General features: G+C 36.2%; 2 protein-coding genes across 2 annotated transcripts; both read left to right on the forward strand.

Moving 5' to 3' along the window:
* The first annotated feature begins 3,398 nt into the window (after positions 1 to 3,398).
* On the forward strand, positions 3,399 to 34,502 carry Nlrp14 (NLR family pyrin domain containing 14). Its single transcript, XM_026414999.2, has 11 exons — positions 3,399 to 3,690; positions 4,456 to 4,524; positions 6,788 to 8,381; positions 11,350 to 11,514; positions 14,667 to 14,834; positions 23,626 to 23,796; positions 24,265 to 24,435; positions 26,159 to 26,329; positions 28,230 to 28,400; positions 33,562 to 33,732; positions 34,367 to 34,502. The coding sequence occupies exons 1-11, from the start codon at positions 3,399 to 3,401 to the stop codon at positions 34,500 to 34,502; spliced, it is 3,279 nt and encodes a 1,092-aa protein (XP_026270784.1).
* A 12,838-nt stretch (positions 34,503 to 47,340) lies between these two features.
* Positions 47,341 to 48,495, forward strand: Rbmxl2 (RBMX like 2). The gene has a single exon (XM_026415033.2). It carries the CDS (start codon positions 47,341 to 47,343, stop codon positions 48,493 to 48,495), a length of 1,155 nt encoding a protein of 384 aa, XP_026270818.2.
* Positions 48,496 to 72,089: the final 23,594 nt, after the last annotated feature.

The raw sequence follows: 72,089 nt of genomic DNA on the forward strand, positions 1-72,089 counted from the left end.
TATGCAGCAATAAGTTAAAGATTTTTGGAAAGTGGTTTCAACTGGGGCAATTGGCTGCCTTGGGGAAATTTGGCAATATCTAGAAGGATTTTATTTGTCACAGCTGCAGAAGATCAAGAGTTTTAATGGCTTCAAGTGGGTACAGACCAGGAATGCTACTAAGCATCATATAACAAATACATAGCAGAAAATTATCTAACCAAAAATGTCAATAAAGCTGAGATTGAGAAACTGCTATTGGAGATTCCATGAGGACAATCGAGAAAGAAAATCAGGCAGGTCTATGGGAGGAAATAAACAAAAATATGCTCTTCTCTGGGGTAAATGACATTTCCCCACAGAACTTCTTATTTCTATCTTCGACCATAAAGAACCTCTCCTTCCTTTGTGTTCTCCTAAGACTACTGTAGCTCAGATGACAGCTGTTATATATTTAGAAGTCGTCTTCTAACCAGGTATTCAGCACAGGTTCTAGTATCATAGATCATGGCGGCACCAATTTCATGTAAATGAACTCCCAGTGCCTAGAAAAAGGCAGCACTACTTAAGAGAAAGAGTAAGATTTGTAGTTGGGTAGACTATTTGTCAACTCTGTGACCTAATTTCTAAGTGTCTGCATCTGTAAAATGTAAGTAAAACCAAACTTTAGGGAATGTTTTAAAGATTAGACAATCTTGGAGCTGGGGTTGTGGCTCAGTGGTAGAGTCCGTGCCTTGCCAGGTTCTATCCTCAGCACCACATAAAATTAAAGGTATTGTGTCCATCTACAACTAAAAAAAATATTTTTTTAAAACAGGCTAGATAATCTTTTCATAAAGAGCAGTAGGTACTCAAGAAATATAGTCATTATGAATATGAGCTGAAGGAATAATTTATTTTGAACAAATATTTTAATTATTGTAGGTGGTAAAAGTTCATGTCATTTATTTTAAATTGAAATTCTCTTAGACCCTGGTTGCCTATATTGGTTCAAAACATTTTGGGATAAATGAATACCTTCACGTAAGAGAAGTGGCACCAAATTATCTGTTTTTCTCCTGAAAATGTAAATAAAAGAACACAAAACAAAAAATCCCTTGAAAACAACAAATCCATTAAGAAAAGGCCAGAGTATATTGTATTCTAATCAGAATTGCAGATATAATGTAGTTGAAACCCAATAGAATTCTGACTTGAATAAAACTTGTCTCAGAGGAACACAAATGAAAAAAGTGTGGGATTATGAGAGTCGGGGAGAGAGAAAATATCAAGATATAAGGTGTTCTCCATGTATATATAATATGTCAAAATATTCTCTATTGTCATGTATATCGAAAGAACAAATTTTAAAAAGACATAAGGTGTTGTTAAAATGCATTATTATGAATTGTACCTTGTAAGTTACAGGCATGTATTAACTTCCTTAATCCTTATGATGTAGGCATTCTTGCCATTCATGCTTATAGATATGAAAAATGAATCCCCAAGTACCTGTTGGCTTTTGTAACAGCTGAGCTATCTTGGTATAAGTATAGAAGAGGCAGTTAGATTGAAGTGGACTGAAACTGTAATAAGTAGAGAAGATGCTTTAGAAGTTTTAACTATAAACATGAAGGGTGTATGATGTGAAGGGAACATCTATGAAAGACTAAATTATATTTGGAAAAGCCTAATGGAAAGACCTCAAAGACGGGGAGAAGTTGAAGATAGAAGAGAGAAAATGAGATGAGAGATCACTCATGGATCACTTTGAGAACAGTTAATGCTGATGAGATTCAGATCACAGGTGGAAGGATAAGCTACAGAAAGGGAGTAGAGCCCCTTTGTTACAGGAAAGAAGAATTAAAAGGCCTATTTACAGTGATATCTGAAAATTTTCTAGTTAGGAAGTCAGGAATGTGTTCTATGCCTTACTTTCCCTCACCTGCCATATTCTGTATGTCATGGAGAAGTTTGTATTCCTTTAAAGTTTCTATAAATTTATTCCCTTTTACTACTTTTTAAAAAGTCACTATGTAACCTATTTTTGTCAGATTTATCTGTAATCTAGAATATTTATGCAGTGTAGTTATAAAAAAAAAAACTCTAAACCTGCTGATAATTCACCAATAACTATAGGACAAATCCACTTTCCATTTAAGCAATTAAACTGTCCCTTTTGTACATTTTTACTTCCATCGCCTGTCTTTTCCAATACCATTAACAAGAATGAAAGACTGCAAACGGCAGGGGGTTTGAGAGAGATCTAAGCTGAATTCTGTCCACTTTTTAGCTCTGTCTTTTCAGGCAGATCACTGAAGAGGAGGTGAGGACCTTGAAGGTATTAGGGAGTGTGTTTAAGTGGCTAACTGGAATGCCCATGCTGAATAAAAAACTGAATAAAGTGGCTGATAAATGAAATGCAGGGCTCAAAAAACTAGAATTTGGTGTTTGAAAAACTGTCATGGGAATCGGGGCTTGAAATTACTCAATTAACTCTAAGATATTAGTAGAAAGTGAGTTATGGGAGTCTGCAATTTAAGAATTTTAGTAGTAGCTATTGAAACCTGCGATGACAGCATTAGAATAAAATGTTGGAGTGCAATAAGGTCATGAGAGTTGATGTCAAGGATATGAAAGAATTCTATCTGGGATGAGCTTTAACGGTGAACTTCACCCACAATAACTGATGTTGGGAGTGGGTATGAAAGGAGTTTGTGAGCAAGCACCAGACATTTAGAGCCTCTATGAATTTGTGACCAGACATGACATGGTAAAATGAGATTGTGGGATGTTCCAATTGCATATGTTTCAAGAGTTATAATGTATTGGCAAGGATGCAGTAACAATGTTTTATAGGCTGAGATATGTGTTAGGTGTCTGTGGGGAAGAGAAGGAATCAGGAAACTAACCCATACTTAGTAGGAGCCTGTTCTGTGCCAGGTGATACATGAACCCTACCTTCTTTGATTCATACTACATTCCTCTGAGGTTGATTCTTATATCATCTCTTTGGAGAAGTATAAACTAGGCTGATAGAGGATGAACTGACTTTCAAACTTTTACAGTTCATAAATGGTGGGGCGGGGGGGGGGCTGGGATCGTGGCTCAGCGGCAGAGTGCTCCCCTAGCATGTGGGAGGCCCTGGGTTCGATCCTCAGCACCACATAAAAAGAATAAATAAAAGAGATATTGTGTCCAGTTACAACCAAAAAATAAATATTAAAAAAAAAATAAATGGTGGGGCTGGGACTGAATTCTGGGAGGGTGGAAAAAGTAATGCAATACAATGGTCTATGTCAAAGGATTGTTTTTTGTCAGGAAATGTATCAGAAAATGCTATGGTTCTCAAATCATACTTTTCCACATGTCCCATTTATTCCATGTTTTTTAAAATTTCTTTTTCCCCACTGAAGCCTGAATTCTGATCCATGGACAAGATGGCAGATTCATCGTCATCGTTTTCCTTCTTTTCTGACTTTGGGATCCTATTGTATTTGGAGGAACTAAACAAAGAGGAATTAAGTAAATTCAAGTTGTTCCTAAAGGAGACCACAGAACCCCAGCCCTGTCCGATACCCTGGACTGCTGTGAAGAAAGCGAAGCGGGAGGAACTTGCTAACCTGATTAACAAACACTATCCAGGAGGGCAGGCCTGGGATGTGACTCTCAAAATCTTTGGCAAGATGAACTTGAAAGATCTGTGTCAGAGAGCAAAAGCAGAGATCAACTGTGAGTGACAGTGGGGACAAATCTGGGGGGAGGGAGTAGGAAGTGTTTCCTAGAGCTCTTCGGAATGATTCTTTAGAGGGACTTGGGGATTAAACCGCTCTAAGGGACATAGGCTTAGTGGTGGTCTCATACATGGGGAGCTTATTAGATCATTTGGGCAACACTGAAGCAGGAGATTTTGAGTAATATCACTCATCCAGGCTTTTTTACAGGGATAACTTTTTGTACCTATTAAAATGACTAAAGGAATTGACCCATGGGAATTATCCCATCTAATGGCCTAAATGATAAAGTCATAGGTTAAATTCTGAGAAATCTCAAATATGCTTTAAAATATTTGCTGAAATATAATGGGCTAAAAATTACTAAAAGACAAAACAAAGCAAGTATTTTTAGCAATCTCAGTATTATAGACTTTAAAATCCATTGCTCATATACAAGGCTTTACAGTTACAAGTGTGTATCCATTATATACTTTGTGCATCTTCGTCTTGCTCTAAAGTCAACGTAGGCAAGGAAACTGAGACTCGTACTACACCATTTGCCCTAGACCTGCAGAGTAGAAGGAATGGCAAGTTTTGTTTGCACTGCATCATTTCCTCCCTTAGCTAAGGTGGTGGGGTTTGAGGCTCTGTTGCCTCTAGTTTTTTACCCCAGATAGTCTCAGAACTGGAGCACTGAGTAGAAATGCTGGATCCTGTTCTGTCCATCACCTAAAATATTTGATTTTGGAAAATATCATGATTCTGTTGGAACTTGTTGCAGGGACAGCCCAGAAAATGGGACCACAGGATGCTGAGGCTGGAGAGGCACCAATTCAGGAGGTGGTGCTGGGTGAGTAGATAGGCTTTTTGTCAGCATTTGAGCTTTCGAAGTATCATGGGGGCTTATCTCCCAGAGGAACATTGTTCAACTTTTGTTAATATATTCTAATACCCAACCTGTTCCTGAATATCATTCAGAAAGAGTTGACAACATTGGCTGTCTGGTCCAAAGTCGGAATCAGGGCCATATTAATGCAGGGCCTCAGGAGAGCAGTATTTGGAAATGTCCAGTTAAAAGTTGACAGTGTGAAGAACAAGGTGGACTAAATTTCTTGAGTTGGCAGAGGACGTACAGCTTATCACATCTATTACCTTCTTTCAGCATAGTGCTGTAATTAAGTTCCAGGTGACCAACTAGTTCATGTTAATTATAATTTCTGGAACCAGATCTTCTCTGTCCTGGTTCATCACCATTTCTACTTCCCTTGCTCTGTTTTGAATTATACTTAGTTGAGTTCTAGCTTCTATAAACAGAATGAAAGTAGAAAGAAAATTGAGCCAAGTGAGAGAACTTTATTTTGAACCTAGCTACAATGTTTTCTAAATGGCCACATTATTTCATTAAATAAATAATTGAAAATATACTTAATTTCAAGCACCAGTGAATACAGTTTGCTTATTAAATGACCTTGACTATAACTTCCCACACCTGTAGTATGAAAAACACTAATAATTTTTATTATTTCAAACCTAGTGGGTTTGTTGAGATGTTTGTTTAAATACAGCTAATTATGTCTATATTATTTTTCAGCAATTTGTGATAAAAGTTAACAGTACTTATAGAAACTTTAGAAAATACTATAAGTATAAAATCGAAGATAAGAACAGTAATGATTTATTGATTCTCCTCTTTATGTATATCAATTCCACACTGTTTGAATTATTGTAGTTTCATGATAGGGTTTAGTTTTTGTAAATAGTTCCTCCTCCAACCTACCAAAATGTTTTGGCTATCATATGTTTGCTTATTTCTATCTTTGCTTTTCAACTTCCCATAAGTGAAACAAACCTATTTTTTAAAGGATTCAAAATATCATTTAAAAAGTGGGTTTCTCCTTTTCTCCTCTTCGTATCCCAACCTGCTATTAATATATCTTAGAATCAGAAATGTACAACTAATCCAAGTCTAGTTTCAAATAATATACCACATCATAGTACAAATATAATAACTTGTTTATCATTACTGCCATTTTCACTTAAACATAAGCATATATAGATAATATAAGTAGAATACCTAATTGAAAATATTGTTGATTATACTAAAGTATTATCCATTAAGACATTCTAAAATAAGAAAAATACCTTTATTTTATCTTTCCAAAAAAAAAAAGGAATTAACCAGTATTAACATTTTGATGCATATCCTGTAGGTTTTGAGGCACATAAAGTTTGTCTACTTTTTCCAGGACAGGATCGTATTAAACAGATTTCCCTGAAACTTGATTTCTTTTTAACTAAATAATTGATATTTTGCATATTTGCATTTTTGCATGTATCTGTACTTTATTCAGAAGTTGAACAGTATTCAATTATGATTGCATTCTTTTCTGACACTTCTTGTGTACAAGGAGATATTCATCTCTGGGCATGTGATGATGAACTAGAGATATAGTCTCTACCCAAGTGCATCATTTCTTTGAAAGTAAATAATTAAAGCTTGTGATATGTATTGTGAATGGAAAATACATCAAATTTTGAGAATATATGAAAGGGAGAACTATTCTAGGACTAAGATTCAAAGAAGGTCTTTCCAAGACAGTATCATTTGAATGGAGATCTAGGCAGAAATCAAGATTCTAGATCAAGATGAGATTATGTTTGGACACTGGGAATTCAAAATATTCAGGCTTTGCTTCAGTGTTCATTAATAGAAATGAATCTACTTTGGATTATTTTGATGTATAGATTCAGGTTTGTCGTGTTGTCCTCCCTAGTTGCTGTTATTGTCTCTTTTTATCTGGATGATGATTCTGTTCACCACATATCATTCTTTTTCTCTATTGAGAAAGGTATAAAGAAGAGAACATATTCTAGAGTAAATCTAATTTTTATTTTCCATAACAATTCAACAGCTTCTAATGCAGGCTTTAAGCCTACAGAAATATTTGTTTTGATTTCTCCATTTAAAATCTAAGCCATCTTTGATTTCAGCCTATATTACTTTTGTAACTCTGGTATTCTTAACATTGCAACTAATGAAATTTGTTTTGATCATGTGTGATCAAATTTGTTTTGATCTTTTTGTTTGTTTTTCCTGCTCCATTATGTCCTAGGTGGTGGAACAGAATACAAAATTCAAATAAAGGAAAAATTTTTTGACATATTGGTTAGGAACTCCTTGCCGGGAGAACCTACAGATTTCCATCATGGAATTATTCAGGAAGAGCGAAACCTATTGGAGCATTTGTTTGATGTGGATGTCAAAACTGGTGATCTGCCACAGACAGTGGTGCTCTGGGGAGTTGCTGGAGTTGGGAAAACAACATTGATGAGAAGGGCGATGTTAGAATGGGCAGAGGGCAATCTCTATCAACAGAAGTTTGCCTATGTTTTTTATCTCAATGGGCGAGAAATTAGCCAGCTGAAAGAGAGAAGCTTTGCTCAGTTGATATCAGAGGACTGGCCTAGCAATGAAATCCCCATTGAAAGTATCCTGTCCCAGCCAAGTAGTCTTCTTTTTATTGTTGATAGTTTTGACGAACTGAACTTTGCCTTTGAGGAACCTGAGTTTGCACTTTGTAAAGACTGGACCCAAGTACACCCTGTGTCCTTCCTCATGAGTAGTTTGCTGAGGAAAGTGATGCTCTCTGAATCATTCTTGTTGGTGACATCAAGATTCACAGCTTCTAAGAAACTGACGTCCTTGTTGAAGGACCACTGTTATGCAGTGCTACTAGGAATGTCTGAGGATTCAAGAAGGGAGTATATTTACCAGTTTTTTGAAGATGAGACATGGGCCATGAAAGCATTCAGTTCATTAAGAGACAATGAGATGCTTTTTGACATGTGCCAAGTTCCCCTACTGTGCTGGATCATCTGTACTTGCCTGAAGCAGCAAATGGTGAGGGGCATCGATGTCACGGTGATCTGCCAAACAACCACAGCTCTGTTTATGTGCTGTATCTCCAGCCTGTTTGCACCAGTAAATGGACACTCTCCTAAACTGCCCAATGAAGCTCAGCTAAGGAGCCTGTGCCACTTGGCTGTCAGAGGAGTATGGACCATGACACATGTGCTCTACAAAGACAATCTCAGGAAACATGGGTTAACCAGATCTGACCTCTCAATTTTTCTGGATGCGCATATTCTTCAAAAGGACACAGAGTATGATAATTGCTTTGTGTTCACTCACCTACATTTTCAGGAGTTTTTTGCAGCTATGTTCTATATGTTGGAAGTCAGTTGGGAACACAGAGACCATTTCTTCCAGTCTTTGGAGGACTTGAAGCTATTACTTGAAAGTGAAAGTTGTCAAAACCCCCATTTGAGGCAAATGAAATGGTTTCTGTTTGGCCTTTTGAATGAAGATAGAGTGAAACAATTGGAAGACACTTTTAATTGTAAAATATCCCTGGAGTTAAAATCAGAGTTACTTCAGTGGGTGGAAGTATTTGGAAAAAGTGACACTTCTTCATCACAGCTGGAACTTTTGGACTTGTTTTTCTGTCTCTATGAGACTCAAGATGAAGCATTTGTAATGCAGGCAATGAGCTATTTTCCAAAGGTTAAAATTGAGATTTGCAAGGAAGCCCATTTGCTTGTGTCTTCATTCTGCCTTCAGTACTGCCAATGTTTGGAGACCATTAAACTGTCTGTGACTATGATATTTGAAAAGCCGTTAAACTCAGGCCCTGTAGCTGACACTTGGTAAGTGCCCTGTGGGGGGAATCAAGAAAGTAGATTTTGTTGGAGGAGGAGTTGAACCAAGGTCCCAGAGCTGGGATAACCTTGGAGAGCTGTTCCACTCTGTGGCAAGGAGGCCAGGCATTTAAACCCCTATTGACCAGTCTTGACTGCTATAAGAAATAAGCAAAAACTTGCTTGAGCTGGCTTTTCTAGTTTGAAGGCAAACTTCTAGAAAAGGCACAGGGATGACAACTCTCAGCTGTCATCATTCCCAGCAACTCGGGGAAATGAATGCTTCAGTTCTGAAGGAAGGATATGGTGTCATGCAAACTTGCATCCATTGTAGGAAGTATATTCATTTTTAAAAACAATCCCTTCCAGAAAAATAAGGGGCCATAAACTACTTGTTGAAGCTGATACACAAAGGTCATCTACCTGTACTGTGTACCCCTGTACTCTGCTGACCTAGCTCACCTTCCCATTGTCTAAAGGTAGACCTTTAGTGTGTGTGCACATGCTTTATGAAAGATCTCAGCCCTTTAATGCCTATGTAAAGACTATCAGAGGTTAGTAAGAAATAATAGGTGCTGGATAAATGTGGTTTTTTTTTTTTTAATATTTACTCTTTTTAGTTGTAGTTGGACATAATACCTTTATTTATTACTATGTGGTGCTGAGGATTGAACCCAGGGCCTCACACATGCTAGGCGAGCACTCTACTGCTGAGCTACAACCCCAGCCCTGGATAAATATTTTTTAAAAGAATAATTCACCTTCAGCATTTTATGTATATTATTTGGCCCTATTCCCATCCTCAAGTTTACTTTTCTCACCTACCCATCTAAATCTGGGGGACAAATTGAACTATAGAATTCAGTTCCAAATTTAATTAAAATTGAGAGCTTACTTGGTCTCATAATGAGCCAGACACTCAACATGTTATCCAGCTTAATGCTGATAGCAAGAAAATTATATATCTCATACATAAATATCTATTTAAGGTTTCAAAGCTGAGATTCAGAGGTTTACCTAGAAAATAAGTTCTTTTGTTTTTAAGAGAGAGAAATTTTTAATATTTATTTTTTAGTTTTTGGTGGACAGATCTTTATTTTATTTGTATGTGATGCTGAGGATTGAACCTAGCACCCCGCGTATGCCAAGCCAGCAGGCTACTGCTTGAGCCACATCCCCAGCCCTAGAAAATAAGTTCTCGATTCAAGAACATCAAATAAGACAAACACTTGCTGAGTATTTACTGTATACCTGACAGTCTTCTAAGACCTTTGATTTATTTTTTACAACAATCCCATGAAGTAGATGCTCACTCTCATTTTACTTATGGAAAAAAAAAAGACACCACAAAGGCATAACTTGAGTGAGGTCACACATCTGAGTCCCCCTGAGACTGTAATTTTCCAACTTTTTCCCAGCTGTTCCATTGGACCTATACACAATTACAGAAGCAGCCATCTCTTAAGAACATATATTTCCTTTTCCTCTGAACCGTGATAATAGAAATTGGGGGCTGGAATGCTCTGACCTTTACTTTTAAGGAATTCAAATAATTTTCTTCAGTCAGTTTTCTTAAGTCTGACTTCCTTGTTCCATTTCAAGAAGATGTGAGTGAACCCAGGCCTAAGAATGTCTTTTATACTTAACAATAAATGTTTGGAAGTCTGGCCACTAGATTGTCAGGCCTCATGCTAGCTTCCCTCACTTATGTTGCAGAGTTGCTAATGTTAGAGTTGGCCTTGTTGCTAAAAAAAAATTTTTAAAGGATCTGAGAACTCAAGTTTTAAAAGGATCATTGTAGGTGACTTCAGTCTATTCTACAAGATAACTATATTGTAAACTTGTCTCATTCACCATTTTGTCTATAGCATTTGTACATAGGAAATATTTGAATGTTTTATTATCAAGTTTTCACAAATTTGACCTTAAGTGGTAGACCATTACTCTGTAATACCATTCATTCCAATTTAAAGTATCAGAACCAATTTATTTAGTAACTATTATGAACAAAGCAACAAATATTTATAGTAAATACTTTATATATAAATTTATTTACTAAATATTTCAATGTAAATGATAGCTAACAATTGTTAGGAAGCCCTTAAAACCTGGGACGCTTGCTGAACATTTTCTATAGGTTGCTTTGCTGAACTTTCACAGTTATCCTAAGAGATTCTCAACTTTATTTGCCAAGATGAATAAGCTGAAGCTCACTTGATTAGTAAATTTTTCAATTAGTGAGTGGAAGAGTTGAGTTGTTCTGTGTTCTAGAGCTTATGCTTATTATAGTCACCAGGCTACTTCTGATTTATTCGTTTACCATCCTTTATTCATCTTAGAGTCTTTGGTAATATAAGTGATAATTAACTCATTCAGCATTTTAATGTTTGCGGGTGCTTCTGAGTTCCCACTTATCTTGACTATTGAGTCTTCACAACCTTATAAAGAGAGAAGACATTTCCATTTTATAAATGAAGAAATCTTGGAGCTCATAGAATTGATGTGATGTATCTAAAGTATTATAATTAGTTAAGAACCAAAGGCTTTGAGCCTTATCATTTAATATATAACGTATCACACCACACCAAATTGCTACCTACTAATCCTAACCTTACTCTTTGTGGTCATTTGCTTTTTTTTTTTTTTTTCCCTTCATGACATTGACTCTTCAGATATTTGATCTCTTGTTCTTTCCAGGTCTCTCCCTCCAAAGAGAAATCTCTGTATAGTTTTAATTTTTTGTGTATTTAGGGAGTGGATAAGAGATGGGGAAGCTATTAAGAAAACAAAGCTTCTAGAAAGATGCCAAGTAAAGAGAAGATTTACTGCTGGACTATGCCCATGGAACAACTGCACTGAATGCTCCTCCAGTTTCCAAAGCACTTTTACTTTTATACTAATATCATCTTCTGAGAGTTGACGGAGCTGAAATAGATTCACACATCTTTTTCTTCTTTCCACTCATATATAGGCAAAGGGACAGTGATCGTATTATCCGTTGCTGGAAAAATCTCTGTTCTGTGTTTCACACAAATGAAAACTTCAGGGAATTGGAACTGTATCATAGTAACCTCGATGAATTAGCAATGAAGACTTTCTGTCAAGAACTGAGGCACCCAAATTGTAAACTACAAAAACTACTGTAAGTCTGGCATAAGAAAATTTAATGGAGTTACTGATCTTTCTTCTTCCACTTTTATTAGGGGAAACTAATGGTAAATAAATAGTCATGCAACACATAATAACATTTTTGTTAATGACAGATGGTGATATGATAAAATTCTATCTCCTAGTGATCTCATAGCTATCTCGGTTTCTGTAAGTCCTATCATTGATGTTTGCAAAACAACAAATTGACTAATGACACACTGATCAAAATGTGTTCATCATAATGGTACTTTAAAATCCTTTGTCAAAATACTGTTAAGAACACGAACAGCAGAAACTTTTGAGGATATGGGAGCATAACTAACTTGTTTTGGGAAAGATTCTACAGGGTGTGATAATTGTTCACATGAGATTTTGAGGCTTGACTAGGAATTTTCTAGGTAAAGAACACAGACATTAGGGAAGTTGGGACTGTAGCTCAGTGGAAGAGTGCTTGACATGTTTGAGGCACTGGGTTTGATCCTCGGCAGCACCACATTAAAAAGTAAAGTATTAAATGTACACATCGGTTTTTTTTAGTTGTCGATGGACACAATGTCTTTATTTTTTTATGTGGTGTTGAGGATTGAACCCAGTGCCTCACATGTGCAAGGCAGGCTCTCTACCACTGAGCTACAGCCCCAGCCCTTAAATGTGCACACCTTTTTTTTTTTTTTTAAATCCTTTTAAAAAAATATTTTTTTAGTTGTACACAATACTTTTATTTACTTTTATGTGGTGCTGAGGGCCTCACACGTGCTAGGCAAGCATTCTACCACTGAGCCACAACCTCAGCCCAAGTACACACATCTTTAAAAAAAAAAACCAAAAAAAAAAAAAAAAACCCACAGACATTCTAGGCAAATCAGCAAAGCACTTTCAAAGACAAGCTCTAGAATTTTCTATTTTTTCTTCTGAAATTGTTTTTTTTTTTTCCTTGGCGCTGGGGATTGAACTCAGGGGCACTGGACCACTGAGCCATATCCTCAGCCCTATTTTGTATTTTATTTAGAGACAGGGTCTCACTGAGTTGCTTAGCACCTTGCTTTTTTGCTGAAGTTGGCTTTGGACTTGCAATCCTCTTATCTCAGCCTCCCAAGCTGCTGGGATTACAAGCATGTGCCACCGCACCTGGCCTGAAATTGGTTTTCTATTGAATAATTTACATTCAATAAAATGCCCAGATATAAAACTGTGACAATATGTATCACCAATACCCAAAACAAGAAGATAAAGCATTTTCTTCATGTCAGGAAATTTCCTTGTAGCCCTTCCTGTTCAGTCCTTTCATGTCATCCAGTCCCAGAGGCAAACATATTCTAATACCTGCCATCATGGGGCAGCTTTGTCTTTTCTTATAAATCCTTTAGTTTAACTAATACAGTATATGCTTATTGTGTCCATCCTATTTTCTTAACAAATATTTGAAAAATGTCTTTCTTACATATTTTAGTCTTATTACTGACTAGCATATTTCATTATATGACTATACTACAGTTTCTTTATTCATTCTCTTGTAAATGGAACCCTGGGATTTTCCTAATTTTTTAGTTGATTTGAGTAAGACTGCTTTGAATATTCTTTGATTTCTTTCCTTGTGACATAAGTTTTCATCTTTGGTGAATACTTGGGAATGGAATTGCCGATTAATAGATGTATATCTTAAGAAATGGACAGTTCTCCAAAGTGATTGTGCCATTTTGTAGTCCCAAGAGCAATATATGGAAGTTCTAACTGCTCTTTATATTTGCCAACATTTGCTGCTATCAATCTTTTAAATTTTGTTAATTTGGCTCTCATGCTCTCATTTTTAAAAATGTGTTTGTTTGCATGTCCCTTGCATTCTGCTAGAACCTGGAACTGATTTTATTTCCCTCTATATTTTAGTGCCTGTCTCATATGCCCAAGGTCCATTGGGTGCTTAGATGTATTGAATGCTGAACAAATGATGGATCTTTGTTTCTATCAACCCTGAATGCTCTTTCAAGGGGAAAGAGGCTTCATTAAACATTTTCCTCAGAATCTGTGTTTTTAGTGAGTTCTGGTAATAGATTTCAAGTAACTAGAGTTCATTGGTCTTGTAGATTAAGGAGTTGAGGAAAGAGGGTATATGCTATGATTAAAGGGTTTTTGGAAGTCCTTTTCACTCATTTCTAAACCTCTGGCCAACATTATCCCTTCATTGAATGTCACCAGTCCAAATCTTAAAAACCAATGCCGCCTTGTTGGTTAAATGGATTCCTCTTTTAGAATGCAAGGGTCTCTGAGAGGGATGACACCCTGGTGACTATTCTGTCTTTGCAACCTTAGTGGTAGTTCCTTTACTTTAACAAGTGAGACTGCTTCTGATTTATATTTACAGAATGCTTTAGGCACTTTTATTAGATGAGGGTGGTTAGTGTGACAAGTGGGTAAAAAAAAATCTTCTTGTGGATGATTGGGGGCAGAGATGATGGGAGAAAGGGTAGTGATCAGAGGGGAGGAGAGGTGGTATCACAAGAGGAGGTTTCAAACAGTTAAGTGTGAACAGACTGGGAATTTGGGGCCAGCAAAGGCACTACAGAAGAATCAGACATATTGACTGAGTTAGCAGATGGAAAGTAGGAAAGAATATTGGAAAATTTAACTTTATATTTTGCTTCAAATTGCCTCTGTACACCTAAAAACATCTGTAAGATTACAAGGCATATTTTGTAACAATGTGTTTTGCTAATGATGGGTACCACACAGTTGATATTAGCTATGCACTCATTTTGATTACTTAAAGATTTTAATATTGTTTCATGTTATAGTTGCAGTATTTGGAACAGTGCTGATGATTTTGGTAGTCATTCCTGAGATTAAGTCTTCAGAAGCTACTCTCTGCTTTTCCTGATGTTATCACCTTTTTCCTTTAAGGTCAAAAAGGTTGGTGGTGTCAGGATATAAATGGAAATCAAAGCTGTAACACAGTTGCTTTTCTAAGCAATACTCTGAAACTCAGATTAATTACCTGACCTAAAATATGAGAAACCCAGTCAGATAAAAGATGAAAGTAAGATAAGAAAATACTTATGTAATATCCAAGAGTTGAATATGAATAGAGAGGGGTGCTGTAACCAGAGATAGAGATGATTTTGTAATCCCTTCTGCATATTTTTTCTTAAGGTTGAGATCTGTCGCCTTCCCTGATGATTGTCGGGGTATATCTAGTTTGTTGACTCACAACCAGAATCTGATGCATCTCGACCTGAAAGGGAGTAAAATAGAGAATAATGGAATAAAGTCATTATGTGAAGCCTTGAAACACCCAGACTGTAAACTACAGAATTTGAGGTAAGTATTGAGTTTTTTATATTATTATTGAGATTTTGATCTGTCCAAACAGACAGCCAAACAATGTATTAATGATGACAGGGTGCAGTGCTGGAGCAGGCTCAGTTTTACTTGAGTTTTGGTAATGAATCCCCCTCATTTATAACTGCAACTCAGTAACAAGACCAGAGGTTGAGAAAGAACAGTGTGGCAACTGTAAAGGTGCTTGCTTGTTATCAGATATTTATCTTAGTGTCAGCCCTCTGCTGATTTTTCTTTAAGAATGTGAGAGCATTAGCAATCATACTTGATCTGATGATTAAAATCTGTGACAGATTTTAAGAAATATATTATTTTCCAGTGAAGGTCAAATAAATCAGTTTCTGACAAAACAAAAAATCACTATAGTAGGTTTTATCTTGGAAGTTTTTGTAATCCCTACACTCAATTCAGTTGGCCAAGACTGAGTCTTGATGCATGAAGGGCCAGGTATGCCACCGTTGTGGAAAGAAAGGTGTTGGAGAGATAATTGATATCTGAAGTGAGTCTTTCTTAGATTCTATGACCAATGGGAATTAAAAAAAAAAAACTTACTGGTTTCTGCAAGATGAAATTAACCTATAGCATGTCTGGAGAGTTCTTGGATAATTCTTAAGCATGGGTTGAATGCAGTTGTCATCAGGCCAGGTTGGGGCAAAAGTTTTAACAGCTGTGAAGTAGTTTTAGGACATTATGAATAATTTCTGTAACCTGCTCTTCTGGTCTGTAATCAAGTAAGAAGTATGTAACTGGTTCCCATGTCTAAAAATAAAGTGTATTAGTAGCATAAAACCTGTTAAATGGTAGGAAAGATATTTCTTACAGTGGGAGCTATGTATCTAAGACAAAAAAATCTTGGCATGAGACACATCAGCAAGATATGAAAGAGCCCTTTCGATTGAGGTTTGAATAAAGTCTTCTGCTGACATTCATTTACTTTTGCAACCTTGATGAAGACCAAGTTAGCAGGCTTTCAAGTGGGAAATCATCTCTGGGGGTTAACTAGTAGGGCTTCTTATACCAGTGATTAGATGCTTTTGCAATAACGTAACATTACATTGTGGAAGGACTGGATGTTTTTTCATTGTGGGTGGCCACTAGAGAGTAACTGATGGTCTCCCAGACCTACTCTCAACATTTCATATAGGAAAACTTCCAGTTTTCTGTTTGCCTTAAATATCCTGGAATAAGAGCCAGTGGCAGTATGAATGTCCTCATTTAGTCTGGTTTTTGCATAAATCATACTGAACTGAACTCTTCACAATTGTGTTTTGATGGTTTATTCTCCCCAATTCCAGATGGTATGGGCAATAAAGTGTTAATAGATTAGTGGGTCTTTGTAAGTATGCCCTGCAGAGTATGATCCCCAATTATTGTCAGAACTTTGCATATTTAGAAATAAGATATTCTAGAAAACTTTAAATTGGTGAGGGATTCATTTCAGCCTTTGTACCTGAACTTACTGAAAAGGTAAACATAATCACTAATTTTCACAGAAATGTTTCACTACAATATTTACTAAAGTTTCAAGAAAGAAAGGGAGAAAGTTCTGTTCTTCATGTCTTCATAACTTTTTCCACATTGTGGGCCCAATAATAGGTTAGTTATTAAAATATGCTGGGAAACAGGGGGAAAACTGAAAACTAAATACATTAGAAGTATGCCAATGATTCCTAATTGTGTCCAGAATCCCTTCTTAGACTGGGAGTCACAAACAATATGAGGGAGCAGTTCTTGGTTCCACCAGACACGAGTGTCAAATGGTATAAAGACAAAACACATCTTAAAATACTTCTAATTAGAAGACTAATATATCATAAGGGAAGCAATCACAATAATTGAATAAAAGAAACATACCTGAGAAAGGCAAATATCCACAACAGTGCTGCAATAACTAGAGTAAAATATTGGATAACAGGTAAATAACATGGATCAATAGAAATTTTTGCTTCTACAGGAGCAAGGAGCCCTTCTGGTTTATTATTCACAATCATGAAGCACATAATGAGTCATCATAAATATGAATAGCCTTTGGAGAGGGTACACACTTTGGAACCAGAAGTTCTGCTACCTGGGCACATTATTCAGTATGCAGAGAGCTGAAAACTAAATATCGGTCCTCTCTCCTCCATTACAAAAATTTTTCTGGTATTCACTCACTTTTGTAAACTTGATTATGGTATGTATACTTTGTATACATACTAATTATACCAATTAGGCTTAAATGAAATATCACTTAAAATTTTAAATCCTAACTTTTAAAACAGAAATAACATGGAATATAAGGAAATATATTGGGGTTTTTTTGCTATTTTAATTTGAATAGTATGAAGAAAAAATGGGTGTTAAAGTAAATTGTGGGACTGGGGATGTGGCTCAAGCAGTAGTGCACTAACCTGGCATGCGTGGGGCGCTGGGTTTAATCCTCAGCACCACATAAAAAAAATAAAGATGTTGTGTCCACCAAAAACTAAAAAATAAATATTAAAAAATTCTTTCTCTCTCTCTCTCTCAAAAAAAAAAAAAAAAGAAAATGTGTGGTAAGAAAGTAATTTTCTGTCTTAAATTTTTCTAGAAAACTTTGATACACATAAATTGCTAACTTATTTTTAAAATATTATAACTCCAAGGTTCCAAAATTGGTTACAAAGTTTAGAAACTGTTTCTATATTTAACGTTAAAGATAATATAACTACCACCTTTGATATCTAAGATTATATCAAAAAAATGACACCTCAAAACTTGACCCAGATAGTATATAATTGCAATATTAACTGATTACAATATATAAATATGCTGCTAACTTAACTCTAATCATATTCCCACATACATGCTTTTAAATATCAATGTAATTAATGTAAGCATAAGATATTTAAGAAATTTAATTTTCACTGTTAAATACAGTATATGGCCTTATGTGATCTAAAACACCATGTTTGTATTTTTTGTTTTCACTGTGGTAAATTAGAAGGCTATACAGCCAGCCATCTTTTACATTTCAAATTTCAGAAAATCAATTTATCTAATGATTTTTTCCTTGATTTAGAGTAGGCCCATGAAGCCTATACTGTTAAAAAGGTACCTTCTCTTAGGAACACAATTCCTCTGTCACCTGTGGTACATTCATACTGATTCTCAGAGAAAGACAGCTTCTGCATGTTGCTTCAGCAACAACACTCTCCTGTCATTCCTGAATTTCTAATGATGTCATAAAAGTAACCTCACAACCAAACAAAAAAAAATTGGAAAATTCTTGAGCAACCTCGAAATACATAGCAGACATTTTCAGAAGAGAAAAATAATGTTCAAACAGCTCTCCCAAGTTTCTGCAGTGCTCATCTTCAGAGTTACACTTCCTCATGACTGAGGAATAACTGCCATCAGAGAAAGCTGCTTTCTGATCTTAATCTGCTAGCAGCACAGGAGAACTTATTCCACTGGGGATTAACTCATAAGGAAAGCCACATCATCTTGCATCTGATAAAATTCTACCCTGACCAACTCTCAAACCAAGAACTTATTCCAGGTAGAACATGGGTCCCTTGCTCTGAATCAACTGTTTGTAGAGCCACCTTGTGGATCTATACCCAATGACATCTGGTCAGAGCCATAGACAAGAATCAATAAGGCCAATAAAAAAAAAAATTATAATTTGTGTATTTTTAAGGGGCTTTACGAATTTCTAGCCATGAGCCTTAGTTTAGTGCTACTATTGAGAAATAGTTGGGCTGGGTGTGGTGGCACATGGCCTGTAATCCCAGCAGCTCAGGAGGCTGAGACAGGAGGGTCCAAAGTTCAAAGCCAGCCTCAGCAAAAAAAAAAAAAAAAAAAAAAAAAAAAAAAAAAAAAGTGAGGCACTAAGCAACTCAGTGAGACCCTGTCCCTAAATAAAATACAAAATAGTGTTGGGGATGTGGCTCAGTGGTTGAGTGTTCCTGAATTCAATCCCCAGTACAGAAAAAAAGAAAATAATTGGGTAAGCTCTCCAGAAGAAACTAAATGTAAGATAAAATAATCTGTCTGTTTTGTTGGCTTATATTTAGGTGTCAGTTTGGAGCCATAATCCCTCAGCAGTTTCTCTCTTGATAGAATTACTGGTGACTAAAGTTATCTCTTAATATAAATGACACACTTCCTCCTAACTCTAGAAAAAACAGGAATCAGTGTCTTAGTCTGATTTCTGTTGGTAGTAACACAATACCGCAGACTGGTATTTTAAAGAGGTTTATTTTGGCTCATGGTTCTGGAGGTGCAAGATTAAGGGGTTGAATCTGCCAATGGCTTCCTTGCTGGCAGAATTCTGAGGTGGTGCAAGACGTAACATGGCAAGAGACGGGATGTGTATATCCTCTGGTCTCTTAGTCTTTGTATAAAGCCACCAGTATTCAATCACTTGTATTCATCTACCCTGATGACTTTTCTTATCACCACCTAACAGTCCCATTTCTAAAAATACAGATTAAATTTCAAATTTCTGTCCTCTTAAGACCCCCCCAAAGGGATTAAGCTGTAATATCAGTTTAGAGAGGATAAACCTTATTTAAATCATCAGGTTTTTTTTCTACTATTCTATGCATGTGAGGGTTCCAATGATCTTTTTTAAATTTGACAAAATATTTTCAATATTTTTTAGTATTTAGGAATTCAGAAATATTAATTTGAATGTTAAGAGTTACATATTATTTCATATGACAGTCAAAACTTAGTAGTTAAGGGTTGTTTTCACAAGACATAGCAATGATTTCTTTTTTTTTTTATTGGTCGTTCATAACATTATATAGTTCTTGATACATCATATTACACGGTTGATTCACGTGGATTATGAACTCCCGCTTTTACCCCGTATACAAATTGCTGTATCACATCAGTTTCCCTTCCATTGATTGACATATTGCCTTTCTAGTGTCTGATGTATTCTGCTGTCTGTCCTATTCTCTACTATCCCCCCTCCCCTCCCCTCCCCTTCCCTTTTCTCTCTCTACCCCTTCTACTGTAAATCATTTCTTCCATTTGTATTATCTTGTCTTGCCCCTCCTTTCCTCTTATATGACATTTTGTATAACCCTGAGGATCGCCTTCCATTTCCATGCAATTTCCCTTCTCACTCCCTTTCCCTCCCACCTCTCATCCCTATTTAATGTAAATCTTCTTCTCAAGCTCTTCGTCCCTACCCTGTCCTTGTTTACTCCCCTTATATCAAAGGAGTCATTTGGTATTTGTTTTTTAAAGATTGACTAGCTTCACTTAGCATAATCTGCTCTAATGCCATCCATTTCCCTCCAAATTCTATGATTTTGTCATTTTTTAATGCAGAGTAATACTCCATAGTATATAAATGCCACATTTTTTTTATCCATTCATCTATTGAAGGGCATCTAGGCTGGTTCCACAGTCTTGCTATCGTGAATATATAGCAATGATTTCTAAAGTCCCAAGTAATTGAGTGCCTTAGTTATAAAAAAAAAAAAAAAAAAAAAAAAAATTCTTTTTTGGAGGGTACGGTGCGGGGATTGAACTCGGGGACACTTGACCACTGAGCCACATCCCCAGTTTTTTCTGTACTTGCTTAGCACCTCCATTTTGCTGAGGCTGGCTTTGAACTCAGAATCCTCCTGTCTCAGCTTCTCGAGCTGCTGAGATTACAGGTGTATGCCACTGCAAATAGCAAAACATTCACTTTTATAAAATAGTTTCTGACTTATAAACTACCTGCTTTTCTTTGCAGCTGCAAAATAAAGAACATTTTATGAAGCTGAGATTCATTCATCAGGAGTTAAGAGGTTCCATAGGTGAAATTTCATTAGTTAGCACTAAGAAAAATGGAAATATCAAGAAACTCAAACTTCTGATGTGGAAATGATTTAAGCAAGCATTTAAAATGCATATATTATAGTTAAGCATTTAATATTTATGGTTAAAAACATTTTCAATTCTTTCCAGCTTTCTATTTTTTCTTCCTAAAGGAGAGATATTTTACTTCATTTTTGTTTTATATACAGTTGTGTCCAGAAATTTGTAAATACTCTTTAATTTAATTGGTGGTCATTATTCTTCTTTAGATCCCCTCCAAATTGCCTGAGTTATCCAATTCAAAAGGATTTTCACATTAAAATACTTTTATATAAAGTAATACATTTAGCATACCTCTATCATACAGTTCAAGTATGTTAATTTAATCTGGGATTACAGGGTACATATTTTATACTTTTGGACACTTTGGATACTTTTCTGAATTTTTTTATGACAACATGAATATAATTATTCAGACTTAATTTCCACATACAAAATTTTTGTCAATGTATATTACCAGGTTGTTTTGTTTTCTTAAACTCCTTTTCCATTGTAAAAAAGCTTAATTTTTATTAATTACATTCTTGGTGAGATTGTAAACTAATGATTTATTGAAATGTATGTGAGTGGTAGAGTTTGATTTATGTCCTTCAATTGCCTTCATAGCTGTATGACAGCTTACCAGGGTCCTAGATCTCCACCCTGTTCTCCGAACTTTTACTTTGCTATATTAGTTTCTAACATTCAGTGTTCTAAATAGTAGTATAAGAATAGCCTGGTGGGCTGGGGCTGTGGCTCAGCATGTGTGTGAGGCTCTGGGGTTCAATTCTCAGCACCACATATAAATAAACAAAAGGTCTATCGACACCTTAAAAAAAAAAAAAAAAAAGCCTGACTCCCAAATTTGTAGTCTCTCTCCCTGCCTCTGCAGATTGTAGTATTTTGTCTTGTCATTGATGATGATAGGATATATTTTTATTTTTTTTGCATAAAATCTTTTGGTGCAGGGCAATCTTTTTATTCAGCAAGGATTTCTTTAAATTGAATTTTTTAAATGGCTTCAGTTCTTTTCCTCTCTTTTTCATGCTGTTTTTCAAAAGCACCTAATGGTCATTGATCATAGATATTTTTTCCTATGTAATTTTTAGTCAGTTTAATGTTTGGTTTCCCCCTCTTTTTTCTTGGGAGTTTCTCAAACTTATTTTCATTAATTTTAATTTAGTTTTTTTTTTTTTTTTTACATCTAACTCGGACTGCAGTTTTCTTTTTCTTTAACTCGGACTGCAGTTTTCTTTTTCTTTTTTTTTTAAAGAGAGAGTGAGGGAGGAGAGAGAGAGTGAGAATATTTTAATATTTATTTTTTAGTTCTCGGCGGACACAACATCTTTGTTTGTATGTGGTGCTGAGGATCGAACCCGGGCCTCACGCATGCCAGGCGAGCGCGCTACCGCTTGAGCCACATGCCCAGCCCTGCAGTTTTCTTTTTGATTTTGTTGGATTCTTTCATCCTCAGCCTGCTCCCTTTCTCTCAATCTCACTCCTCTTGTGTTACTTTTTTCAGAGTCTTTATCTCCCTATACATTTAAAAATAAAAACAAATCCTTCCACACACTTTCTCATGTCCCCTAGTTTTCTCTTTTTAATACACTTGCCCCTTAGTGTAATATCTTTCTGTAAGAATTTAATATTTTATCCACAGGTCCTCATAATATTGAATCTTCCCGTCTAGAAGAGTTCTGTACAAACAGAATGACAAGAGTCCCCTTTTTTTCCCCAACTACCTGTGTGGCTGCTAATACAGTGTCCAGTCTGCTCAGGCTGTCATACCAAAAGGCCATGAACTGAGTATCTTAAACTTACTTCTCAATATTATGGAGGCTGAAAGATCAAGAGCAGACAGGGTTGATTTCTGGTGAGGTCTCTCACCTTTTGCCTTCTTGCTGTGTCCCCACATGGCCTTTATTATGTGTACTTGCCCACTCTTTGTATCCCTTTCCCTTCTTATAAGTATGTCCTATTACATTAGGACCCTACTTTTTTCACTTCATTTAAGTAAATAAGTACTTCCTTAAAGGACCCACCTCCAAATACTTCCACATTAGGAGTTAGCATCTCAACATATGACTTTTGGAGGAACATAATTCAACCCAGAACATTTTTTTTTTTCAGGGAAAATTAAGATTTTCAGCCTTTGGTCATACTCTAGGTCACCCATTGTATCTAATTCTGGGCTGCAGAAGGGGAGCTTTTTCCTGTTCCTGCCTCTGTGTACCCTGATTTTGATGGAGAGAACCGATTCCTGAGTGCCTCAAATTGTTAAGCCCTTTATTAAATGGAATACCTGGAGCAGCTCCAGCTGCCAAGAACCCTGTGCTGCCTGACTCTTCTCACAGATTGTTGATATCACTCCCAGTGTATGGAGCACAAATTATTTTCAAATAGAAATCTCTTTTAAGATTATTTAGGATTCTATGTGTACTTTGTCTACTTCATTTCCTCTTTTAGAAACAATTTTATTTCTGATTTACTTCTTGGTTTCACTTTTAAGGACCAAGTTCCTCAGAAAGCATGGGTTGATTCCCATGAGGAAGCAAGCTCATGGGAGATCCCTCCTGACTTCTGTCTGCCTCTGTTGTTCCACAGATCAGTGTTGGAGGGGACAGTTATCCTTTGATCCATCTTCTTCAGAGTTGTAGTTAGGGAAATACCTCTCAGATTTTAAAAATGTATTTCCATTAAAGATTTTAAAAATGCTTTCATACACATTTTCATGGGGAATTGGGGATGGGAGAGATAAGCTTTCTTCCCTCCTTAACTCTGTCACAGCCTTACACTTAAATAACTGATTCTATGAAGGGAAGCTGAAATTTCAGTCAAGGTTCCCCCCAAACTGACAAATCTTTACCCTCTGGCTGGGTGTGAGTGGTGATTGTCATTCTTCTGTAGGATGCATCATTTCTGTTTTTTTGATTTTGTTTTCCAGGTTGGAATTCTGTGAATTAACTGCAGTTTGTTGTCTAAATATATCGAAGGCTCTCATCAAAAGCCAGAGCCTGATATTTCTGAATCTGTCGGCCAATAATCTGTTGGATGATGGCGTGAAGTTGTTATGTGAGGCCTTACGACATCCAAAATGTTGCCTAGAGAGACTGTCGTGAGTCTATTTTTATAACTTCATCATGGTTTAAATAGGGAAAAGCCTGAGTCTTAATATTAACAGGCTGGTTTGTCAGTCCTAGGTGAATTTTGAAAGTACCTCCTGTTTCGGTACTTCTCTTTTTCTGTGTGTGTCTGGGGATTGAATCCATGACTTTGTGTATGCAAAGCATGTGATATACCACTGAACTACACCAGCAGCCCTCTTTTCCTCTTCTACATGACTTTTTAGATAATTTTCTTTCTGATCAAGCTTATTTTCCTTCCTTTTCTAGATTTCTCCTCTTCCTTTGTTTCACTCTATCCTGTACATGGCTACAATGACATTCACAATTTAAGTAGATTTGTTGAGGTTAATCCCATAGTAAAGAATCAAATTTATAAGCACCTGCTAATTTCCTTGTGAAGGAGAAGAGACATGGACTGTGGAAATTGAAGGATACTTTCCCATCTGTTTATCCTTCAGCTTGGAAAGTTGTGGCCTCACAGAAGTTGGTTGTGAGGATCTTTCATTGGCTCTCCTCAGCAATAAGACACTGACACATTTATGCCTGGCAGACAATGTTTTGGGAGATGATGGAGTAAAGCTTGTAAGTGATGCCTTGAAAGACCCACAGTGTACTCTACAGAGCCTTGTGTAAGTGTCTACTAGTTTTCATCCTTCCAATATAATATGCATTGTAAAGTATATTTAAAATGATATTGTTCAAATGTGTTTTCCACAATTCATGTATCAGAAATTTAATTTCTAATGCAGCAGTGTTGAGGTGGTGGTATCTTTCAAATGTGATTAGGTCATGAGAGATATTAGACATATCTCCTCAATTTTGGACATCCAACTTCCAGAACTGTTTTCTATAATTTTCCCCAGGTGTTCTGTTACAGTAGCACCAAGCTAAGATGGAGACATTAGGAACAAATACTGACTCTTGTTTTCCTAGCTTAATGATGACTCTTGTTTTCCTAGCTTAATGATTACCCCTTAATGATGATGATGATGCTAATAACTGCCATGTATTGTATCCTTACTCTATTCTTGACACTGTGCTGAGTTTATTTAAGCTGTGCAAGGGTACCTGATGGTGTCAAACTGACCACATTCATTCTAGGTATCTCAGGTCAAGAATGTGAGGCTTAGATAATGTATCTTGTCTAACATCTCACAAGAAAATGATGAATTCAGAACTAAAGTTTACCAACTATGCAACTCTGTCATTTGGGCTTAGAATGAACTTTTTATATAGGTATTTTTTTGTTTCTTGCACAAACACATTACATACTCCTTAAACAGAAATAATAGCATTCCATTGTATGGCTGAATCACAATGTGCTTATTCTGTTAATTTTTTCTAGATAATTTCCTAGACATACAATTGATAAGCCAAAGTTTGGATTTTTGTTTTCTTTTTTGGGGAGGTCAAATGTTCCAGATAGGTTGTTTATATTCCCAGCAGTAGTCTAGGGACCTTCATTTTAATGCCCCACTAGGTATTCACAATCTTTCTGATCAGTATTAGAAAGTTGAAAAATAATGCGTAATTTGATGTTGAACATATTTTCAAATTGTTTTAGGCTCTTTATTCTCTAGGAATTGCTTCTTCATAGGCTTACTTTTCTTATGCATGTTTTCTGATATGTTATATATATTATGGTTATTAATATCACATATACTTATTACATATTGCAAATAATTTTCCTAGCATGTTGCTTTATTTCCACTTTCTCTATGGTTATTTTCATAATATAGAAATTTAAATTTTTTCATAAGGTCAGATTCTGCCTCATGACTTCTAGAGGTTTTATCAAAATTGGAAATACCTTTCTTAAAAAAAAAATCCACTTAAGTCATTATCTTGTGTTCTTAATGGTTTTGTTTTTAACATTTGCATGTTAAATTATGCAAAGTTTATTCCAATTTAACATTTACATGTTAAATTATTCCCAATTTTGTCTTAAGATTTATACTTATCAGATCTATTGTACAAAAATAATTTATGGCACGATGTCTTGTTCTTATTGATCGAACATGCCACTTTTATTACATATGAAGAATGCTTATTTTATTATGATTACTCCTATTATATGCCATCTGCCTGTTGCTCTATTCTGCAATAGTACTGTATTCAATATAAAAAGGTTAACGTTGGTTTTAGAGTAAGAAAAACTGAAGAACATGAATCCAGTCTTGAATACAATTTGATGCAGACATAAATGTCCCATGTGAGACAGGCTGCTAGTCAAGAGTGTCTGATTTGAGATTGGGTGTTGGCAAGTGATTATAAGCTAAAATTTTTCAGATATAAAAATCTCTGGGCAGTAGAAGAATGTTTCCATCTTTCCTTACATTGTCCTTCCTCTAGGCTGAGGTGCTGCCATTTCACTTCACTGAGCAGTGAATATCTCTCAACTTCTCTTGTGCACAATAAGAGCCTCAAGCATCTGGACCTGGGTTCAAACTATCTTCAAGATGATGGAGTAAAGCTTCTGTGTGATGTCTTCCGGCAGCCAAGCTGTAATCTTCAGGATTTGGAGTGGGTTTTCTGGGACTTTACTGTTGGGTAGTTTCAGTTACAGGCTGTCTTAAGGGTAGAGGAGATTTGGGGGGCGAGGTGAGGAAGGCTGAGATCTGGGTATCAGGGAAAAGTGTATAGAGCTGATTTTCTGTCATTCTGCCTGAGACAAGCTGAAGAAGTCTGTCCATCAGATTTGTTTTTTAATCAGTCACTATATCGGCTTCCCTCGGGTAAGACCCAGCAGCATCAGGCTAAATAGGAGTCACTTTTCTCTTTCCTTGGCTGTGAATCTGTGTCTCTTCCATTTATAGCCACGAAGCTGAAATTGTACTCTTGTTTTTCTTTATATTTAAACTCAGGTTTATGATTTTTTTACAAAGAAACTGCAAGGGTTATATTTTTTTAAAAAATCCTATAGCCCCATTTCACATCCAACATTTTTAATCCTATGTCCCCTCTTGGTCTGTGAGCAAGTACACATACATATGTATGGCCTTTGTGTATACATTATTGTATAGACATGACTTTAGGGTTTCTGTTCACTTGATATTATTTCAGAAACACATTTAAATATATATTAAAATCATCTTAATGACTGCATGATATTTAATATTTCAATGTATAAATATTGTGGCTAGAGTGCAGCAGGGTAGAGGAGTCACTTTGTAATCTTGGCTCACTTTTCCTTAAGGGCCTCCACTGGGACTAGTAGCTTGGATAATTCATTAAGCACATGAACCCAGAATTGATTTTCGAAACTGTAAACTCAAGATCCTTGGAGTACTCAGAAGTAGTTGTCTTGAGTGGGCTGACTCATGATAACCACACTTCCAAATTGGTTTAAGTTTATTGTGACATTGTAAACACCAAGGTGATTGAGCCACCTTTACTTTCTTCAGGAAAATGTATGATATGGATTATTATGTGATTCTCTGAAATTTCCTTGATTATTTAATTGGAAGATAAAGTTTTACTTAATGGAAATTATTGCAAATCCAATACCTTCATTTCATTACAGAGATTAAATTTCTAAGTGATCTGTACACTCAGGGTCAGCCCACTTCTCTCCTGGGTATTGCTATAAACATAATTTTTTTTTTTTGCTTAGTTATCTCATAGCATCTAAGCAAGCCATGCCCTTTCTTTTAACCAATGTTAACATAAATAAGAGCTAGTTGCTGAGGCCATTGAACTAAAGGCCATTGAAAGTGATACTCTCATTCTCAATTAACATGATTACACAAAAATAAATATAAATCCAGTCATAATGTATACCATACATTGGTAGAAGGACCCAAGGAGCAAGGAGAAGGACCTCACAATGGACACAGAAGTTCTTTAGGCTCAAAAGATGAAGAGGATTTTGTCATGCAGGGATATCCTAGGCAAAGGAAAGGAGGGAGAGAGAAAAAGGGAATAAGAATTGCCGTTGTATTTGGAGAAAAATGCATGTGTAAAGTTAGAAAATACTTTGGGGACAGAGTATGAGGAGGGAAAGCTTAAGGCCATGCAGAGGACCTGCAAGAAACAGCTTTTCATATGCTTTCTTATTTGAAGATGAAACCTTGAGGTAGATTCCTGGAAAGCTTTTTTTTTTTCTTTTTTGAATTTCAAAAAATCTATTAAAAATGTAAATAATTTATCTGTGTTTCTTGGAAAAGCTTATATCCATTTTTTTTAAAATCGAGGGTATAATCACTTTTTCTTTATCAGCTTTATAGGTAGCAATCTGTTGGTGGGGGGCGGAGTTTTACCCACTGGGTTTCTTTTGCATTGTTTGCTAGTAACATTAGACCTTCCCATGTGTGTTCTGGGTTGTAGATTGAGAAGAGGTTCAAATGTCTGGGCAGCTCTACTAGGACAAAGTTAACTAAGCCTGACAACTGAAGGATTCACTTCTCTTTTTTATTTCTTGCAGATTAATGGGTTGTGTTCTCACTAATGCATGTTGTTTGGATCTGGCTTCAGTTATTTTAAACAACCCAAACCTGCACAGCCTAGACCTTGGGAATAATGAACTGAAGGATGATGGGATGAAAATTCTATGTGATGCTTTAAGACATCCAAATAGTAACATTCAGAAGCTTGGGTGAGTTTGTAGTTGTATCATTAGGAAAATGATACCTGTTTGATGGCTAGTATAGATAGTAGTTTCATGTGTGGAGAGAATGAAAAAACAATGAGGACTAGAAGGTAAGTTACTCTGAGAAATAAGAATCTGAATTTCAAATATATGGGTCAATGTGTATTACATGTTCTTTGGTATAAAAGATACATATTAAGTAAATGGTACCTGTTTGGGCTTCTCCGTTCATCCTTCAGGTATTCCATTTGTTCGTGAATTAATTTTTCTTTTTAAATCAAATACTTTACTAATCATCTTATGTCTATAAAACACAAGGAGCTTGCAATCTAATAAACGCTGATCCTATGTACTTCTTATGTTCAATCTTGTGTTCAGTTTTTTATTTAAATCTTGAACTGATATTGGCTAGTTCATTTTCATCTGTACAACGTAAGTTATTGACCTCTAGGTCAGGAATTGGATTCTCCATGTGGGAAACCAGGACACAATACGTTTCAGCCTTTAGGAATTCACCATCTCCCAGAGAAATCTTCCTTGACTCTTACAAGAAAGTGCTGCTGTGCCAGTGTTTCCATACCTTTTATAATAATGCTGATATTGTAACTATCATGTCTGAGATAGAATTTTATCCTATTTACAACCTAATAACTTAGCCTGCTTCTATTTCATGGATGCTGGAAGAAAACACATTATTTCTTTCAGACAAAAGGACTTCATTAGAAAGAGTATCAATGTCAGTTCCCTTTTCCCCCAGGCTTTTCTGGACTGTCATGGAGGGCTCAGATGGATGCCTGAACATGCCACTGTAGAGCAAGTGAGAATAAGCCTGCTCTTCGTCCTGGAGAGAGATGTTACTCTATCATTTAGGTTGCTCCATGAAAATACAGCCCTGAGAAATGGCCTTGGTAGAGTTATCAGAAACTTGTGTTCTTGTTAGCAAAACATGTGGGAGAGTGACAGATCAATGGAAAAATGTCTTGTAACAATATCCATCCCTTGTTTCTATACAATACAGTATTAGCTTCTTGTGAATTTTCACATGAGTGTGCTACTCCATTAGCCACTCTGATTAATCTACTCAATAGAAGCTGGAACTGTATCTGTTCAATTAATCCCACATACTATTTAATGAAGACCATGATAAAACTCCAAGTACAGAAAGAGGCCAACTTATAGTATTGATTTCAATCACAATGCTAGGGTCCTAGATTCAGCCAACTGAATAAATCCCAAAAGAACTAATAGGTCTTTCATCTGTTATGATCCACACAAAGGAATTTAGAATGACCTGCAAATCTGATTTCAGTGGCAATAAATGGGGCAAAATATGGACCCAAAGCAACCCATATCTCCAATAAGGGACATTAAGTGGTCCACTGTTCCCCACATACATAAGGCTCAAAAGAGCACAGGACACTCTAATTTGGGATGTATTGCTGTAATTGATTTGGGTCACCATTAGACAAGTTTGGTTAAGAGAGGTAGACAGTCACATTGATAATTACAGCTAATTCATTGGCCATACATAGTTTAACCCAAGACTGTTCTGGCATCAGGAAATCCAAGTGAAGTGAGGCTGTGCTGGTTGTTGTAGTTATACACATATGATGGGGGTCCACATTGGGGTTTCCAATGATAGCATCAGGCACAGGAGAATAGCTCAGTGCCTCCTGCATCCCCAGGAGGTTTTCTATGTATACAGCTTGTGGACAGACATGACAACCCAGGCAGATTTCTGGGTGCAGCTGTTGCTGGATTTATAAAGACCAAATAGTTATTTTGCCAGGCTGTAGTGTTGGAACTTTGTGTGTGTGTGTGGGCGGGGGAAGAGAACTTTAATTGTTCTCCCTACTCTTTATACTTCTCAGGTTCTTGTTGTTGCCCCCTAATTACATCTTGGTGGCCATAACTTCACCTACTTTTCAGCCATTCCTCACCCGTACCCAAACCTTTAGCCCAGTGGGATCTGGGGTAGAGAGATGGAAGCATCTTTACAATATTTATAGAAACTCCTCATCTCCCACACCCTTTATATTCCATATTCTATTTACTATCTCCTAAATAGCAAAGGCAATTATGAAGCAGATGGATCTTTCATTACCTTTTAAAATATGGTTGGAGATATATAAAAGTCCATTTTAATATATTTCCTATATAGATACTCATTTTCTCTAGCAAAAATTCATTGAAGTTTTTTCTCTCCTTCTTGGCAGGGACACCTTTGTTACTTGTTACATTTTTGTTGGTGGATGGATCTGCCACTGGATTTTCTCTTCTTTCCCTTTAGCCTGTTTGTAATTCCCCAGGCCCAATAGTGCACTGTCTTAGAACAATTCTATAATAAGTCCTGATGTCTACTAGACCGAGTCTTCCAAAAATATTTCTGATGATAATCTTCAAAATAATTTTGACTCTTCTCCTTTGCATTTCCAAGTTAATTTTCAAATATCAGATTATCAATTATCATGCACAAGCACCTGCCACACCTACCTGTTAACTGGAATTGCATTGAATCTATCAATGAGTGAGTCTCTTGATATGCCAAAATGAAGTATTTCTCAGTTTAAGTCTACCAATAAAGCTTACTAATTTTCCCGAAGTGGATGTATACTTTGTTGTTTACCTATTCTAAAACTAATGCCATCAAAAATAGTTAATTGCTATTTTTTTCATTGTGTTTCATAGATACACAGTTGGTTTTGTATGTTGATTTCATATATGTGGCCTGTCACATTCTCTTGTTGATTCTATTTTAGATTATTTTGGATTTTCTAGGTATTCAGTCAGACCATTTGGGAATAATGTTATTTTCCTTTTCAGACCTTATGTTTTTATTTTTATGACCTTAATAACTGTTAATATGTGATATAATATTAATATGTCCAGGGAGAGTGGGATTCCTTCTGTTGTTCCTCATATCCAAAACAAAATTTCAGTAAATCACTCACTTATCAATTTAAAAAATTCTTTTCTATACCTAGCTTGTGAAAAGTTTTTGTTTATATTTTAAAATTCTGAGTAGGTGTCTAACTTAAGAAATTTGCCAAACCTGTTTACATTTGTTATATCAACCTGGGCTAAAAGCAACTCAGTCATATCTCTTTCGTGTGTGTGTGTGTGTGTGTGTGTGTGTGTGTGTGTGTGTATGAATGAGAGAGAGGGACACTTATTTTGTCAGTATAAGTATTTACACATCTTTGTTCATAATGGAGATTATGTTATTATTTCTTGTGCATTTCTTGCCTCATTAAGCTTTTGTATCTAAGTTGCAGTAATTTTATAAATTGAGTTTGGGAATATTGCTTCCTTTTCAGATTCCTGGGAGGAATGTAATAAGACTGGAATTACTTGAATTTTGTAAAACTTTCTGGTGAAACAGAGTTTCCATTGCAGATTGTTTTAAATCTAGATTATATTTTAAAAATATGGTTAGGTTTTTTATTGAGTACTTTTTTGTATGTTTTCTTATTGATTTTATGTACTTAATCCAAATTATAGAACTTATTGGCAAGTTTCCAATAATATTTTACTATCTGTTGAATGTCTAAAACACCAATAGTTATCTCTTTTCTTAATCCTGATATTGGTAATTTGAGCAGCTTCACATTTCATTTTTTTTTCAAAGAACAACACTGATTTCTCTGTTCTACTGTATATATACTTTATATTTCATTAATTATATAATCTTATTTCTTGTACTTTCATTTATTTTGGATTTTGCCATTTTTCCTAACTTCTTGAATTGGATGCTTATTTAGATCATATAACCTTACGTTTCTTTTTATTACCTTCATAACTGGCATACTTCATTCTGTAAGTATTGATATTGTATGCAGTGTTTTGTTTTTAATCTAAAATATTTTTAGAAGTCCCTTATATTTTTCTTTAAGACATATGGGTTGAGCTGGGGATGTGGCTCAAGTGGTAGCCCCTTGCCTGGCATGCATGGGGCACTGGGTTCGATCCTCAACACCACATAAAAATAAAAATAAACATGTTGTGTCCACCTTAAAAAAAAAAAACTAAAAATATTTTTAAAAAGACATGGGTTATTTTAAAATGTATTTTTTTTAATGTGGTGCTGAGGATTGAACCCAGTACCTCACACATTCTAGGCAAACACTACCACTGAGCCTATATTTCTTAATTTTTGAACATTAACCGCTAGCATTGTGATCTGAGAAAATACTGTATGTGATTTTAATCTTTTGAGATCTGTTGGCATTTGCTTCATGGGTCAATATATAGTTAGTTTTTGTATATGTTCTACTGTGCACTTGAAAAGAGTATGTAGAGTTGCTGGTTGCAGTATCCTATGGTTTGCATATTAGTTGAACGTGTTCCTCAAAGATGCATACGCTGGCAGGCTGGCCCTAGTGTGACTGTGTTGAAGTATGGAACCTTGAAGGGATGGGACCCAGTGGCAGATGATTAGGTTACTGGAAACATCGCCCTCAGAAGGATTTTTTTTTCCTTTAAGATAACTTAGTTAATGACCATGAAAATATATTAAATCTCCATTATAATATTAGATTTGTCTTTCACTTTCTGGTTCTGTTTTTCTTTTTATATTTTTGGAACCATTATTAGGGATTGAAAATTTAAATTGATTAAATTTTCTGATGAATTCTTGAAAACCCTTTGTTTTATAATGCTTTTCACCCTAAGGTGTATTTTATGTAATATTTATGAATGCTGTGTTATAATTAGTGTAACCACCTCTCTTCCACATTAACATGAATTCCATGTGGGTAGCAACTTAATTTTTTTATATGATCAGCACCTGCATATGTGCTTATGTAAACATAAGGTAAACCTTATGTTTAGCTTGCACACAACTGTTCAATGGCAAGGTAAACATAAGGTGAAAATTATATTCAAATTAGTTGGTTGGTGAAACATCAGGTGCAGAAGGTAGTATATATACTTGCATAGTTATTCTTTGGACTATATTTATAGGCTTGTAATTCATAATAAGGGAAGGTATATGCTCAGCCTATAAATACCTAGTAATAATATTATGAGTACTTGTAATCCTTGAATTAGTATTCTTTTTTTTTTTTTTTAAAGTTCTGAAATCCCACTCAAAGCTCACAGATCCTTATGTGCTTGCTCTCTGTCATGGGATAAAGTCATTTTTATCTTTTGTCTCTCTTCCCTACAGGTTGGAATACTGTAGTTTGACCTCTCTCTGTTGTCAGGATCTTTCTTCTACTCTTCTCAGCAACCAAAGACTGATAAACATGAACCTGACACAGAATGCCTTAGGGAGTGAAGGAATTGGGAAGTTATGTGAAGCCTTGAAGTCTCAGGAATGTAAACTACAAATTCTAGGGTAAGTCTTCAGTAGCTTCTCAGGAGAAGAGTTTCCAGTAATGAGAAATTTGGGGAACCACTCATTTATCACAGGCCTAAGAACCTGATTTGGATCATTTGGAGGATTACTACTAGCACACTGAATTTTGAACGACACAATACAGCATAGTAGTTGAATTGAGCACTCTGAAACCAGGCTACCTGAGTATGGTTTCTGATCTCTCTTCTTATTAAATGTTTAATGTAGGATAATCCCCCTATCACTGTTTTGGTTTCCTTATCTGTAGGTTAAATTATAAAATTGACATGTAGGATTATTGTGAAGATTACTGAATCAGTATAGGCTAAGTACTTATAAAAGGGCCTAGCATAACAAGCAATGAATGTGTTAGCTATTTTCAACATTATCATTAGTAGTACTATTTTGCTTGGATAGGAAAAGGCTCTTGCTACATTTAATTTTACTTTGACTACTGTATCTCCTTCACTGCATCTCTCTGTTCCCTTTCCTACTCACCATCCATGCTCATATTCTCTATTTTAAGAGACAGGTTTTGTTTTGCTTTTGTCTCTTTTACTGAAATTTCACAGAGGAAGTGGAAGGCTATAGGAAAATTGAGTTCAGGAAAAGAGATTTCACCTTGTTTTCTCAGGTTGTGCAAAGAGGCATTTGATGAGGAAGCCCAGAAGCTGCTAGAAGAGGTTGAAGTAAGCAATCCACATTTAGTCATTAAGCCCTATTGTAATGATTATGGTGAAGAAGATGGGTCCTGGTGGTGGTGTTCCTGATTTGAAGACCCTGACATTACTTGAAAAAATAAAAATTAAATAAAACTTCAGAATGGCAAAGACTTTGGTTCTTAGCATAATAAGATAATCTCTGCACAGAAATATTGCAGGTGATATGTTAGATACTGATTAGTCACTTCTCTGTAAAACATTGGTTCTACTTGACACAAGTCTTTTTAGGCTAAAGGAAATGAAAAAAAAAAAAGCTCTCTGAAAAGAATATCATGTTTTTAGTTGGATTCAAAACTTAAGAACTCGGGTAGGAGAAGCCTAGAAATAAGACCTGAGGATGGGACTAAAGAATTTTTTTTAAGTGCTTTCTTAGGATTTATAAGGTAGGGGCTCAGGAATTAAAAGGGCCAAGCACAAGTTGACAGTTCTCTTAAAAGCTATGCCTGTAGCATAGGGGAGCTACAGCCCCAGCATAGGGGGGCTGTAGCTCAGTGGAAAAGCACTTGCCTAGCTTATGTGAGGCTCTGGGTTTGTTTCCCAGCACTGAAAGAAGAAAAAATAACCAGGCCCAGCCTGATATAGTCTCTTCTGTCATTTACCATTGGTGAAAACAGGCCAGCCAGATTTAAGGTCAGCTAATTATTGATGGGCATTGAGTCAAAGAATTTGCTTTCCTTACTCCATTCAAGATTCTATCAAATTTTTTTCTCCCTGCCTCTTAATTGGTGTAAGGGAAAAGCAAATTCTTCTTTTACACAGTCAACACTCACATTTCTAGTTATCAAAATGTGGGTCTTTCCTACACCAAACAACTTTCTGACACTGGTGGGGTATCCTTTCATTCAGTCCTGATTTTATTTATCTGGATATAGTATCAGATATCACAGGGTAAGGTTCAGTCCCACAAGACTTCTCCCCACTTCAGGTAGCAATTGCAATTAAATCAGGGTTCCAAAAATCCCCACTTGGGTTTGATAATTTGCAAAATGGCTCAGAGAACTCAACACTTAAGTAAATCCATTTATTATAGAGCATATTAAAAAGGATACAAATAGCCAGATGAAAGAGACATATAGGGTGATATTTGAAAGGCTTCTGTCCTAGTGGACTTGGGGTGTGCTATTCTTTTATCATGTGGATGTGGTCAGCAACTGGGAAACTCTAAACTCCATCCTTTTGGGGTTTTATGGAGGCTTCACTAGGTAGGCATGATTGATCACCAATGGCCAATTACTTAACCAATGTGCAGCACATTCTCAGTGGAGTCAGGGTGGGACTAAAGGTTCCAACCCCCTAATCTCATGGTTGGTTCTCCTGGCCACCAGCCCCCATCCTGAGGCCATCCGCTCACTGGTCGTGACTTCATAAAGCAGACACTTTTCATTTCAGGGTTTCCAAAGATTTTAGGAACTGTGTACCAGGAAACAGGACACAGTATCATACTGATATAATAGCCTCTGGGTCAATGTGGCAGGGCTGGCAATAGAAGGGGACCATGACAGAAGGGGAAAATGACAATCATGTAAAAATTACAGGTGAATTTGAGTAGTAACTATTGATATTTGGCATAGATGATACATGAGGGAGCATTACTGAGGTTGAATCCTAATGAGGACAGTCATGTTGGTTAGAGAAATCTAATCTGGGGCTGTCATAACAAATAGAAGTATGCAGCAGAGCAGCAGCAACCCTTTCATGTGCCAGACTTGCTGCAGTGAGCAGCTCACCTCATACAGAAAACAGGATTTCCAAACTCCCTACGAAAAACTCCAACACAGGTAAATGCTTCCTATCAAAGTGATAATGTCAGATAAAGGAAAATTCTTGTGTTTTTGAAACTTTCAGAGCTTTTTAGGGGAATGTTATAGTCAATTCGTTTTATAAGACTGGAAAATCTTTGATAATGGAACTTAAAATTAGCACTACTGAGAAATATATAAATGTCTCTTATGACTGCAAAGAAAATTCTGAAAATTCCAAAATTCAATTGAAATACATTGACCACTGTGATTTATAACAAAAGTGCAAGAAAGGACGGACTTGGCTTTTTATACGAATAAAGAATACTTGCCAAAGATTTATCAATTAGTAAAGGCATTAGTAAGATCCTAGTTCAATAAAGCATTTGAGAAACAAGGGTATATAACTTTAGAAAATTTCAAAAATGAATAACATTACTAGATGGATACAAAATTGGTTAATGTCTTAAAAGATAACTTTGGTCTTATCATTTCAGACAAATGATTTGTACTACTATCTGATAAGAATTATTTTCATTTCTATCAGGTTTCTACTAATTAATCTGTACCTTTACAGAGTTGTAAATCTCCTGATCAGTAGCCAAATCGAAAATTAAAAGAAATGCCCTTAGAAAATCAGATAATCTCCAGCCTGCTAGACAATACCTACTACTATAACAAAAGAATACAGATTTACTTCTTTTACCCATTTTGAAGATTTGGATATTTTTCCTAACAATGCTCACCTCTTAGAATAGTGAGTTACAACAGGGGTTAGAGACAGATCCCATAAGGGGTCATTTTGGCTTGTTACAAGTGAGGTATCTACTGGCATCAAGTGGGTGAAGCCAAGTATGCTACTAAACATCCTATCATGCACAAGACAGATTCCCACAATAAAGCATCCAGCCCAAAATGTCAATAGTGCCAAACTGAAAAACTCAGAATAAGGACTGGAGCCACAGAGTTGAGATTTTTATGGTCAGTCTAACTTGGGGCAACGGCGTCAGAATTACAGCCCTCTCCATACCCTTCAACCATCTGTTCACGTGGAAAAGCTGAAATATGAAGTATGACAATTTTGTAATTAGGATTATAGAAAGTAGAAAATAAAGGAATATGGAAAGAATTAGGAATGTAAACCAGGAATCAAAATGTGGGACTTAGTCCTATTACTCCAGTTACAAAATCTGTGATGTTGGAGAATGTGATATATTTCAGTTATCTATAATAGGAGGCTAGAAATGTCTCACTGAAACCCTTGATTTATAGCTTATAAGAAAACAAACTTCAAAGAGTGAAAAAGGAGGGAGGTAATGGAAGTGACCATTTGTACCCTTCTGTCATCAATATGCTAGAATGAAAGAGCAAATTATAAAAGGGAAACTGAATGGATATCTCTTCTTCCAATCTTTCACATTTTAAGTCACTTCCTGTCTGGTATCCTGGCTTCTCTTTTACTGTGTTCTATGTCCATACCACTTTTGAAGTAGTTTTCTTTAAAGAGAAAACTGTATCTGAATATTCGAGTCTCTCCTCCCCTCTTTCTGCCTCTGCCACTACAGCAGCCTCATCTCTTGACCTCCAACCATGATATAAACTGACAACACCACTTTCAAATATAAAGACTGTTCAGTTCGTTGTTTTCCTTCGCACATACCATTCTCTGTAATATTTGTTTTCCTTATTTTTCTGAAGCTCATGATGGATATTCTCAGTGAATAAGTATCCTTTTAAGAGCAAAAGGTGAAAATGACCAGGTTACTTTACAACAATGGGGAAGGATAAAGACTGGACTCATAGTACTTTTATCTCTTTCAGGTGTAATTAAACAGCCCACCTTACTATTTATCTTCACTTCAGAATTTTTAACACCTTGTACAGTGCCTGCTTTATAGTGGAAGCTCAATATTTTTTGAATGAATGAAAGACATATGGATGATGTTGGAGCTGGACCAGGTTTTCCTTACTCAACTTTTTTTTCCCCAAAAAAGCTATTCTCCCCTCTCACTTTTCAATTCCTTGAGTTCTCCAAGTTTTCACAACTTGGACCTTTTCATAGCTTCTCCTCTGCCTACTCGGCTCCTCTTACCACTTCTCAGAGCTGGCTCTACACCATTCTTTATCCTACAGTTTAAATATTGCCTTCTTGGAGAGGCAGAGCTCTGCATCTTAAATGCTGCCATCACCTCCCCTTCCTAACAAAGCATCATGTTTTTCTTCACTTCCACTTAGAATGAACTATTTCTGCATTGTGTGTGTGTCTCCTTTTGAGAAAGTTCAATGAGGATCAGAAACATGGCTCTTTTGTTCACAATTGTATTTCCGGCCCACACCATAGTGTCTCATTGTGGGCTCTTATTCAGTAATGAATGAATGAATGAAAAAAAATGGATGGAAGCAAAAGTGTCCAACTCTTCTGGAAACATTCATTTCGAATCTCCCAACTCTGCAAGGCAGGATATTTCCTCTCTAAATCCTGCTGCTTGGAAACACTGTCCTTAAACGTCCCCCTCTGGAGACTTCTGGAATTGCAGTCTTCACATAGAGAGCAAGTCTCAGGGAGCCCTGCGTTTCTAGTTTCTAGTTGACTTTTGAGATCTATTATTTAGTTGGGTGAGGCGAATCAGCCCTCAAGTCCCAGGACGAGGCCGAACGAGAGGCCAGGGCCAGAGTTCTCCCTGGGTGCCCGCGGTTCAGGCGGGAGATAAACTGTGGAGCTCTAGGCACCTCTACTCCAGGCCTGGCCTTAGGTGGTTGCAGCCCTGGAAGCCCAGCTGGGCTTGCTGGGAGGGAGTCGCAAGTCTCTCCAGATCCCCTACCCGCTGTGCCCCTGAATCAAGGCGACTCAGAACCCGTAGGAGGTGCCCCAGAGAAGCTGTCCCAAGCCTGGTTTCCATCTCTGGAGAAAGCAGGACCCTGGACAGCGCTCATGGGGTGGACCTAAGCAAATTAAGACTTGCTTAATTCGGAATTCTTTGCTTGCTGAGGGCAATTTCACTCCTCATAATGGAGCTAAGGTCCTAATCTCTGAAGCTAGTTTCCCAAAGACAGGCGGAAAGTGGATGCTTGGTATTAGTCATTGAAATTATGTGTAAATTATTATGTGTAAATTAAGGAAATATATGTAAATTATTATGTAAATCAAGGAAATATTTAAAGACAACTAGAGTTTTAGTTGATGTTTGAATTAATGAGGAGATGCCCTAGTGGTCAAAATTTAAAGACAGACAGAATGGTGGTTGCCAGGGGCTGGGACAGTGGGGAGTTGTTTAATGGAGATAGAGTTTGTGTTTTGCAAGGTAAAGAGTTCGACAGTGTGGATGTATTTAACATTACTGGACTGTACACCAAAATGGTTAAGATGGTAAATTTTATATTTTTCCATTTAAAAAAATAAAATTTAAAAATAGGAGGTACCCAAGCTGCTCTCTTTACTGTCAAGGAACTTGTGACCCAGTACAAAGCCCTGATATTGCACTGCATATCTGGATGTTTGGACCAGAACTCAATCCCTTAAGAAACTGGAAACAGAGTCAGGGTTTCAGACCACAGGCACTTGGTGCTACTCCCAGGGAAATTCTTCTCACCTTCTTAGTTGAAGGATGGGAGTCTTGTTCAGTTGTCCTATAGATTTCTATACAGAGGATGGGGACGCACAGGATTATTCTGTGTGTTGTCCAACTCCTCCTTGTCTCTGGCTTGTGTAGGGACTTTTTCTTTCTTGAAATGTGACTTCTATTCCTTGATGGAAGATACAGTTCTTTCTTTGTCTTGAAGCTTCTCAGCCCATAAATCCCCAACTAAAATTTCCCCTCCCAGTTTCTGAGGATGCTGGGACTGGTGTGGCCAGTGAAAAACTCCACAGGAAATGCCTCCCTCTTTACCTTGTTCTTGCTTCTGAGGTGTACTCTTCCTAGTTCACCTGTATTCACACCTTCACTTGTCATTCACATTTACTACATTTTGCTGCCTGGAATGAAAAATAGCCTTTCATGGTCACCTAAGAGGCAGTGTATAAACACACAAAATAGTCATCTATTTAATAATTTTTTTATCAATCATAGTTATTGTTTTTAAAAATGAGTAGTCCAGACCATGAGTATTATAACTCATGAAGACTATGTATGTTAGAACCTCTTTATTGTTGTGACCTGGCAACAGTGCAAGCACCCTGAGGATACCATTTGCAGCTGGCACCTGAAGTGAGGGCTGTCTTGATGTTACTGAGCCTTTAACCTGTGAAATTTGTTTCAACTCCTGGTTCTTAGTGGCAGAATTAAATTGTACAATGCATGGTCAGTGTCAGAGAATTGAGAATTGTCATTGTAAAACCATGTATTATCTCTTTCCAACTATAACAGTCTCCAGGCCAACTACAAATTTAAAGATTTCCCATATCCCCCTCAAGATCAGTAATTCACTAGAACCACTCACAGAATTCAGAAAAGTGCTATAATTACAGTTTGTCATAAAAGACAAATGAATAGCTAGCTGAAGAAGCAGACAGGGCAAGAAGTGGGTAAAGGACACACACTTTTCAAACCCTCTTGGGGCATACACACTTTCCAAACCCTCTTGGGGGCATACCCTATTCTAGCACAAGCAAGTGTTCAAAAACTTCGAATTGCCCTGAACCCTATTGTTAATAGGCATGACTGACTAAATTATTGGCCCCAGGATGATTAAACTCAATCTCTAGTGCCTATTTCTTTTCAAGTCAGAATAGGAGGAAGGTGAAAATTTTAATTTTACAGTCACAAGAATTGTTTCCTTTGGCCACCAGCCCCTATCTAAAGCTATCTAGGGGCCCCACTATCAGTGGGATTTATGCTATTGAGGGGCACATTATGGATAACAAAAGAGTCATTTCTCTCAAGAATCTCTAAGGGTTTTAGAAGTTCTATATCAGGGAAAAAGATCAAATAAATGTTTTATATTACATCACGAGCTAACCCCTCATCTTTAACCATGGATCCCCTGTAGCAAAAAACAACAAAACAACAACAAAAACAATACCATCTGAGCAACATTTGAAAGAGCCAGTGTGAGATAGATATTAGAGGCTTTTAACTCAATTTTCTAAGATATTTGACTATCAATTTCAGGATTATAATTTACCAACAATGTCAGTATAAGACAGTGTTGCATTATGGTAGCTGTAACCTGAAAAATGAAAGTCAAAAGATACTGGCACATTACTACAATGCCATTAAATCATAAATAATTTGTCTAATCCATCATATTGTATGAAAACATCTCTCAGGATGAAGCCATTTTGGTTTGTAGGCTTCTATTTGATACTGTGAGGTTTCAAAAATAGATGTGGTCTCAGAAATAGACAGCTCTACACTTTCAGGTATCGGGTATAATTGAACATCTGCTCTATGCCTATTTCAGAATGTTAATGTACTGTGTGTTTTTCCATCATATTATAACCCATTAACTCATTTCTTGATCCTCTTCTGTTGTTCCTCCTCCTCTCCATTTATATCTCAAATTTCCCTCCTTTGGTAGGTACATGAGTCACGTTCAGCTACTGTGCTGGTCCAGATTCTGACACAAATAATGGACTAGTGAGTGCCTCCTACATTCATATACAAAAATACTGGGAAATTTCCACTCTTAGAATAGCTGCATTAACTGTTAATCCTATTTTTTCCAGAGGGATGAACACACAACCTGCCTCATCGGGCCACTAGGAATTCTGAAATAAAATTTTAAAACAATTTCTTGTACAGGAATTATCCTTGCTTCCAACACTTCTAGTTGAATCCTTGGTCCTGTGATCATAAAACAAAGTTGGGGTGATGTGGAAAGGAAGAAGTATAGTCATCAGTCATGTGCCATGTGGGAAAACCTATGGTCATTTAAACATCTGCTCCCATCCCTCTTCTGAATATCTACCAGAAAAACAGAAGAACCTAGGGAGGCTACTCCTTCAGCATTCCTGTTGAGTGCAAGCACACACATGTGAAGCTGTGTAAACCAGCCCTTGGTAACCTCATTGCCTCTCATTTTAGACAACCAGTGTTTTAATTGCCTGTTCTAATTCTCAGGAGGATCTCTCTCTCTGCACATTGTTAAAATTATGGGTTGTGCCATATGTATTCTTTATTTGAAGAAATGTGACTTGGTGGTTTAAATTAGTACAACATCTTTTTTTTTTTTAATATACAGTACTTTGGACATTTGCATCTCTCGTTGGGTAGGCAAAGAACAGACCAATCAGTGTTTATCCCTGTCAAGACTCATTGGTAGAGGTGGGGGTATAGCTCAGTGACAGAGCACTTGCTTAGCATGTATGAGGGCCTGGGTTTGATCCCCAGTGTGACCCCCCCCCCCCCACCCACACAAACACAACAAAATAGGTAGCCAGAATCAGCCCCATGTCCCAGCTATATTCAGGGCCTTCTCCCAGGAAATCTGACATAATCATCTGCAATCTGTTTCTTTTGTTGACAGAACAGTTTTGGGCAACATTTTGTGCCACAGTACAAGAGGAATATGTCTAAATTCAGCCCATTTCTGCATTGCTCTACATCCCCACTCATTTGGGTCATTCCATGGACCCAAGCGGTCACTTTGGTCAAACAGCAATATCCATTGGTAAATTCCAGTCACCTTCCAAACCTACAAGCAGGTTCTTCCAATGGGCAGACTTTCAAAGTTCCAGTAGTTACTGCTGGGATACCCTTGCAGGCTTCTGTCCTATGTCCCAATCTATACTCCTTGTGAAGTCCCATGAGACACAAAGGACTTGTCTGAACACTGTGCTATGAGGCTGGACAAACTTGAGCCTGGCTTCCACCTATATTAGGCCTTTTCCTTACAAAGGTGACTCAAGTCCCTATATTCCAGCAGATGAAAATGCAAATGCTGCCAAACCTCAAAATGTACTTTGTCCTACCCCATGTTGCCAAACTAGTTTCAATAATTTTATTTTTCCCCGTCTATATTTTTCCATTTCCCCATAGCCACTCTGTCCTTTTTCTGGTTCCTTTTCACTTTCCCAAAGTCCCTTTTTGTTCCCTGTCCTACTTTTAAAGACCTGTTCCTTTTGTCTTCTTTGGAGTTCACATCATTTAAATTTATACTTAAATCTAATTTTGTCACTTAAAAAAAGTGTTGGATACTATTAATCTTTGACAGTTCTATAGTGCTGAGACTCATTTCTAGGATAGAACACCATCAGGTCCTTGGATATGACAGCTGGATGTTCTTTTGCCTTCAGTTGGCTTGCTCATTTGAATATGTGGTGTGGAGTCTGACTCCTTATCCAAGGCTCCAAAGCACAGTGAGGACAAGTTTTTGTTTTTAAAGTTCTCTGAGGATGGGATAAAGTCATAGGCTTGTTTGTAAGGTATAGTTAAGAATATGGTAACTTCACCCTGCCTCTCAAACTCCTGAAAACTATGTGCTTTGCCACTATGACCTAATATTATCATCTGCTTTCTTTCTAAGATGCAAACATTTATACTAAAAACAGTATTGAATTGCAACAGTCTCTTTTGGGCTGTTGGATCTTTCCCAAACTAGTCTATAAAGAGGCGCTCCTTGGAATAAAAGACGGTAAACATTTCAGATACACAATGGTTCCCTTACTTTGCCTGGCATGAGTAAGCCTAGCTGGCTGTGAAGATCAATGTCCTGCACCTTTCCCCTCTGGGGAGGTTGGGGGAGTACTCAAGTTCTAGCCTTCTAATACTGGGGGGGGGGTGTTCCTCAGGTGATCAACTCCCTTCCTGCAGCAGCAGTCCTTAGCTGCGGTTGTCAGACATTCCTAATAGGAAACGCAAAGGGTTTTTAGGAGCTCCATGCCAAGAAGCAAGTGTGGTAATTTCTACGAAGGTGGTAGCAGTGCAGAATTAAGAAGAAGAAAGGATTCCAGATGTATCTTTGGGATAGGGCCAAGAGCACTTTCTGACTGACAGGATTTGGGGATAGTCATTGTGGGAACTGAAAGAAATAAGAATCACTTCCAAAAGTGTAAATAGCTCCTATATTTATCAAAAATAAAAAGAAAAAAAAAGTTGTGGAACAGTTGTGCAATGAATACTAAAAATATTAAGTAAAAAGAGCAGACTACTGGTTATGTTGCATGGGTGAATCCCAATATGATAAGTAACATTAGCAAAAATACAAAAGAGTTCATTCTGTAGGATTACGTTTTTATAAAGTTTAAGAACAGGCAAAACTAATTTGTGGTTGATGTAAGTCAGAATAGTGATTACCTTTGTGAGGAAAGTATTATTTTGACAAGGACATAAAGGAACTTTCTATGATGCTGGAAATGTTATATATCTTGTTATGGTAATATAGAAATTAATGAAACAGTAAAGTTAATAACTTATAAATAAATTTAGTGTTTATAAGTTAGCCCTCAATAAAATCATGAAAGGCAATCATTCAAAGCATTAAAAGAGAAGGCATAACTTCTTCCACAGTAAAGGAAAAAGAAAGGATTTGCTATGAGAGAAGGTAAGAAAGATGGGAAAAAAACAGGCAAGAAAAGCATGGTTGGTAGAAGGCACACAATAAATTGGCAGGAAGAAATCTAAAATTTACTGAAATTTTAAAATATTTTACCAAACAAGTTATTATGAATAATGAAGATCATTACATAATAGAAGACATCACCAGAAATACATTAACAATTCACAATTTTTATATACCTCACAATAAAACATTAAATTATATGAAGCAAAAATGCCCATAAAAACAAACTGCCAAATCCATTATGGGAAATTTAAGAATAGTTCTTAGTGATTGCCAATTTTGTTCAACAAAAAAGAACAGGGAACATTTGAACTTCACAATATAAAGAAAGAGTTCTATACCAACATTTACAGAATACATTTTTCAGTATATATGAAACATTAAAATATACATCCATATTTACACATACCATATTAGATCACAAAGGAAGTCTCAATAAGAAACAGAATGGACATAATAATAGAGCATGTTAAAAATAACAAAGATGTCCCTACGTTTGAAAACTTAAGTAAACACATATTTCTTCATAACTCATGGAAGAAATGATGAAAATGAGAAAATGTTAGGAACTGAACAGTGAAAACCCCATGTATCACAGCTCAGGACATGTTGTTATCCAGTATGTAGAAGTTTCAATCTTCATTATAACAATTAGAAAATTTAATTAAAAATAATTTTAATGTGCTAAGTGCCATACCTTAAAAAAAAACTAACAAAAGTAATACAAACTGTAAATCCAAAGAACATAGAAATAATAAAGACAGTATCATCAAATAAAATCAAAACAGAGGGCAGCAAGTTGAAAACTGGTTCTTTTAAAAACAAAACAAAACAAAACAAAGACAGATTTATGAAACAAAACCCAAAAACACTTTTAGCAGCACTGGTCAATGAAAAGAACAAAAAAGGATGCAGCTATTGATAAATTTGAAATTTGATACAAAAATGGATTATCTTCTTAGAAAAGTTATCTTACAAATGGAATTTTAAAAATCTGGATGCATTCATAAGTAAAAGAAATTGACTACTGGGCAAATAGATTCAAAATAGCAGGCTGGATGTCCTTAGGCAAAAGTCTGCAGTTCAGTACCCAAAGAAATACATATACAAATTCCCTTTATGCTTAGACATGTGAATTTTCTAAGGAAAATGAGCAAGTAAAATGCATTAATTTTTAGAAAATGAATACATCCCAACACAGTTAGGGTTACCTTGAAATACAATGTTTTAATAAAAACCGATTCATTTAACATTAAACGCCATTCGTGCATGATTAAAAAAAACTTAGGAGCTTCTCTATTAAAGTTGGAAACATCGAGGGGGGATAGTAGGGGATAGGAAAGGTAGCAGATTAAAACAGTCACTAATATGCCATTAGGTAAAAATGTGAGTATGTAACAGATGTGATTCTGCTATCTGTATTTGGGGTAGAAATGGGAGTTCAAAACCCAATGGAGTCAAATGTATGAAAGATGATTTATCAAGAGCTCTGTAATGTATGGAACAATCAATAAAAAAAATTCCTTTTATATAAGAAAAAAAAAGTTGGAAACATAAAAATGCCTATTTTCACTGTTTCAACCTTAGTCACTGCCATAAATCAATATAACATATGAATACGTATATATGTGCACACAGATATAAACTTATGATCAACTTTTCACAATGACAACTTTTGAAAAAATCTATTACCACTTTTTGAACAAATAGCATCACAGTCTTTGTACACCTGGATTTAGATTTACTATTTCAAGCAAAGGTATGCTCATCATTTGGTTTTCACGCTTATTTCCATTCAAACTTCAGTTGTGTAACTTGTTTTAGCCCAGGAAGTCTTTCTTTGCTGAGGTGCACCACCTCTATCCAGGTGACAGACAAGCTCAAGTGGTACTTTCAGAAGTGTCCAAGGTGCAACGGGGATTAGCGTCCAAGTGCTCGCGTGTTTTGTCTTTATTTTGTTCTATAGACAACTTTCTGTGCTATAACTTTAAAGGGCGATTTGACTACAACATTATCATGAATCCTTTAAAGGCTGAAAAGTAGAAGAAAGCGGTACTGAGGAAAAACAAAATGGTGCACCCAAAGAATGACTCCCTCTCCTTCCGGTTCCAAAATCCAACGCCGCCCTCCACGTCTTCTCTTCCCCTCCTGCAAATAGGGGCAGGGGAGAATTTACCAACAGTATTTTAAAACATTTACTCATTTCATTTTCCATTTTTCCTCTATTTGCAAATGGTTTGGGTAACCAGAATTGGAATGCATTACAATGCTCATAAAAATGCACAAAAATCTTCCACCTAACGGTTCTCGTTTACCCGCAGCATTTTCAAGAGTAACTACAGACTTAGTTGAGCCCGGGTTGAGTAGTGGTCCAAGTAAGATTGGAGGGAAATCCCCAACTGACGTGCCTTATGGCGGGCTGAGCTGCAGGGTCAAGCCGCCAATCACAACCAGTGGGAGCCACTAGGAGCGAACCAGACCCGGGGCGCCGTCGGAGCGTTCCGTCTGCGCACCCGGGACAGCTGCAGTTCCGGACTCGCCGACGCGCCGCCCGACCGGTAGGAGCCGCCCTAGGGGAGCGGGGCCAGCAGGTCGCGTCGGCACCGCCCCTTCGACTCCCGCCGCCACTAACCACACCACCTGCCGACATGGTTGAAGCTGATCGCCCTGGAAAGCTTTTCATTGGGGGGCTGAACCCCGAAACTGACGAGAAAGCCCTCGAAGCCGCGTTTGGCAAGTATGGCCGCATCATTGAGGTGCTGTTGATGAAAGACCGAGAAACCACCAAGTCCAGGGGCTTCGCGTTTGTCACCTTCGAAAGCCCCGCAGACGCCAAGGCCGCCGCCAGAGACATGAACGGCAAGTCCCTGGATGGTAAGGCCATCAAGGTAGCCCAGGCCACCAAACCGGCGTTTGAGAGTAGCCGGCGGGGCCCGCCGCCGCCCCGCAGCCGCGGTCGCCCGAGGGGCCTGCGCGGAACCCGCGGCGGCCCACGGCGACCCCTCTCCCGGGGCGGGTCCGCCGACGACGGCGGCTATGCGGGGGATTTCGACCTGCAGCCATCCAGGGCCCCCATGCCCCTGAAGCGCGGGCCGCCGCCGCCACGCAGGGCCGGGCCTCCGCCCAAGAGGGCCGCCCCGTCGGGCCCGGCGCGCAGCGGCGGCGGAATGCGTGGGAGGGCCTCGGCCGCTCGTGGCCGAGACGGATATGCAGGCCCGCCGCGCCGGGAGCCGCCCCCCCCTCGCCGCGACCCCTACCTGGGCCCGCGGGAGGAGGGCTACTCGCCCCGAGACAGCTACTCGAGCCGAGACTACCCAAGCGCCCGCGACCCCCGGGATTTTGTCCCCTCGCCCAGAGAGTACACCTACCGCGACTATGGCCACTCCAGTGCCCGGGACGACTGTCCGTCGAGAGGCTACTGCGACCGTGACGGCTACGGTGGGCGCGACCGTGACTACGCGGATCATCCGAGCGGAGGCTCCTACCGAGACCCCTTCGAGAGCTACGGGGATGCGCGGGGCCCGCCGCCATCTTATGGCGGGGGTCGCTACGAAGAGTACCGCGGCTGCTCGCCCGACGCCTACGGCGGCGGCCGCGACGGGTACGGTGGCGGCCGAAGCGACCGCTATTCGGGGGGCCGAGACCGGGTGGGAAGGCCAGATCGCGGGCTGCCCCCGTCCATGGAGAGGGGGTGTCCCCCACCGCGTGATTCCTACAGCCGGTCGGGCCGCAGGGCGCCCCCCAGGGGCGGCGGCCGCCTTGGAAGCCGCTCGGAGAGAGGGGGAGGCCGCAGTAGATACTAAACTTGAACAGACTTGGGCCTGAAAAGGGTCTTCAAGAAGAGAAGAACCAGTTCTGTGGTAACTACCCAAGGACTAGAACAAAGAAGAGTTGTTTTTACTGTTTAAGAATTTCCTGTTAACTTCCTCTCCATTTTTGTGCTTTGGGAGGAAAAAGTTAAGACGCGTTTAATTTCGTTTGGAATTGTTAAGTTTCTTGCAACAAGCTCATGTTAAAAGTATGACTTGAATCTGAGTACTAGTCTTCTTATATTTCGAAGTAAAGTTCTAAAGACTCCTTCCGTTCTAAATTTTCCTGATAAATAAGGCAAGTGGGGTTTGTAGAAGGATCAATGCTGCCCAGAGTGAAATCATTTTAAAGAAATATTTCTTGTGGCTATTTCATCAAATGGGTATTCTGCTATTAGCTCCTATAGCATTTACAGGAAAAAGTGTTCCTGCATCCGAATGCTTTTTAAGATCTGTAACTAACATCTGCTTACTTAAAATGGAAAATGGCTTATTCTGTCCATTCAAATCAACTAGATTTTTGGGAGAAGGGGAGGGAGTGGGATGTGCTACTCAATTTCGGGTGTCTTCTACACTGAATCTCAGTGTTCCCAATATTAAAAACAAATCGGCAACAACAGAAATCACTTAGATCAGATGTTTACATAAAGTTGTATTCACTCAGTCTAAAAAAGCAGATGAATAATGCTGGCCTGGCCATATGTTGCCTTTTTGCCTTTTCTTTGGGGATCTGCCGAATTTGCTGCCCCTCACTCCCCAAAATAACATGTTGAACAACGATGGAATACTAAATAAAAAATTTGGCCAACCAACCACAAAGCTGGAAAAAAAATACAAAACATCAATTGATAGCATTCATTTTTACCACTAACAAATTATTAAGAAACAAATAGAAAATATACCAGTGGTGGATTTGGGGGATCATAATGACTTCCATTCCTAACTCCAAGTTTCAGATTCTGGTGGAAAGAACAGGGCTTCTTTCCTTAGGGGTAGAGGAATCAAATGTGAGCAGCTTCTCAGAAGCCAAGGTCAGAGTTCCTGCCAGAGTTTGGCATTTCAACATCTGAGGATCTCAAACTGGTATGAAGGGGCAGGATCTTCCTGTCCACTAAAGACAAGGGGTTGGGTTGAGTGTTCCCTATTCTTAAGGTGGAGAGAAGGGTTTGAGCAGAGGAAGATCAGAGAGGCTTCCTCCACCATGCTTTAGGAGACAAATAATAGTCTCCTCTTTTCATCCCAGTTAGGGCAAGAAACATCTTTCCATTCAGCACCTGTGGAATTCCCCTGAACGTTGTAGAACCCATGTTCAGTGTAATAATTGCTGGAAGAAAGAGATGAACACCTGAACAACAAAATTAATGAGATCTGAATGCAGCACACTCACATACACAATCTTAAAAACATGGTTTCTCAACAGAATAGCAGGTGAATTAAAAGGCCATACTAATGGCCCAGAAGATCAAATGCAAGAAATATTGTTTTTAAAAAAAATCCAGGAATTAATCTAGCAAAAATGCTTAAGATCTCTATGGAAAAATTGTTAATCTTTATTAAAGGACATAAAAGAAAAAATAAATGGAGATTCTTATATTCATGGTTGGGACGATTTTATCAAAACTATTCTCAACCTCAAATTTGGAACATCAACTTCAAATGAAGTCACAACATAATTTTTTTCTCATATATAACTCCCCTTTTTTTCTAATAGTACTATTTATTATTGATCAGTGATGGAATATTAAAGATTTGATAAGCCAACCACAAACAAAAATTAATAGCTTCATTTTACCACCAACAAAATAAGAAACAGGTATTGTTTTTAAAAGACACTAATGGGAAATATAGCTAATCCTAAAATTTGCATGGTGGAATAAAGAGCAAGAAGAACCAAAGCAATTCTGAGAAAGAATTAGGAAAATCTCACCCTATCAGATATCAAGACTTACTTCAAAGCTCTAGTATTTTAATCTGTATGATATCAACAGACCAGGATAGACCAGTAGATTAATATAGCCTAGAAAAAGGCCCACTTGTAGATGAAAGCATGATATGACAGATAGCTTTAAAAGTGGTGAATGGACTTTTTAAAAAAAACGACTGTTTCTGCAAAAAGATTGAGATTCTTTAACCCACAGCGTACACAAAAATACATACTAGATGGTTTGAAAACATAAATGTGAAGAGGAAAATTTTTAAACACTTAGAAGAAAATGAAGAAATGCATTCACCACACTGGGGTAAAGGATTACTTTTTAAGATATAAAAATTACAAAATAGAAGGAAAATGATACATTTCTACACTACTAAGATATTTTTATGATAAAAGATATTACTAACAAAATGAAATTTCATATTGGAAGAATATATTTGCGTTGAAATAACTTCCAAAAGAATGCTTAGAAATCAATAAGAATGAAAAAAATACCAAAGGAAAAAAATGGGCAAAAGAACTCATACCTTTCTGGTAGGTGTATAAGTTGATAAAATCACTTTGGAAATAATTTTGACAATGCCTAGTAAAATTGGAGGGTGCATACCTTATGACCCAGAAATTCCATTTGAAGAAAAGGACCTAGAGAAACTTGCACATGTACATAAGGATATATTCTTTTTAAAACTGGTCTTTACAGCATTCTCAATATTAAAAAAAGTTTAAACAGCCTGCCTGGAGTGGATCAACCAAGGTTTATTTTTATAATGAAGTTCCATGTAGAAGGTAATGGGAGCCCACCAGATCTACATGTATCAACATGGGTAAGTATCAAAATATTTGTTAAAAAAGGCAAATTGATAAAAGTAGATATATTAAGAAAGACTAAAAAATAGGAGGTGATGCACAAAAAATCAGGATATTAGTGTGAGGAGGAAAGAAAGGAGATCAGATGAAAAATGGGCTTTAGGTGAAACTAATGTTTTATTTCTTTAAAAGTAACTAAGGAAAAAATGGCAAGTTAATATCTTAGATTTATGGGCCCTGTGCTTTGCTATCTATCAATTAAAAATATTTTATGATGCACATTTTAATAGGAAAAATAGAGCTTAGCACAGCATTTAACATATAAGAACCACCAAAAAATGTTAACTCTTGAAATTTTGCATTATGCAACACTCTTCTTCACAGTGGTTTTCTTAGCTTTGTTTTCTCATCATTGTGGGTGGTACCTTACTCTTTTTGGCTCAATATCTATAACCTTCCTATCCTAGACTGTACTTGCAGATAGCTTCAAGGATATCTGAATACTAAATTTAGGAAATTGCAGTTTTTCCCTGTGATACTTACTTTGAATCATAACAGCAATGAAGAACTTGATACACTTAACAGAAAAGCATTTTCTGAATGGTAATTTTCTGAATATTAGAACTTTTAAACAAAATTAAGGAATAAACATTAATCAAGACTTACCCGAAACTTAGATCAGTTCAAAAGGTTAGAAGGACTTAGAAGGGCTCTGGATTTTTCATGTATATATATTAAACAACAGCTCCAATACTTCTGCCTTGGAAATTAATGAATTAAAGTAGTCTGGGAAAGTATGAAAGGGATCTAGTCAATGGAGAACTCTTATTTAAAAATCACTTTTCTAATGAGAGAGCGCTTATCAGGTGTTTCCTATGACTTACTAACTGAATACACTTTAAGCAGTTTGCATTTAAATCAAAATCTTTTTATTTTCTATATTGAGCTTTTCTCAGCCTGCTCCTGAGTCCCTATCCCCTCCATATTGCTTCTTCCAAAATGGTTCCAGGGACATCAAAACTCTTCATGGGGCAGCTGAAACAATAGTAAATATTTCCCTGCCTGCCTGGTGAGGCCTAAACATACATCTTTTCTGATCACAATCAGAATCCCCCTGGGGTTATCTAAAGGTAGATAGATTTCCTGTTTTCAAAAGAGGAATAGCTCCTCACTTTCCCTTGCCTTAGGGCAGGTGAGATGGGGAAGATTTTTCTCCTTGTGTTCTTCCTAACTGGGGCCTTTCTAACATTTCTGTCTTTAAATTATATGGCTTCTTTACTAGCTCTCTTTTAGCTTTTACCTTAAAGGTTATATGAGTTTCCTTCTCTTTCTCCTCAGAGTGTTCCCTTTTGGGAACATTAGTTATTATGTTGTTTTAAATATTTGTCTCTTTAGGGCAGATTTAAGAACTCCCAAGTAGAATCAGACTGTTGTTTTTGCTATGCACATATTCCCAATGATAGTAGGAATTCCTTTCAAAATCTTGGTGAAGTTGATTTGGAAGCTAATTTCTCTTACAGTGTAGCACTTCAAATAATGGTTTAAAAAATGAATCTGAATATAAGTATTTGTGGGGGACATTAAAAGTGGTTATTAAATGCAAAAAATTAACTCTAGAGGGAGTACAGTGCAATGATGACCCTATTGATGCATCCCATTATCTATCATATTTATTAAGATGCTCAAGAAGAATGAAAAACCTGAAGACATAAAAGTTTTAGGGAGAATATTAGGAATAAATGGAGCAGTTTTCTTGTTTTATGGAGACTGCTTGTTTCATTGGGAGATAATTTTTGTTCATATGTATGAGTCCTCATTCTGTTTTAGGTGTCTTAGGAAATTTTTATTTTATTTATTTTGGTACCAGCTATTGAACCCAAGGGTGCCTTACACTGAGCCATATCCCCAGCCCTTTTTATTTTTTATTTTGAGACAGGGTATTGCTGAGTTTCATAGGGCCTTGCTAAGTTGCTGAGGTTGGTTTTGAATTCACAATCCTGTCTCAGCCTTCCTAGTGGCTAGGATTACAGGTGTGGGCCAGTGTGCCTGGCAGGAAATTTGAAAAAGTTTTGATTTTCAGTGTTTTCATGTGCACATAGTGATGATAAAACCATAAAATTTATGATAGTTTTAAATAAGTTGATGCCTATAAAGTACCTAGCACAGTGCTCTAGAACTTATCATTTCAATTCCCAGTAAAATTTGTTTCTGTACTGGAAGTCATCAGAAAAGTTCTATTTGATAGTTTTATTGTATTTATTAAGGCTCTACTCAGCCTAAAATCTTAGAAACATACTTGGGTCTTTCTAGCCCCTTGTATTTTCAGCTGTCTATGCTTTTTTCATTTCTTGGCAGCAAGAAAGACCAGAAACTTTTACCAGTAGGCTCAGTGTCATTCCTAACTAGTCTAATGTAAGGTAAATAGCTGTTATTATTAAGGCTTTGATTTTCAAATCTTATAGGATTTAAAACTATAACTGTCTGGTTTAATTGACTTAGAAAAAATTTATACCACAAATAAAATAACCTAGTACAGTGTCAGGATTTTAAAAAGGATTTACAATTGACTCAGGATTTAGTGCACTCAGTTCCTAACTTGCAATAAAATGTGATTTTAAAATATATGACATCTGGTAAACTGAATCCAAATCCTGTATCCACCATTCAGTAAGTGTGGATTTTTGTCAGATTACTTGATCACTCTCTGCTTTGTTTCCCTCACCTATAAAATGGTGACAGGAGTTCCCACATCATGAGATTGTCCATTCATCTGTTTCATTGGGGTCTAATGTTGAACAAATATTTATGTACTTCCTACCAAGTATCAAGCATATGCTGGTATTGTGCCATTGAAGTAAATAGCAAAGCAGCACACATACTTGGATTCTAGATTCATGTTCACTGAGTTAGATTCACAGAGGCAGAGCAGCAGCAATTGCTAGTTGCCCAGATGTAGTTTAAGGGAATACACGACTTAGCAGGACTGGGAGAGGGATTACTACATTTGGGATTTGGGTTATGGGGCTTTTGAGTTGCATAATATAGAAGTGCCAGATCCTATCCTGGAATAACAGAGATTATAGTACAGTAGCAGTATGTGGTGGTGACACCTTTGCTATAACCCTCCTGTCATTCAGTACTCATGATTAGGATTTGTAGGAGTTGAGGCCTTGATGACATTTGTTGGCCTTACTTCAGACCAGTTAAGAATGGGATATGGAGCCTCCTGGTGGAGGATTTTTGACAGTGCAGCGGTCAAGAGCCAAAGAAGGGAGAGGCGGGATAATGTAAATTGGGGCTGCAAAGAAGATTCTTCAATAACACATTTTCTGTGGTTTTGGGAGGCTGAGATCAAAGTCTTTAAATTGAGGCTGTATGATATAAAAAACTTGTGGCAGGTTAAACTACGTCAGCATTCAATATTGGGAACACTACTAACGTTATAGTTGTAGGGACAACTGTGGATTACAAGACAGTACAGCTGATCATGATTGCCATTAAAAATGAGTCAGGCCAGTTTTCAGTAAACTTTGCAGAAAACCAGTTCTTTTCTGGAAGACCAGTCTGATAAGGATCAGTTTTAAATCAACAAATAAGAAAGAATATGAGATCAATCTGCTGGGGATTAGTTTTGAATCAAATAAGAGAATATGAGGTCAGCACAAGGTCAAACTAATAAGAAAAAGTGAACAGGTAAAATGTGTAGCCTGGGAAACAGTCATGAATTGATTAGATTAATGGCTTGGAATAAACTGAGTATACCAATGACCTCTTTAAAGTCTCAGAGCCAACTTCACAGAGAAAAATCCCTTTTAAAAAGTGTCAAGGCTCTTTGAATCTGAGATAAACCAGGCACTCTTTATCCATAAGGCCATCAAAGTTTAGTATGGATGATAGGGATTCTGCATCAGACTACCTGAATGTAAAACAGAGATAAATGTTATGACATAGGCACCGACAGTATATTAAGTGCATGAATTCCAGTTAGGGGAAGGCTTCCAGGGAATGTGAACTTTGAGATTTTCCCTTGAAACAGGGAAACTCTCTTTAGTGTTTGTTATTCATTTTAAATACAACTAGATTCACTTATTTTTGTGGGTAGTTAATATTTAGGAAAGTCCTCATCTTTATTGATTTTACTTCCTGTCTTTTCTAACTTATGTGTACTTAATTCCATTATCAATTGGAAGCCATTGAAACTTCTGAAAATATGAGTAGTAATCTGAGCTGCACTTGACAGTTTTATACATAGCACCTGAACAATGGCCCAGAAATAATGGTTGGAGACAGAGATTCATCATATATTTAATAAGACTTATGACTTTTATATTTAAAATTGCCCTCAGGGGCTGGGGATGTGGCTCAAGCGGTAGCGAGCTCGCCTTGCATGCGTGCGGCCCAGGTTCGATCCTCAGCACCACATACCAACAAAAATGTTGTGTCCGCCGAGAACTAAAAAATAAATATTAAAAATTCTCAAAAAAAAAATAAAATTGCCCTACTGGGTTAAGAAGCTGGATGGTTCCATAGAACAGAGTTGCTTCTGACACTAAGCACAAGTTTTCCTGTGAAAGATATTCCACTAGATGTCACCAAAAGCTTAAAGATTGCAGCTTAATGCTTCTTTCCTTGTACTTGCATCCTGAGACTAAGGGTGGAGTGTTTATGTCTTCCTTCTGGATATGATGAGAATGAAATAAGGTAATTGGAAATCCTCATCTAATCAGATTGTGATCATCATGTACTGTTGGAAATAGCCAAAGTATATCCAATTTCATACAAGTATTCAGATTGATAGGAAAAGATGAGTACTTAAAACCATAGATATATATACTTGTCATAATATGCTGAAATGAATTCCAGTCGGACTATACATTTTCCTAAGTATGATTTAAATTTCTTCTTAAATATTGTGGCGGAATACACATAACAAAACTTACCATCTTAACCATTTTTAAATGTCCATGTTCAGTGGCATTATTGTGATTATTGTGTTATCACCATCCATCTATAAAACTATTTTCAGCAAACTGTGGATTCTTTTTTTTTTCCAAAGATACTGAAATACTGGATGAAAATAAGGATTTTGTGAGGATCTATTAAGTGTAGATCATCATTTTAATCTATCTTTAAATAAAAGTTTAAGTTCAGATTGTAACATCACTATAAAGAAACTATTCAGTTTTTTAAAATGGATTATATACTTAGGATAAATAAATATTAGTGGCTTGAACCCAGGAGTGCTTAACCACTGAGCCTGTCCCTAGTTCATATACATACATATGTGTGTGTGTATGTACACACATATACATGTGTATATATATTTATATAAATACACACATTTTTTTTTTTAATTTAGAGACAAGGTCTCACTGAGTTGCTTAGGGCTTCACTAAGTTGCTGATGCTAGCTTTAAACTTGTGATCCTCCTGCCTTAACCTCCTGAGCTGCTGGGATTATAGGCATGTGCCACCATGCTCAGTTGGATTAATTTTTTAAGTGTAAAAAAATAAAAAAGGGAAAATGTTTAGAAGAACATGTAGGTATGTTTTTATATAATCTTGAGTTTGGGTAAATTTTTCTTAGCTCAACAGCAAAAGAAATATCTTACATATTGATGCATTTGATTACATAAAAATTAAAACTATTTTCATCTAAGTAAACCTCAGAATTTATTAATTTATCATGTGTATGAATAATTTAGCATGTATTCATCTCCATCTGGTTGTTATGCTGTGGTCCCTGTTTCCTTGCTGGTTATCAACTAGGGGCTGCTCTTAGCTCATGGACCGCCTACAATTCCTTGCCATGTGTCCTTCTTACAGGTCTTTTCCCAACATAGCAATTCATTTCTTCAAAGCCAGTAAGAGAGAGTCCCTTTCTCCAATATGCTAATGTAGAGTCTTACATACCACATTGTACTATACCAATCACTAACACAATCACTTTTTTCATATAATACAACTTCATCAGGGTTTCTCATATAATGCTACCTCATACATGTACATCGTGTGAAAGAAACCTGAAATGAGAGTTTTCAAAAGATACTGAAATATTGGATGAAAATAAGGTGAGGTTCTATTAAGTATAGATCATCATTTTAATCTATCTTTAAATAAGAGTTTAAATTCAGATTGTAACTTATCACTATAAAGAAACTATTCAGTTTTTTTAAAAATGGATTATGTACTTAGGATAAATAAATGTTAGTGGAAATTAGACAGTCATTTGGTCTGTTTACCCTAACATCATTCAAATTCAAAAGTAAGAGGTTGAGGGACATTAAGATGATTTTGACCTCCCTGATCTCTTAAGTTTCCTTTCTGGTTCTAATGTTAGTAAATAAATAACTAATCTCTCTTCTTTCTCCCCACCCCCTTGTCCTTCACCTTTTTTTTTCCAGTACTGGAGATTTAACCCAGGGCCTCATGGATGTTAGGCAAGTGCTTTACAACTGAGCTACATCCATAGCCTTTTTTATTTTGAGACAGGGTCTTGCCAAGTTGCCCAGGCTGACTGCAAAACTTGTGATCCTCCTGCCCAAGAAGCTGTGAATACAATATGTGTGCCTGGCAGAAATAACTATTTCTGAGTGGTTTCTCTGAGCAGGCAATGATAATAGACCTCATTTATTCTTCACAATGACTCTGTGAAGTAGATACTGTTTTTATACCCATATTAAGATGAGGAATTTTAAGCCTAGAAAAGCTAAGTATTATATTCCAGGGGTTAAAAAGATAGAAATGTAGTAGAGTAATAATTTTAATCTAATTAGTTGGTGTCTAGATCTTTAGGTATCACTTGTTATTACACCTGAAAGTCGCCTCTGCCAGGCCAGCCATAGCACAAGTACCCAGGTCTCTCTTTTATGATGTTAATCCAAAAGACTCAGTTCTCACCTTGAAATTTTAGGAGAAATTCCTAAAGGAGGAGTATTCTCCTTTATGTAATAAACACTCATATTGTAGAATTACAGGAAATTAATAAGAAGCAGAAAAAATCGAAACAGTATGTAGATTAACTTAACAAATATAAAGCCCATACAATACCTGGTTTCACTCAGTATATTAACATTTTTATAGCTTACTTAATGCTTCTTCCATGGAAACAATGGATAGAATAAGAGAACATCCTGGGGAACTTCTATGACATTCTATGCTGGTTACTTTTTATTCTTAATTTTATCATTTCTGTATAATTAACATCTTATTCATTAACCAAGACAGCTATCTTTTTTAAAAAAATTTATATTTAAGTTTTTTTAGGTGGTCACAATAGCTTTTACTTTATTTTTATGTGGTGCTGAGGATGGAACCCAGTACCTCATGCATGCCAGGGAAGCTCGCTACCACTTAAGCCACATCCCCAACCAAGACAGCTATCTTTAACAAAGAAATCTCACAGTGAATCTTGAATTGTAACTTTTCTGTATGTTTAAGAATATAGTGTTTCTTAATTATCAAATTCAGAATTAAGCTCAGCTTTTTTAAAATCTGGGGGCACATGGCTTTCATTTTCACTGTCTGGATATAATTTGAAGTTAACTCTTCTCAGTGTTCATTCCTTAGGCCAATCATGCTGCCAGTGGAATCTTTCAACTACCTCACATCAGCAACTTATTGAATCCTGTCTGGTGTGAGATTGTAAACCATGAAATGTCCTAATTTTACCATTACACAACAACACTGTCTGCTCTTATATCAGTCAACTATCTTGTTTTTCCAGTAAATTCAAGGTAATGTATATAATAGGGTTTTGTCTCCAGTCTTGAATTTGTGCTAGGGAACTCAATCATCATAACATTCTTATTTTCATTTGTATTTAACCTTCTTATTAAGGCCACATATAGAAAACATATGGTTTTAGCCTTCTAATCAGTCTGGAAACCTAATATAAGTTTTTTCCCCAGACCTTGTTTTGGAGTGAGATTCTAAGCCATCTATACTTGATATCACAGTGGATGTCACCAAAATCAGGGACCTAGGAAAAGGAACCATTTTGTATAATTTCAATTAGGGAAAAATATTCTTGTGGTAGTAATCACTCTGTACATTTAGACATACAAGGAATTCTACTTTTCAGATACTCAGTGGTTTTCAAGAAAATCTCCACAATCTTCTGGGTGCGGTGGCGCACATCTGTAATCCTAGCAGCTAGGGAGACTGAGGCAGGAGGATTGCGAGTTCAAAGCCAGCCTCAGTAACTTAGTGAGGCCCTAAGCAACTCAGTGAGTCCCTTCTTTAAATAAAATATGTTTTATTTTGACTAGAGATGTGGTTCAGTAGGTAAGTGCTCCTGGGTTTAATCCCTGGTTGAAAAAAAAAAAAGCACAACAGAAAAAAAGGAAAGAAAGAAAATATCCAACCTACCAAGAAGGGATGAAGGTTCAGAAGTTTGTGACATGGAACCACAATATGCCTAAGGTTGTCTCCAGCATCTTGTTCACTCATTTAATAAAGATTATTTCAAATCTTACTACTGCCAGAACATGGTTAAAAAGGTAGAAATGCAGATATGAGACACCAGTTATATTCTCTGCCTTTTGGTATTTATTTCTCAGTCCAGTAGGAAAGAAACACATAAACTAGCAATTGCATTCCAACTAACATATAAGAGTTCAAATAAAAACACTTCATCCTGGCAGCAGGAACAAGCTTTTGCTTCATAATGGAATATCACTGGAAAACTAGAAATGAGCTTTTAGATAGAAGTCAGATATAAAGTAGGATCTTGATAAAGCTGTGCAGGGAAATCTTTTTGACATAACCTCCACAGATACATCAAAACTGAATTGAAAACAAAGTCATAAATATTATGAAAATTTTGATGTACTAAATTTACAAACTAAGAAGATTAGTTTTCACCCAATGGATTTTATGGCCTCAGTAATAACACTGCTCTATTTACATTATTATTTGTGCTGGAGTAAACAGTCCACATGTAACTAATATATTTGGATTAAATATCTGTGCTTCATTTGTTTTGGAAAGGATTAACAGCAAAGCTAGATTTGTGATATTTGGGGGAGGGTTGTGCTTTGCTGAAACCTTAACCTGATTTTATACATATTTCTAAACAGCCATGCTTATGGGCCCACAGTGATAACCAGGAGAGACGGAATTAGCCAGGTCTCAGCTCCTTAAGAATATAACTTCTGGCTAATCAAAACAATAACTATAAAATTAAAAATAGTGGATCAGTGCCCAGTCTTGCACTAATCCAGTACTGTAGCAGCAAACACTATTCCTGTAATACTGTGCTCTCCTAATAATTTTGGGTGGCTCTTTTTCCAGGTTAAGTTTCCTCACACAAATGCATGGATCAGTACTGGACTGAGTACTCTAAATGGATCTTCTACAGATGGCTGGAGTTCTTTCTGTGCAGTGTCTTCTCTCTGGTATTCTGGCATGTGTATGATAATGGCCTTTTTATGTCTGTACTCATCTCTGTACTCATCTCTTGGCCAAGGACTTCCTGGGTTCCATCTTATACTGCTTTCAATAAAATAAGCACTCTAATAGAAAAATGTAAATTGTAGAAACAGATTCAAGAATGAATAGGATATATAAATAGTAGAATAATGAAAATAATATACAATCTGTGACAGCATCCTCTAAACACATACTATTTTGTTTAGATTTTAAATAAATAAATAATTCTATGCAGTGTGTATCACGAATAATATTTTAAAAGATAGACAATGTCTAAATTCATTTTACAAGCCATTATAAGTTTACTGCCCAAATTGACAAAGATATAAAAACAGTTAAATACTCAAAATACAAATATAGGTGAAAGTATATTCTCAACAATGGTAAATTGAACCATACAACATAAAGAACATACAGTGAACAAATAGTTTTATAAAATTATTAATCTAATCTTTTATATCAGTAGACCCAAAGAAAAGTCACACGAGCCTCTTCATAGACTCCATTGAAACATTAATAAAAATTCAGTATTCATCTTTAACACAAATTCCTAGTAAATGAAAAATATAAAATATCAAAATATGTCTATCTCAGGTTACCAACTTATAGCATTCCTAATAGTAAAACAGTCTGATTGGAATAAGAAGTAAAAGCTATTTAATATTGATTTAAAACATTAGCAAATGAAAGGAGGCTAGTTAAAAAGGAATTGAAGTAGAAGATAAAATATAATTATTTTCTGATTGTTTACTAATTTGTTTAAAAGTGAGAAGGGACCTGTATTTCAGTGTCAAGAATGAAATTTAAAAAGCACAATTTTCAAAAGGAGGAAATCAATGTTTTTACTTCCTAGTTTCCCCTTTTTTCCCTTTATAGTTTTGAATAAAGGCACTGGGATTTTAAACTTTCATAATTTATTGTTTTATTTCACATAGCTGTTCTGTCACAAATAATTAGTGACAGTTGTATTCAATTCCTTTAGAATATTTAAAAATTAATTAGATTAAATTTTGTTTATTTTCAATACTTCCTGCCATTTAAAAAATACTCTTTTATTGTTTTGAGAATTTTAAAAATTCATTTTGTGGTCAGATTCATCTGATAAATGTGAAGTATTACATCTATCCATGTGATAACTTTTTAAAATATTTATTTTAGCTTTAGGTGGACACAATATCTTTATTTTATTTTTATGTGGTACTGAGGATCGAACCCAGTGCCTCACGCATGCTAGGGAGCTACTACTTGAGCCAAATCCCCAGCCTCCATATGATAACTTTTAAGAATGGAAATGTGGTTGATTTTCTCAATTCTAATTTGGTAGGGAATATCTTTTGGTGCATTCTCAATGGTTGCTTGCTTGGCCAGATAGGAAATGTTGATATATCTGTTGCTTTCAAGATTCTATAGCCAGTGCTAAGTTATTGTCTTAGCATTTTTTGTCATGGAGCAAAAATCTGAGCCTAACAGAACTTTATTTTTCCTTTATAGTTCACCTTTTCTTTCTACTTAAGTGCTTGTGGACCTTAAAATTCACAAGTTTCATGAAGATATGCTTTTTTTTTCAACTTATGTATTGCTTGTGAATAAAATGAATTCTTTTACCCTGAAAATTCAAGCAGTTCTTTAGTCTCTGGCATGTTTGTCTTTTATTTCTTTGATCTTGTTCTTCTTATGTTGTTTTTTCCTTTGGGAATGCTTTTATATGTATTTCCATATTCTTGTGTTGTTTCCACATCTCTAGTATTTTTAAAATCAGTTCTGTCTATATTGAGCTATGTTGAACCATTTCTTTTTAGATTTAGTTTATGTGAGCATGTATTAACTCATTATCAGTTTTTTTTTTTCTCATGGCACATCCCTTGTTTGCTGAATATGTTTTAAAAAAATCAACATTTTTCAAACCTTGAAAATATTTCCTGATCTTACATTGTGCTTTTATCATAATTATCTATTCTAGTTACTTAAATCATAGTATTTCTCCAAAGTCTTGTTGAGTGTATGAACTGGAGATTTTCTAATGACTTTTCCTTTTAGAGCAAAAAATCAATTTACTTGGTGGCTGGTAGATGGGACATTACTCATATTTGTCAGCATTAGTCCCTCTGTTTTGCTGCTCAGTATTTTTTAGTATAATTACCTTTTTTTTCTTTTTCATTATATCTATTGAAGGATGTCTCATTTTTTCAGTAGGGGGAAGCAAGATAGCTTTCATCAGAGGCAGCATTGGTTCCTTTTAAGTACTATAAACACTGACGATCGGAAACATTTTAGATTTTCTCAAATTTTACATTGCCATTTTAGAAATCTAGAAATATAGAAGGAAAATTTAAAACTGTACAGGTAGAAGTAGTCAAGGAAGTGAGGATGTCTTGGTGCTCAAAAGTTAGGTTTCCATCTTTATTGTGACAGTTCAAGTTAGAGAGCTATGTACCCTCTTCCTTCCTCCTTTTCCTCTGCTGTCATCCTACTTTGTCTTCTCCTCTTAGTACTATTTATATTGTCTTCATTTGCCTTTTTTTATTGAAAAATGTTATATATGCAGAAGAGTATAAAATTATTTGTACAATGTAGAGAAAAAGTGTAACATTAATGCATATATAATCACGAACTAGATCAAGCCAGCATACAAGAAGTCTTCCCAAATGCAGCACTTCTCCCTCTCCTAAACGTAACTTCTTTTGAAGTAGCCACTTTTTTGGCCTTTGTAAAATCAGGCTCTTGCTTTTCTTTATGTTTTAATAACTTAACTGTATTCTTAAGTAATGTGATTTAGTTTTGTTGGATTTTATAATTTTATATAAAAGAAATTATATTGTATGTATTCTTTTGTGACTTTTTTCTTTTGGTCAATTTTATGTTTGTAATATTTATATCTATTTTTGAGTGAGGTACTAGTTTACTTATTTTCAGTGCTGTGTAGCATTCTACTATAAAATTATGCCATAATTTATTCACATTTTGTGATAGTATGTATCAGCATCATTTCCATTTGGGAAAATTTTGAACAATGCCACTCTCAACATCCTGATATTTCTGTCCCTATAGTGCTACTAAATAATGCCAAATTGACTTCAAAAAATGAGGCATCTTCAACATATAGTTCAATTAGCTATGGTTGTGAATAACTCTTATTTCATCTCCTTTCCAAATCTTGATATTATCACAGTTTCATTTATTGATCAATTTGGTGGGTGCCTGGCTCAGTTTCAGAGCAATCCCCTGGGTATGTGAGTTGGGGAAAGCAAGTTATGCCTGACTCTCTTATACTAAGGATACATGAAACTCTGTAGAGTTCCAGCTCAGTGGAGGGAGGGTCTCCTTTTAGAATCCTCATCCAGATGCACTCAGGTTTTATTATTCTGTCTCCCAATCCACAGCAAGCCTTGTAAATTATTATTGCTCATCAGAGGATTAGGCTAATGCTTTTGTAGAAAAGTTCATCACTTGCATATTGACTTGGTAATTTATTATTATTTTGGTAGATCTTTGATGCATTTAAGATTTATTTTCATTATACATGTTGTCAATAGTTTTGTAAATTGTAGCCAGAGCAGATTTGGTTGGTTCAAATAACCTTAATCCTGCACTTTCAGGATAATGTCATTTCCTTTTAAGTTTCAGTAAAATTTAAATAGGCTTCTTTTCTTGCAAATGCATCAATCTCCCCTCTCTTCAGCATTAAATAAAGGCACAGTGAAGGTGACCAAGGAACTAGCTTTAATTAATTACTTTGGCATTACTTTCCACTTACTTTCAGACACGCTTTCCTCTCTTGCAGTGAATTACAGTTTCATAAACCTTTTTCCAATCTTCTATTCAGTGCATCTTTGAATATATTCTAAGTGAAACTGATGGTCAAATATAATCTCCCAGAATCCCTTCCCTGATTAAATTTTTCCCTTTCACTATATCCTTTTGGACCTTTCAATGAGAATTTGGAAGAGATTGAGGATGAGTGTAATTCATTTTGTCATATGAGGCCACCCTAAGCAAAAATTCTGATTTGTATATTCTCAAACAATGCTGCTCATTTTGTTATAACATTATTGGGGACTATACCTTGCCCTTGGCTATTGAGGGAACTTATGCTATTATTTTTTTCAATTTCAGCTTTTCTCCCTCTACTAGCTTTTCCCTATCAGCAATTAAACATGTTCTGGCCTCTCAAAAGAATCTCTCTTAATCCCCCCAGTTCCTTTTTAGTATCACCCTGTGACCTTCCCTTCATAGCCAATTTTGTCTCCATGTATTTATTTTCTAAGTCTTAGTTTCTCTTTTAATCAAATTTCATATCTCTGGGTAAAATTGAGTTATTTTCTTTATGTGAATTTTGCATATTTCTTTTCAGGTTTATTCTAAAGCATTTAATAATGTTTTTTTTCTTTTTCTGCAGTGAGTTTTTTTAACCTTTCAGTGTTTTTAGTTGTTATTGCTGGTTAATATTCATCTTTGTAGATTTCTTTCATATAGTACCAGCCTACTCGACACTCATGACTTCTCATAGTTCTTCAGTTGATTCTATTGTATATTCTGTGAAATAACACTTTTTGTCTCTTTTTTCCTTGTATTTGCAACTATTTATGTTTTTCTTAAAATAGTACAATTCAATAAACATTTTACTAGTAGCAATAAGAAGAATCTTCATTACTTAATTGCAGGTGTTTAGTGGGATTGCGTCTAATATTTCACATGAGGTATGGTATTTGCTATGGAGTATGTTAAGAGACTTTTACTTTATTCTTAGTTTGCTAAAAGGAGTGGAGTTCTTTTTGTTTTAACCAGGAATAGTTGTTAAACATTAAAAAATGCTTGTGGGACATTTGTCAATCATGTTTTGTTTTCCTTTAAACTTTAATGTACGCATTTCTTCAGATAAGCCCTTAGCATTTTATGAATTATTTTTAATGTATTATCAGATTCAGTTATTTAATATTGATTTATAATTTTTTCATCTAGTGTCTCTGCAGTTTGGGTTTTTTCTTTTCTAATTTAGTTATTAGGGTTAGGTTATCCTGTAATTTAGGTGTTAGGGTTAGGTTAGACTTCTACTGTAAGTCTGTGTATTACTTGCAATTAATATGATAATACCCATATAATACCTCAGTTACTTAAACTTTAGAGCTTAAAAAATGTGTGCCATTACTCCCATGGGCATTTATTACTTCTAGAAAATAGATAATATTCCAATAATAACAAAAAGCATAAATTATATTGAAACTAGCCTAATCAAGTTTTCTCAAAACCTTTAAGTAGAAAAACACTAAAAGCATATGAGGATCTTAAGAAAACATCACATGCCATATTTAAAGTTAGACTGGCTTAACATTGTGCAGGTTCAAACTCTTTTGAAATTAACATTTAAATGAATCTGAACAAAAATTATCTGATTTTAGAAATATTTTTGTTGGTTATTTTTAGTTATACATAATATTAAGATTTATTTTGATATAATTATAAAAGCATGGAATATAATTTGCTCTGATTTTGTACTTCCCCTTTCCACTCCTTCCCCCATTCCTTTTTTTTTACCCTTAGATTTTTAAAAAAATTAATATATATATATATATATATATTAGTGTTTGTCTTCCTCTGTCGCCCTTTTGCATATATGCTCTCTACACACACACACACACACACACACACGTATATATAAAATATATAACATAAATTATTATCTCCTCAGTTTCAGATGTTGCAAATGTCTTCTTCTAGATGATACTTCATCTGTTACCTTTGTCAGTAGTTAAATTATAAAGTTATTGGACAAAGGATTAATGTCCATAATATATATAGTATTTAATGTATAATGTAAATCAAAGTAAATAGAAAACATACAAAAGAAAGTAGTTTAGAGATGGTGAACACTAAATTATAACATGAATATTATAAGATGCTTGATTTTATTTTATTTATAATTAGTGAAAATTTAAACAGATACCACTTTATATTTATCAGACTGACAAAAATTTAAAAGGTTTAATGTAGTAAAGGGGGAACTTTTATACTCTACTAATGGGAATATGGAATAGTATAATCATTCTATAGGGAAATCTGGCAGCATTTGGCAAAATTTAAAAGAATTATACCTTATGATCCCCAAAATACACAAAAGAAAACCTCCTATATGTCTAAAAAGGAGACATGAATATATGAGAATATATATCGTTGCATTCTTGGGGAGATGAAGTTGTAAGCACATTGTCATACCTCTAATCTAGGCTTTGCCTTTAAATGAAGTCCCTTCATAATCTTAGTTCCTACCTCTTGCTCTCAGACAACAGTCTATCCCTTGATACATCTTTCTGTTTGACTCCAGTTATTCTTTACCTTTACAGCCACTATTTGTCATAAAACTATATTTATTTCTTTTTTATTGTTAGAATATTTTCTAGTTGTAGTTGTACACAATATCTTTGTTTTTTATTTATTTATTTTTATGTGGTGCTCAGCCTCCTTATTTGTTTTTTAAAAAGATATATTTTTTAGTTGTTGATGAACCTTTATTTTATTTGTTTACTTATATACAGTGCTGAGAATTGAACCCAGTGTCTCACACATGGTAGGCAAGTGCTTTATCACTGAATCACAACCCCAGCTCAAACCTTATTTTTTTCATGTTCTTATATTCTTTCTACCCAGCTTAGATTCCATGGGGGCAACACTTAATCACTCTCTTGATTTCTTTATCCCTCCCTTCTGACATTTTCACCTGGTAAAACCACAACCTTGTTAGAGCCTAAAATTCTACACACTTCATAAATTTGCCAAGGAACCTGACTGTGGCTAGACAGAATATCAAAACCATGCTGGCTGGTATTATTTTAAATTTATTGTTATATATCTCAAGTAGATTCTTTATACTACCAGCAAAAATGTCATGTATATATTTATCCTTCTGTTCTTCAGAATCAGTAAATGTACAGAGCAATGTGGGTGATAATTAAAACAATGTTGATTAGAAAAATAAGAGGAACTATAATAAAATAGTCTTTAAATTAAAAACACATATTGCAAAACAACACTAAAGTGTATTTTTATATTTTTCATAGATACATATTCAAGACCTTATAGAGTATATTTAGGTGCTTATGAGGAAGAATGAAATAGGTGGACAGATGAGAAATCTAAAACAACAACAGTATAAACTATAGCAAGATAAGTATCTTGAATAAACATAGTTAACTGTGGAACATGATAAACTCAATTCTCTGTACCTGGAGTTTATTTTGTTCGTAAAGAAAAAAAAAAGAGTTCTTTTTATCCTGCTGTTTAAGGATTCTCTAGCAGAAAGTTCAGCTTCCTGCTTGCTCACTCTCAGGAAGATATCTTAAGGTATGATGTCAATAGGAACCAGATAGGTCACACACATATATGTGTAAAATGGACTGCAAACAGTAAAGCCACTGATACTTAGCCCTAGATATTTGTCAGTGTGGGCTTAGTGTTGCTGGATAGTCTCCAGTATTGTTTTTTTTAAGAAGCCAGAAATATTTATATCAACCCCCCTGATTTTAGGTCACTTGCATCTGATTTATGAAGTTTTAGTCACTATGTGAGTAATGTTTATATTCATGGGTCAATTATTTGATACTTTTGAACAGAGACTTCCAGTTGTTAAATTCCACTCACAATCACAGAACTCCTGATTAGTTTTAGTCCCTTATTCTTAAATATGAGTAGGCAACTATGAATCATCAGATATTTAAGGAATGCTTCCAGCAATGGCTAATGTAGACATATGGAAAAACCCATCCCTTGGGAGAAGGAGGTAATTCTAGAAACAGAAGACGAGTTTAACTATAACACAAACTGTAATCTCCTTTCCAGGTCTAATAATTATTTCTGAGTCTCTACACTGGGTTTTAGGTCAGAAATTAAGATTCCTTATTGCTCTGCTGGGCTTACAGGAAATTAGATATTTATTCTAGAATGTAATTCACATTGCAGAATTCTATTATGTTCATGGATTTGTTACTTCTAACTCTTTCTCCATACTGTCTGCAGAATAAGATAAATGTCACCATACTACCACAGAGTGCTCAGGTGAATGACAGAATGATGACAAATTTAATTCTTCTGAGAAACACCACTGTGTCAGTGCTGTGCATTGTTCTTTTGAGACACATCAGGCTCTACAGGCCAAAGACAGGTTTTGATGACAGGATACTTTCTTTGTTGCTTTTGCATTATATTATCCTAGAATATTTTTAGAACAACTCTGTAAAAAGAAAGTGTCGATTCTTTCACAGACTCTTCCATTTTTTCTAGAGTATTAAGACAGAATAAGACCAAGAGCAAATATTTTATTTTAATAGGCTATATGTTTTTAAGGAATAATTAGAGAAATCATGGATTCCTTACTTTGCAATAAGTCTTACCAGGGACTTTAACATTTGTGAAATTTGAGCTGTTAAGCTGTTAATGGAAAAGTTGAATAGAAGAGTTTACTTGGAAATCTTAGCTAATTATTATTTTTTTTTTAGTTGTAGTTGGACACAATATTTTATTTATTTTTTTATGTGGTACTGAGGATCGAACCCAGCACCTCTCACGAGCTAGGTGAGCGCACTACTGCTGAGCCACAGCCCTACCCCCTTGGCCGTTTACTCTTTAAATAAAATGTCTTTAATGAGTAAGGTGCACATTTCTCCAGCTAAAACTATTTGATAGTTACTATAGAGTTCTTCTTTTCTTATTTGTTTACCTAAAACATACTGAGCAATTAATAAAATACAAGGCCGAGGGTAGAGTACTGGCTAGGGTTGGGGGGAGTAGACAGAAGATCCAACGGTAAATTAGAAGTAGGCTCTGCCTTCATTCCTTTCACAGGCTTATACTCAACCACTCTGAAAACCACTGGTAATTTCCATTGCATCTAAAAAGAATACTGTATTGTACTTTGCATAGAATAGAATAATGTTGTGATTAAAAACTGTAGGCTCTAGAGACAGACTGCCTGAGTTCACATCAGCTCTACGATTCAATAGCTATGTGACCTCAGGTATGTTACTGATAATTTCTGGGTCTGTTTCTTATTTGTAAAGTACACACATAAATTGTTGTCGAGTAATACACCCATTTGAGAATATGATGCAGTACTGCTTATAAAGTGTGGAGGGAGGAGATACATCTTGATTCTCACATTACATGGACATTTGAGAGTTTAATTCTTATAGCCACCCTTTAAAATATATTTTATTACTCCTGTATAGTGATAAGAAAACCAAGGTTTAAAATGATTGAATAACTTTTTAAATACTCCACAAGTTGTTATCAGAGCTGGAACTGAACTATCACTCAATTTTCACATTGCAAGCAGAGTTATTGAATTTTGTGAGGGAGTTATATGTTCAGATGTTCTGTGTCATTTAGACACTGCATCCTAGTTTTGAGTCTGTAAAATATAATCTCCGCAATCCTCACTGCCTCTCATATATGACTAGGATTTTTAAGACTCAGGCCCCAGATAGTAAGTAGAGGAAGAAAAATATGAGAAAAAGAGTAACTCCTCCCTGTTTCTGGGAAACTTCTAAGAATTTTCAAAGACCATATTGTTCTTACATCTCCCCTTCAGCCCACAGGCCTGGACTTGCATAGTGATGTCACTTGGTATGATTCAAGGAAAACATTTCTGCACCAGACTTCTTTTCTGAGTTGTTTCATGGACACATACCCTAGAGATAGATAAATCAGTTCTCAGAAACTAACACCCTACTATGACTTGATTTAATCAGCCTGCTTTCCTAATACAAAATTGAGATCAACTGAAGTAATTTAAAGTTTTATTGGATTAAAATAAAGTGAGGAAGACAATGGCATTATTAAATGTCAGAATAGAAATGATAGCTGTGTAATTGGTGAGAAGAAAGGACAAAAGAACATAGTGGAGTTGAAAGAGGCACCAGTAGAGAAACAAAGGTGGAGACTGAAGGGTAAGTGCATAGGCAGGTATGTTTTATGCAGGTGGAAACATACAAGAAGGTAGAGTGCTATAAATCCTTGCTGCTCATAGTGTATCTCTCAGTTCAACAGCAATGCATCATCTAGAGCTTGTTGGAAATTTAGCATCTCAGACTCAGCCTATAATTAGAATGTGCATGTTAAAAAGATATCCAAATGATATGAACTCACATTAAACTTTTGAGAAGGGAGCAGCAAAGATACACAGGTAGTGTGATAAGAAAAACATGTAGTTGAGTAATGGAAGGAAGTGGCCTAAGTGGTGAGGTGGAGATACATATATTCAAAAATCTGCCAGGAGGGAGGTGTTCATGGAGTAGTTTGTGAACAGTTAAGCAGATTGTGGATTTTATATTAGACTCCATTCAGTCTATGAGAACCTCAGTGGTATGAGACAAATCTTGGGAGATTCTGAAGGAATAAAGTTGTTGGAGATACCTGCAAGATTTTGATATTATTAGGTATTATTTTTGATTTTCAGCTTTTGGTGTTAAATGTACATCATTCTTCCCTTTCTGTTTACTTAATTATTTGAGAAAGTTGTATTATAAGGAGGTATCCAGAAATAATTTAAAGCTAGAAATTGCTCCCATCAGCTTGGCTTCTGTGCGTCGCCTTTTTTCTCAGCCTCATTCTCAAACCATTTTGTCATAGACCCATTTGCAAGTCCCATTGCTTCTGAATATCCCCAGGTATTTTTGTTCCAGATTCTGTCCTTAAAAATCTCTTTTCCCTCCTTTTCACAGAACAGACTTCTCTAGTTGTATTATCTATTTTGGATTTTACTTTGACCAACATAGTGGTGACTTGCGGAGATTATGTCTTCAGTCTTGTTCAATCTCCAGAGCCCAGACCTACTGCTCAGTTCACATATTTTGCTGAATATCCAGGCAACTCAGACTGTTACGCACTGTTCAAGGCCTTCCCTTCCAAATTCATACATTGAAATCCTATTCCTCAGCATGATGGTATTAGGAGGTGGAGCCTTTAGGAAGTAATTAGGTCATGAGAGGCAGCCCTCATGAATGGAATTAGTACCCTTATGAGAAGAAACACAAAGAGGGACTGGAGTTGTGGCTCAGTGGTAAAGTGCTTGCCTGGCACATGTGAGGCCCTGGGTTTGATCCTCAGCACCACATAAAAATCAATAAATGTTATCATGTCCATATACAACTAAAAAATTTAAAAGAAACAGATGATTCCTTCTTTCTTCCTTTCTTCCTTCCAGGAAGAAATGGATGGAACCTAGGGGTGCTTAACCACTGAGCACATTTCAGCTTTTTTTAATATTTTATTTTGAGACAGGGTATCACTAAGTTGCTTGGGGTTTTGCTAAATTGCTGAGCCTGGCTTTGAACTCTGAATCCTCCTGTCTCAGCCTCCCAAGCTGCTGGGATTACAGGTGTGAGCCACCATGCCCTGCTATACTATGGAAGGAAATGAAAAGATGGCCC

This window comes from Urocitellus parryii, chromosome 4, assembly GCF_045843805.1.
Source record: "Urocitellus parryii isolate mUroPar1 chromosome 4, mUroPar1.hap1, whole genome shotgun sequence".
Lineage (NCBI taxonomy): Eukaryota > Metazoa > Chordata > Mammalia > Rodentia > Sciuridae > Urocitellus > Urocitellus parryii.

What these genes read in the sequence shown, in the direction of transcription:
- Nlrp14 (XM_026414999.2), top strand. Translation starts at nt 3,399, where the DNA reads ATGGCAGATTCATCGTCATCGTTTTCCTTCTTTTCTGACTTTGGGATC. An exon ending in AATTCAGGAGGTGGTGCTGG is followed by an intron (nt 4,525 to 6,787) that starts GTGAGTAGATAG and finishes ATTATGTCCTAG; the next exon opens with GTGGTGGAACAGAATACAAA. An exon ending in TGTAAACTACAAATTCTAGG is followed by an intron (nt 33,733 to 34,366) that starts GTAAGTCTTCAG and finishes TTGTTTTCTCAG; the next exon opens with GTTGTGCAAAGAGGCATTTG.
- Rbmxl2 (XM_026415033.2), top strand. Translation starts at nt 47,341, where the DNA reads ATGGTTGAAGCTGATCGCCCTGGAAAGCTTTTCATTGGGGGGCTGAAC.